Raw genomic sequence first — 67,502 nt, forward strand, 5'->3', positions numbered from 1 at the left:
TATATATATATATATATATATATATATATATATATATATATATATATATATATATATATATATATATATATAACATACATGATCTAATGCAATAAAGAGAGATTAAGAATTAAAAAACTTGTATTGATGTGATTATTATTTTTAATTTTCTTCTTCCAAGTTTATGTCTTGGCTCTTTCTTGCAAAAACTGTTGTTTTATGTTGTTTTTCTGATCAATTGTTTATTGATTTTTTGTAGACAACAAATGTGACATGGAAAGTAAAACAATCGGTGGGGGTAGCATAATAAATAACTGCCTTTGTTGTCTTTGTTTTCACCCCATTAACCCTCTTCCAACAAAAAACAAACACACAAACAAAACAAAACCAGTAACAACCCAAAAAACTCACTCATACATCATTCATTAACTCACTACCCTAGCCCAGAAATCTCATGACCACTGTGTGGCTTCATACCAATATCAGTTCATGCAAGCACATCTGTACAACATTTTATACGTTTTAGCCAGATGGACAGGAAACTAAGTACACAAGAATTAAGCATATGATTCACTGTACAGGAAAAAGTCCTGTGAATTCCAGGATAAGACAGTTATTTTATTCATAAGCTTTCAGATTCATGTATAGCATGGTCAGGTAAACAAACACACAGTACGTTTACATGACACTTGAAAAAAACAAATTATTGCCTTAATCCGACTATAACTGGACAACTGAAGTGCATGTAAACACCTTAGTCCGACTGAAATCGGAGTTGAGAACTCCGATTAAGACACCCAGATAATGCGATTGGAATTCGATTTTCTCCGTCATGTATACACCTTAGTCGCAGTATAACTGGACAATGCATGTGCGCATGCTCCACAACAGTAGAGACGGCACCAAGTGGAGCAGAGAAGCCGCCCAAACCCCGCAAAGTAAAGAAAAAAACCAACATCAGCGCCGATTCAATGCATTTCACACATACACAGCGCAACCAGCCAGATTGTTTTATTAGAGAGAGAGAGAGAGAGAGAGAGGAAAAAAGGAAGCCCGTATCCTATTCTCAGCGCGAATCCGGCCCAGACTGACGCGTCTGGTCGGGAACTGCAGTTGAGAATTTATTAATAAGCTTACTAAGTTGTTTATATTCAGTTTTTTACGAGGTGACAGAAAAGTCAACAGGACGCGTATTAACCCACTGAAACAACAGGTGACGGCGCATGAGGGGGCGGACCCCGTCAGTTATTCGATTTTCTCAGTTGCATGTATATTGAGACAAGGACAGAAGTCCGACTTGACGCCAAAATCGAATTTTGAGCATAGCTCGATTAAGCTCTGCATGTAAACGTACTGACAGTTTGGTAGGTTGAAATACAAGTGAGATACAAGTCCCCATCCCGCCCCCACCATACACACACGCAAAATCTTCAGGATTTACATCATGATCAAGTTACTGTGTGTCAACAGTCACATTTTGTATTCTTCACTTTCAATTTGATCAGTTTACAAACAGTTATTACATCAGGCAGTTACAGGGTGTAAATATTTAGTAACAACTGACCTCCTCAAAATAACCAGTTTGTGTGGTGAATCCAATGATGCATCAAAATAATGTTTAGTAAACACTTGCCTCCATCAGCTGCTGCATATTTACATACCAGTTATCTGATGGAGGTAAAACACTCATTTTTGACCAAGCCAAGTGGCTAGTAGGTCAAAAAGTTAATTTCAAACCCTGCATACTCACCTTCAACATCTCTTCCTGGTACAGCCTCCTCTCATCTAAACACAAGATCAAACTCTCCGCACAGTTAATCAAGCCAGCAAAATCATTGGAGCACCACAAACCCCCCTCTCAGAACTGTACAGCCGGTCTGTTTTCAGGAAGGAAGGAAGTAAGGAATCACAGAAGACCTCTCTCACCCCCTCCACCACTGCCTCCAGCTGCTGCCATTAGGCAAATGTTATAAGGTTCCACTGGCCAGGAAAAACATCTATAAAAAATCCTTCATCCCCTCTGCAATAACCACCCTGAACAATCAAAAATGAACACTTTGCTGGGTCCCTCCTTTTTTTGGCATGATTGCACAACGTTTTTGTTAATTTGTTTTTTATACAAGCCTGTCAAAGAAGAATTTATATCACTCGTGACAATAAAGCTTATCTATCTATCTATCTATCTATCTATCTATCTATCTATCTATCTATCTATCTATCTATCTATCTATCTACTGTATCTATCTATCTATCTATCTATCTATCTATCTATCTATCTATCTATCTATCTATCTATCTATCTATCTGAACTGGTGCTGCGTTCAAATGCCAAAGTTCTTTTGGTAACACTTTATAATATAATAAGTACACACTATTAAGCATTAGGTAGCCTAAGCATTATTAACCCTATTTCGAGCCTCAGAGTTAAAGCAGAAGTAAGTGATATATTTGTGTTAATATAAGTCTTAAATAGTTATATCTTCCGACACCAATCACTTACATAGAGTGTTTGGTCTGAAACACGGGTCTGTCAGTCACTCTGCTCTGCTCTGAGCCGAAGAGAAAACATTTATCGTATCCTACAGTTTTTATCCAATGAGGAGAGAGAACGGCATGCAGGGCTGTGTGTGCAGCCAAGGGACGCCGTGAATGTGGCGACGTAGGGACGAGGACTGTTATGGTGCGTTCAAGGAAACTCGTATTTTTCCGACCGTGAAGTCGTACCAGTTCGATCTGGTACGAGTTCACAGTTCGGAAGTTACGAGTGGCCGTTATAGTGACTTTCACCGGTAAAACAGGTCGGAAAAACACGAGTGTTTTGCCTGGAACGCTACAAAGTCGTAAGTTGTGACTTGAAGCTGTAATTTACGATTTCAAAAGCCTGCCTGGAACGCAGCATTAGCGAAAACGACCGGACCACTTACTTCTGCTTTAAGAGCAAACTCTCAGTTTGACAGTTCAAGGTCAGTTAACCCAGAGTTCAGGTTTTAACTCAGAGTTTGTTAACACTGCTTGGATGGATGAACATTAACAGAGAAAGAGACGTCTTACCTGTATGAAGCTCAGTGTGACAGTAGGCTACAGAGTGGTCAGACTTCAACTTCTCTGTTTTTCAGGTCATATTTTCACAGCACAGACGTCCTTCATTTCTTCCAAGTTAGTTAGTGTTTGTGTTAGCTACAGTACAGTAGGTACTACTTCAAAGTGGCCATTTCACTCGCGGGGAGCGAGATTCATGCAACCCGTGAAATGTAAGTGACAAATGTAGCCACTAGGTGGAAGCATAGTACTGAATTGCAGGTCAAACGATTTTGGGACCATTCCACATTTGACCACTGTAGCGGCAATCTTTCTTCTTCAGGCTACTCGTTTTGCCACTACTATTAAGCAGTCTTCTTGGCAGTAAGCTTGACACAGAAAAAGAGAGGAATCTTCGAAGACAGTAACTAGGTTCAAAAATAGTTTTACTTAAAACAAAAACAAAGTTACAAGATTCACTCTGGTATTCTCTTCTTATTATTCTTGTCAAAAAACTGTCTTGCTCCTTAGGCTGCTTAAACTGGTCTGAGAGCTATGATGTCATCCACAGCATAATTAAAGGAGCAGTTACACATTTTAAATAAAAACTATAAACTATTGCAAGCAATACAAGTATGGCTCTTACATTTCCAGCCCCTAATTGCTTATGCTAAATGCAGAACAATTACCAAACATTTTCACATGAGAGCCATGTTACATTCAACATAGTAACTAATTTACCCTTACATGTACATTATAATGCAAAAAAGATGAACAACTTTATACATTAACTGTCATTAGCGCTCTTCACTCAAATAATTCACACTGCATGTTTCAGCAGGCACAGCTTGGTTACAGGTCTGTCCAGTACGTTAGTCTTCGTCTGCACACTGACTCGCCTCACTGTACCACTTGAGTCAGGTAATGTCTTTATTACTCGACCCATATTCCAGGAGTTGCGAGGGGCAGATTCATCTACTATCAGTACAACATCTCCTGGCGAGAAGTTCCTCTGTGGTGTGAGCCACTTTTGTCTCTCTTGAAGGAGTGGCAAGTATTCTCTCGTCCATCTAGTCCAAAACAGATCAGCTATGTACTGTATCTGTCTCCACCGGCGACGTGTGTACTGGTCATCTTGGTCAAAGACTCCTGGTGGAATGTTAGGCTGTGTCTTCATGAGCAACAAGTGATTGGGAGTGAGAGCTTCAACATCACCCGGGTCGTCTGATGAGAGTGTTATCGGTCTGTTATTGATGATGGCCTCGACTTCACACATGATGGTTTGGAGTCCTTCATCATCTAGTGACTGTTGTTGTAGCACAGAGTTTAAGACCTTTCTTACAGTACGGATTTGTCTTTCCCATACGCCACCTTGGTGGGACGCTGCTGGGGTGTTGAAAATCCACTTGATGCCTTTTTGTGTCATAACGTTCTGTACTTTTGTCTGATTCAGGTTTTCCAATGCTTTGCGCAGCTCCTTTTCTGCTGCAACAAAATTTGTTCCATTGTCTGAGCGTAAAACTTTTACTTGCCCTCTTCTACATATGAACCGATGTATGGCGTTAATGCAGGAATCTGTATCCAAACTGTGAGCGATCTCAAGGTGAACAGCTCTCACAGTGAGACAAGTGAAAATTACGCCGTACCGTTTGACAAGGCTCCTTCCACGTTTGACCTCAAATGGCCCGAAGAAGTCAACTCCCACGTTGGTAAAGGGGGGTAGATCTGGCTGTAGCCTGTCTTCAGGTAGATCTGCCATCTTTTGTTTTCCAGCCTTAGCATGAAGTCTTTTGCACACGGTGCACTTTGAGATAATCCTCCTTACAGCTGAGTTAGCTTGAGGGATCCAATATTTCTGTCGCAGCATTGCCAGCATGTAGTTGCGACCACAATGTCCAACTTCTTGGTGGATGTGTTGCAGTATGAGGTTGGCTATATGTGAATTTTTAGAGAGGATGGCTGGGTGTTTAGCTTCTTGTGGCATTGCAGCTTTATGAAGCCGTCCTCCAACTCTTAATATTTCATCCTGCAACATGGGATCAAGTTTGTAAATCTGGCTTTTTTTCTTGATGGGAGCATTTTCTTTTAGAGCACAGATTTCGTCTGTGTAGTCCTGCGACTGACTTATTCGTATGAGCTCCACTTCTGCTTCAACCAGATCCTCCAGTGACAACGGATGTTGTTGAATCGTTGATTTGAATTTCTTCATGTGCTGATCAATGAACTTGCTCTGTTTTTCAGTGTTGTTCTCAGATTGACTGATTGTAGTTTTGAGATCTTTTCTCTTGTCTTTCAGTTGTAGTAGCATCCTCTTTAGTCTGAGAAACCATCCGACTGCTTTCTTTAGTCGTTGCCATGACGAGTAGTAAGTGATAAGCTTGTTGAGTGTATCATAACTCTCTTGTGTGATGGTTATGGTCACTCTAGCACATGTTTTGATTTCCGGATCTTCCTCTGTGGTCAACTCTCTTTCATCCAATTGTTTTGGCCACTCACTTTCAGACTTCAACAGGAAAGCTGGTCCATGTATCCAGACTTTGCTCTGTATGAACTTCTCCACTTTCACTCCTCGAGAGCCCTGATCTGCTGGGTTTTGCGCTGAGTTGACATAATGCCACTGTGTAGGATGAGAATGATCTCTGATTGTTGTAACTCTGTTCGCTACAAACGTTTTGAAGCGAGCACTTTCATTTGACAGATATCTGAGCACTGTAGTGCTATCTGTCCAGAAGACGGATTCCTGTAACGGGATCTTCAGTTCTTGTTTGAGCATTCTGTCCATTTTTACAGCAATGACTGCTGCTGTCAGCTCCAATCTCGGTATTGTGACATGTTTCAGAGGTGTTACTCTTGATTTTCCTATTAGGAGGGAACAGTGTTTTTTGTTCTCACGGCTGGTAAGCAACAGGTAGGAGGCAGTAGCATATCCATCCTCGCTCGCATCAGCAAAATGATGCAGCTGTGCTGATTGTGTGGATCCAAACCCTTCTGCTTTGATGCATCTGGGTATGCTGAACTCTGCCAAACTCTTTAAATCTGCCAACCATTCTTTCCACTTTTTTGCATCTCCACCTTCAATCTCATCATCCCAACCATGTTTCTTCTTACACAGGTCACGTAAGATGAGTTTTGCCGGTAAAATCAGCGGCGCCAACAGACCGAGAGGGTCGAAGACAGAACTTACTGTGGACAAGATACCGCGTCTGGTGACAGGTTTACTTTGCTTGTTTATTTGAAATCTGAACCTGTCAGTCTCTGTGCACCATTCCACACCAAGTGCACGTTCCATAGGCAGTGTGTTTTGACTCAAGTCTAGGTCTTTCACTTCAGGTGCCTTTTCATTGTCTGGAATAGACCGCAAGACTGTTTTGCTGTTACTCACCCACTTAGTGAGATGGAAACCTCCTCTAGCGCATAAGGCTGTGAGCTCTTGCACAAGGCTGGCTGCTTGGTCACTTGTTTCCACTGCCTTTAGGCAATCATCAACATAAAAATGTCTTAACACAGTGTCAACTGCCTCTGCACTCACAATTCCTCTTGCATCTTCCGCAGTTCTTCTCAGAGCATACGAAGCGCAACTGGGTGAAGATGTAGCACCAAAAAGGTGTACTTTCATCCTGAATTCTTCCACGTCACTGTTTAGATCGCCGTCCGGCCACCACAGGAACCGTAGCAGGTCTGTATCTTCCTCTGGGACCCTCACTTGATAAAACATAGACTCCACATCTGCCATCAGTGCCACTGGATGTTCCCTGAATCTTAATAGAACACCAGTGAGGTTGTTAGTGAGGTCTGGTCCCTGCAGCAATTGTTCATTTAGTGAGACACCCTGATATGTTGTTGTGCAATCAAAAACTACTCTTATTTTCTTTTTCTTAGGGTGGTACACCCCGTGGTGGGGGATGTACCAGACACGTCCATCACTGCGACTGATCTGTTCAGCTGATATTTTCTCAGCGTAGTCTTTTTCAATGATGCCCTTCATGAATGATATGTAATCTTTATGGAAGTCTGGATTCTTCTTTAACTTCCTCTTGAGATTGTCGGCCCGCTGCTGAGCCATGCAGCGGTTATTTGGCATCTTGACGTTTTCATTTCTCAGGGGCAATCCCAGGCTGTAATGTCCGTCAACCAACTTCGCTGAGCTTGTGACCAGAAGCATAAACCTGCGATCATCTTGTGACATCTCCTCTTTTTCTTCACAACTTCGCTCTGGGAAATCTGTGTTGTACTATTTCACTAACAGCTCTTCTATTTCCCTCACTTGTATGTGATTAACTGTGTAGCTCTGCAGTTTACCATTGTTCATTTTTGGTCCGTGGTCTTTTCTTAGGGGTCCATTACTCACCCATCCCAGGGCAGTCTTAACTGCATATGGCCCTTGTCCTTCACTATTTATGATTTGCCACGGCTCTATGGCCTTTGGGACGTTGGCACCAATTAGCATTCCCACTTTTGCTGTAATACGTGGCAAACGTACTTCTTTCAGATACTGCCATTGTGCAATGTCTTCTTGCCGTGGTATGTTTTCCTCCTTCACTGGGATGTGGCTGTGTGTAAGCACTTTTGGAAGTTCAATGTATGTATTTTCTTCAAGTCCACACACCTCAAGATCTGAGAGAACAATACTCTTCATTAATTTGTGACTGTCGGAGTTGTCCTGAGCCATTGTGTCCAGAAGAAACTGAGTGTTCTTTCCTTTAAGATTCAGTTTCCTTTGAATGTCCTCAGTACAAAATGTCGCTGTGCTGCCAGGATCTATAAAGGCATACGTTTCCACATATCTCTCACTTTTCCTGGACTTAAGTTTGACTGGTACCACAGCAAGCACACATTCTTCTTCTCCAGCCCCAGTGTTACCACATGACTCCTGACCCAACGACACACAGGCACTTGAAACTATGTCGTTCTCAGTATTGTTTTCTTCTGTCTTTTCTGACGCACTATCATCTTCCGTCTTAACGTGGAGTATGTCTGGATGCAAACGAGAACAAATCTGACACTTGAGTCTCTTCTTGCAATTCTTACTCAGGTGCCCAAAGGTTAGACATCCAAAACATAGGCCTTTAGATTTCAGGAAGTCTATCCGTTCTGTGTTTGTCAGCTCTTTGATTTTATTGCATGAGGAAAGTGCATGATTCTTCTGGCAGAATAAGCAGGGTTTGTGAAAGGCTGTCACAACAACTTTTGCAGGGCTGCTTTTCTTTACAGTTGCCTCTATGTTTGTGTCCTGTACACCTGTAGCAAACATGCTCTCTCTTTGTCCATATTTCCTGATGTTTCTCTCTTTTGTAGCCTTTTCTTTTCCTTTGAAGGATTGTGGACTCTCTATAACATCGCCGAAGAGAGGATCCATAGCCACCTTTGCTTGTCTGTCAATGAAGTCCACTAGGTGAGAGAACCTTGCTCGTCCTCTTCCTTCTTCATGGATCTCGAATGCGGTCGTTCTCCACTTCTCTCTCATCTTATAGGGAAGCTTTGAAATGACAACTCGCATATTTGTGGGATTATCCATTTCTTCCATAAATACAATGTCATCCATTGTGTTCCTGCATCCAATCAGGAAAAGAGCATAAGCATTCAATGCCTTACTATCTTCTGGTTTAATCTGAGGCCATCTCAAGGCTTTATCCATGTAGGCATTTGCTATCTTCAGCTCGTCACCATATTGTTTCTTGAGTAACTTTCTGGCCTCATGGTAGCCTCTGTCAGAAGACATATGCTCACAGCTACGAACAAGTTCCTGCGGCTCCCCGCTGGTATACTGCTCTAAGTAGTACAACTTGTCTTGAGAACTGTCTGTCTTGCTGTCCACAGCATGCTCAAAGGCTCTGATGAAGGATTTGTAAGTGAGAGGGTCACCTTTAAAAACTGGAATGCCTTTAGAAGGGAGATAAGACCTTGATTGTTGTTTTACAAGCATCTCCGTGATCGCATTCTGCTTCCTCATAACCTCATACAGTCCTCCTCCACTGTCTGCCACTTGTGGGTTGCTATTGCCACGAGGTTGGTTCTGTTGAATGTCCTGTGAAGACTGCTCCAACATGCCAGGAACATATGCTTCTTGTCCTCCTGCAGCAACCTTTGAGGTTAGCGTAGCACCATCACTTTCTTCTTTATATTTACTTTGTGAACGCCTTCGTGATGCATCACTGTGAATACTTCCTTTCACACTCTCATATTCTTCACACACCTTGAGCTTTGCATCAGACTCTGCAATAGCTGTTTCCATCGCAAGCTGTTCCATTTTAGCTTTAAGCTGCAGCTCTTCTCTCTCCAGCAACTGTTTCTTTTGTAACGCTGCTGCGCGTGCCTTCAAGGCTGCATGCTCCACAGCTGCCTTTAGCGCTACTGAAGTCCTACTATCTGTTGATGAAGAAGCTGAGGATTTCTTTTTGCTATGACGACCTGCTCCAGCTTGTGATACACTGTCCTCTGCTTTGACATCATCTTTGATAGTTTCATCTACTAATTTCTTCCTCATCGCAGCACACCATTTTTCAGTGTCCACAACAAAGTTTACGAAAGGTGTGGTTTTTGGCTCATACCACTCACGTTGGTCTCTTTGTCCTTCCTCTTTATCCATAAGAGCAACAACTGCAGTGTTTATATCCTCAAACTCAGTGATTATTTCGTGAAAATTATCATGAAGCAATGCATCCACTTCATCCACATTGGAACCATCGTGCTTCAGGCTTTCAATATTGTTCATCATGCCTGTAAGCTGGGATAATTTTCCTCTCCTTGAGGCAATAAGTCTGCTTATTTTGTCACATATTGCCTTTTCTGTGGGCTTTGTCGCCCTCTTCTGGTCAGATTCCTCCATAGCCACAGCACCACAGCACAAGCCACTTTACTTAGAATTCAGCTTAAAACAGTCAGTTCTTCCAGGAAACACTAATGTCCATCAGTTTCTTCATAAGCACATCAGTTTTCAATGACTAGCTGATATCCAAATCCACTTTCATGAAATGCCTCCACCATGTGCTGCGCCTCTCCACCAGGCTAGCGTTAGCTTTCCATGTGTTAGCTTAATTAGCTGTTGAATTCTTGTTGCAAAGCATCCACAGACTTACGTATTTCAGTTTGAGGACTTGGGTTGTCTCCTTATCCATGAAGAAACAGCTTTAATCCGGTTCATCCGTTCTTCTTTCCACTGAGAGCGGAGTTTTTTGACTCGCATGTAGCGGCAATCTTTCTTCTTCAGGCTACTCGTTTTGCCACTACTATTAAGCAGTCTTCTTGGCAGTAAGCTTGACACAGAAAAAGAGAGGAATCTTCGAAGACAGTAACTAGGTTCAAAAATAGTTTTACTTAACCCATTTTGCCCCACTGGCAACAATTGTTGCCGAAGTGTATCACTGTCATTTTCTACTCACAATTAAAAATCTCAAAGGTACTAAGGCAACTTTTTCCACTTATATGCTAGTAGACAACTTAGACAAAGGTTTTGATTTATAAAAAATTGTTTCTAAGTGCTTCCTATCACATGACATCATCTACTCCCTGCTCCTTCCGGCGGAAGACATGGCGGATGCAAATCCTCCTGGAAAGAGGTCATTTTCATAAATTTCTTATGATTTTCCCCCCAAACATATTGATTATTATTTAATCATTCAAGTCTCTTGAGTAACCCTCCCCCAAAAAATTGTACCTGGGATAAATATTTTTTTGCTCATGGGCTGATTTCTGTGAGTGGCAACAATAGTTGCCAGTGGGCACATAGCTTGTACCGAACTAAAGGAAAACACTGTCTGCAGGATTGCTCATAATTTACTTATTTCAAATTGTAGAATGGTGTACAACGGCTCATTTTAGTCCTCTTAGAATACTCTCTCTAGCTAAATAAATTCACAGGTATTCAAAACCTGTGTCTACAGGACTTTGGTATAATTTTCTTGCTAGCTGCTAAGCGATCTTTCTCTGTTAGCTAACATTAGCTTGTGTTTCACTGGGCCCATGCCTATGTCCCCACAGCCTTATGTTCCCACAGCCCTAAGTTCCCACAGCTCTATGTTCCCACAGCCCTATGTTCCCACAGCCATGTTCCCACAGCCATATGTTCCACCAGCCCTATATTCCCACATTTGCGATTTATCACACGGCGCATGCACTGCTGCGATGACACCACCATGCAAATACGTGTGGAAAGGTGTCTATGGGTGTGATTTTATATGTAGGCCTACAAAATGGTCAATGTACAGAGGTGGAAACAGTTATCTTTGTAGAGGACGATAAAATCTAAAATCTAATCTAATAATAATAATATATCCACGGTGTTACTTGCATAAGTATCCAGTGTTATTGTCACAGAGTAGTGTGGTGTGCGAAATAAATGAAATATGAAGTCAGAAGTCTTATTGTTATAACATGTAAACATATTTAGGAATTTGAGTTGGGACAGTAGAGTGTAGTTTAGTCAACAGGTGCAAAACAAGACAAGACAGTGGATAACAAGGCAGGGCAATGAAGCATACCTATCAAGTTTTGGATTTGAAAATAAGGGAAATTTACAGGCGCCCGCCACGAGCCATCCCACCACCCCAACCAAGCTCCAGTATCCCTTACATTTCAAGACAGGTGTACAAGAAAGCTAAAATCACTAGGCCTTCAACCACTTACAAACTACAATTGGCTTTATGCACAGCTCCACTCCTACTCCCTGAACTTCAGTCAGCTCCTTTAATTCCTGTCTTTCATTATTGGACAAATTCATTAATCCAGGTCTGTCTGATCATTGTTGTTGTGACTACTGAGGTCAGGCACACCTGGACATTTTAGCCTAAATGAAAATACAAAAGGGTATATGAAGAGGGAATGAAATCAGTCTCAAATTCATGAAAAAGGAAATGTGGGAACATAGGGCCTAATTTTGAAAGTAAATCTTATAATGTGGAAACATAGGCCTGTGGGAACATAGGAATAACCCCGTTTCAATGAGGTAAAAAAAAAATGTTGATGTGATGTGATGTCCCCCCCCCCCCAAAAAAAAGAAAAAAAAACATTTTCTTTTACCCCCCTCCACCTTTTTGTTATTTAAAGTATTTACTATGACTATATTATTATTTTGTTATTAATATATTACTATTAGGCGGCGTTCAACCTAGTTACAAGCTGTGTGCCCACTGGCAACAATTGTTGCCAGTCATAAAAATGCAATTTTCTTCAAAACAAAGTACAAAATGGAAAAAATAAATACATAACGTGATTCAGAGGGACTCAACTGATAAAATGATATGCCTTACAACTCCAAAAAAAATTTGGGCACAAATGGGTTAAAACAAAAACAAAGTTACAAGATTCACTCTGGTATTCTCTTCTTATTATTCTTGTCAAAAAACTGTCTTGCTCCTTAGGCTGCTTAAACTGGTCTGAGAGCTATGATGTCATCCACAGCATAATTAAAGGAGCAGTTACACATTTTAAATAAAAACTATAAACTATTGCAAGCAATACAAGTATGGCTCTTACAACCACAATGTAGCAGCAATGGAGAGTGGCGCTGTTTTAGGCTACAGGTAGAGTGAATGGTACGGAAGCGCATTGCATTCACTGGATAAAAAAAAAATTAGACACCTTATCTCGTAATTACGAGATCCTGATGTCGTAATTATGAGATCCTGATGTCGTAATTACGAGATCTTTTCTCGTAATTATGAGATCAAGAAAAAGTAATGTCTATAAATCCACTCTTGTCACAATTTGAATCAATGGTTTACGGTAGTACAGTGGGTAGAGCCGTTACCTCCCACACTGGAGACTGAGGATCGAATTCCGGGTGGGGTGTATATATAACTCGTTTACATGATGTTTTTTGATTTGGAATTAATTATTCTGAATTAATAGTTTGGAATTAAAATATTCTCCTTCGAGTTTACATGGAAATAATAATTCCGAATTGGGGTTAACATGGAAAACACATTAAATCGCCTTTATTTAAATTTTACAACAACTCAAAAGTAGCAGAAAGTTTCTCCTCTTAACTGCCAGGATGGCCTTCCCTGGGTGTGTGAGCCTGGCCGACCCCGCCGCCGCCACTGCTACGGCGGGGAAGGCGAAGCTCACTGATCACCTTCCCCGCCTGGCCGCCCCCAGCGGCGGCGGTGGCCGGGCTCACACACCCTCACTGCCAGGATCGCCTTCCCCGGGTGTGTGAGCCTGGCCGCCGCCACTGCTCCGGCGGGGATCCTGGCAGTGAGCTTCGCCTTCCCCGCCGGAGCAGCGGCGACGGCCGGGCACCCGGGTCTGTGGAGCGGGTTCATGAAGCCTGGTCGTTTATACGTATCGTTTTGTCTCTATCGTTATTTTGTTATTATTAGTGGTGGTGGAAATACTGGGCGAGCCGACCAGCGTTTGCTTACTTTCGGTTTCGCGGACGCTGGTGGGTCATGGGAATAGCGCCACCGAATCATAATTTATGGACGGAACTACGATGGTATGTGATCGTCTTCGAACCTCTGACTTTAATTCTTGATGAATGAAAACATGAGTCCGTCTTGCGCCGGTCCAAGAATTTCACTCTGTGCGCGGAGGCTCATGGTAAATATAGTATGTAAACACTTTGCTACGCTTTCCAAAACTCCTCTTTGTCACTTTGAACTAAAAACCTTAAAAATAAAATGCCCCTCTTTTCTAAGGAAAATACTGAAAACTTAAAGGGCAACTTCGTTTTTTTTCAACCTGGGCCCTGTTTTCATATGTTTTTCTGTATATGTGAGTGATGGATAATACTTTTATTGAGGTCGCTGCAGAATTGAGCCGGGCAGGCAGCCTGCAGCCCAGCTAAAGCTTTTCCACGGGGCAAGTGGCTCCCGTCAAAGTTCGCTCTATAAACGGGCATTTTTTCCAAGCTGACAGGCTCAGATAGTTACAATGAGTGTCCGACAACATACTAGAAAGGAGAAATGAACGTAATAGTCTCTACCTTTAGCTGGAGGTCGCTGTTTGCTGTGATCTGTGTCCAAATCTCACCACGCCAGAAATCTCGTTCTGAAATCTCGCGAAAACTCGTGGCAAAACACCAGTGGGGAATACCGTTACCTGACTGAGGTGAAGAGAGACGACCAGAGAATTTACAAATTGTAACAACAAAATGTTGGGCAGCTTGGGCAGCTTTCACAAGTTAGAGCTAACAGTTAGCTGTGCTAAAAGTGGATGCTGACACTCCTGTTGGGGAGCATACATTAGTCCGACTGCCCAAAAGTCCGACAGCTCATTTCTCCGACTACCCATTCTACAGTGTTAAGGTTAGGTTTAGGGTAAGGTAAACGGTTAGGGCTACTTAAGTCGGAGAAGTGGGAGGTCGGACTAATGGACGCAAAAATAAAGAAATGTATGGTCGGAGAAATGGGTAGTCGGACAGACGCCATGCGCCCACTCCTGTTAATGTACTGCGCCATGCCGACCACAGGGTCTGCTGTGACCACTTTGACCGGGATGACTACTGCCAGTCCGAAGAAGAGGAGAGGTGCTAAAAGTAGAGACATACGTTCATTTCTCCTTTCTAGTATGTTGTCGGACACTCATTGTAACTATCTGAGCCTGTCAGTTTGAAAAAAATGCCCGTAGAGCGAACTTTGATGGGAGCCACTTGCCCCGTGGAAGAGCGTTAGCTGGGCTGCAGGCTGCCTGCCTGGCTCAATACTGCAGCGACCTCAATAAAAGTTATTATCCATCACTCACATATACAGAAAAACATGAAAACAGGGCCCAGGTTGAAAAAAACCGAAGTTGCCCTTTAATGGCTGCGAGCTAACAAAATTAATAATAGTCCTACCTGAGTTAATGTTTCTGTCTTGTCCTTCCTCAGTCACAGGTGCAGGCTCAGCATCCGATCAGCACTTCAACACGGACTCCGTCGGTTTCTCTTTTCTCCTCCACGTTGCCAGAAAAACTCACAAGTGAAGTCATGGTTGCTCCACGCTCTGTCTGGGTCTGTTCTCTGTCTTCAGGTCGAAAGCAGCAGCTAAACCACTCAAACTGTTTGGCCGAGGGAGTCAAATTTTACCTAGAAAATGTCCACTGGTAATGAACTGACTCGGGCCTATACTTCAAGCTAGCTGAGCGTTAGCATCAGCAGTAGCACAAAACGTAAACAGCATACATCCATGGTAAACAGTCTTTGAACTTTGTGTAGAAATTCCTCCCGTTTCTCAACACGCAGCTCGTCACTCTTCTCACTGGTTGTCGTGCAAACAATCATAAGACACAAGTTACACACTGGTTTGTGCACTACTACTTCACAAATTAACTACTAAAATCCCTGTGTCACGCTCACTCTTTAGCTTCTAGCTTTCCGAAGCCCCGCCTTTCCGACAATAGACTTCCATTCATCGTAATAGCGGGGTTTTCTATTTTTTCCCCGCTATTCCGAAAAGGCTATTGGGGGAAACCCCCAGTGCGCAGTGCGCATTGATCCTTTTTTCCTTTTTGGGGTCAAACGGATCATGTGCATAATTAACTGCAAAACAAGCAAATACTTCATATCAATGACATATAGCCTAATGTTCATTATGCTTCTAGCCTGTCTAGCCTCTACCTGGTCTTTTTACTAAACTTAACCAACTCCTTTCTTCATTGCCTAAGCCCAACCAAAGCATCTCCCTGCAGCAGCCTCGCGCCCGTGTGAGCTCAAGCCAGCTTCAGCCGCGCTCGAGCGGAGCGGGGGGGAGAAAAAATGTGTAGCAAGTGGGACAGATCTGCCCAGTCCCTGAGCAGCGCACGTTTCACAGACAAGCCGCAAAGCAGAATGTAAACAACGTCACGCGGTTCAGCACCTTGGACATTGGACAGCTGCGGGGGGAGGGTGTCCGAACAGCGGTGTTTCGAAGTAGTACTGTTGTGCATGCGTGGCGTACCAGTTCTCTGTCTAGTTCGGTTCTCAGAAACAAGTCTTTTTTAGTCGTTTCTACGGCTTTTAATTTGATTTAAGACTTCGATCTACATCTTAAACAGTGTCTCTTTCAGTCGGGCTACTGTTTTTAATGATCGAATCTCCCGATCGCTCTATTTTAAGCAGAATTTGGGTGGCTCGCTGCCGGCCGCCGCCATCTCCGAGACACCATTAGAGTGACGCCGGTTTTAAATTTTTACTCACTTCTCTGAGTTTCCACCAGCACTGTATGGACATTTCCCTCTGCTAGTTCGTGGATAATCTTCCTACGAACACTTCGGCCTGTGGCTGAAGCCAGTTCGACTGAATCCTGCAGCCAGTGACTCTGGAGAGTACTGCCACCGCAAGCGGAGGTTCACCTGAGTTCATCTCCACCAGCGGGCACGGTCTACGTGCCCTGGCCGGGTAAAGTCTCCCTCTGCCGCCGGCTGCTGTCTTGTTGTTTCGCCTTCGCATTGCTGTGGGCTCCAGGACGGAGCCCTGGCGGGTAGGTGTCCTGCACGGCACTTTTCTCTCCTCCGTAGCCTCGACCTGCACATCGTTCCCGGCTCTCTCCGGCTGTCTGCTCTGCTGGCTGCTGTTCTCTCTCCCTCTGTTTCAGTGCATCGCATCCACATCCATGCCTCCGCTCTCGTCGCCGTCCAGCTGTGACAGCTGCACCCGTCTGGCCGGAAAGATCCCGGAGCTGGAAGCAAGAATCTCTCGCCTCTACCAGATCCAGGAAGATGAGAAATTTTTGGACACCATCGTCTTCGGACCAGCACAAACGGACCCAAACAGAGCTTTGGGGTCAGATGTCACCGTGCCCTCAGATACTGCCCCGCCCCCTTCTGCCCCGGAGCCGGCCACTTCCGCCCCCCCTCCCCTCCCTGTCCTGGAGAAGTCTTGGTCACAGCTTGGGGCCAAACCCAAGGGCCTGATGAGCTCAACCCCCCTCCACCATGACAACTGGTCCCTGGTCAGTGGGAAAGGAAGGAAAGAACCCCCCCCACCTCTTCTTCCTCATTTTAATCTTCATCTTGATAACAAATATGACATTCTTAGTCAGAAAGACTTCCCTCTTTTGCCCGCGCCCTCTCAACCCAGGTCCCCCTCTTCCCAGCTGTCACAGGGTTCTTCCAATTCCCCGCCACCCCTCCCTCCTCCACCCACTGTGCCAAAGCCCCCCCCAGGGTTCCGCCGCTCCATAGCCTACTTCACTACCGCACCCCGGGCAGGCCCTGCCAGGCCTCCAGCCCCTTGTCATACAAGGTCACAACACACTAAACCCGCCCCCAGTCACCCGGCCCCCCGCTCTACTCTCCCTCATCTCTCTCCACCCACCAAGATGGTTGTGGGTGACTCCATCACTAGGAACATCCGTCTTCAAAACACCACTACACATTGTCTACCTGGTGCCACTGTCATTTCACTATTAAGCAAGCTCCCTGACCTGCTCCAATCAACTCCCCCCTCTGTCAACCGCATCATTATCCATGTAGGGACAAATGTCACCGCCCTCCGGCAATCTGAGGTGCTCAAAGCCAGATTCAAAAAACGATTTGAGTTTTTGAAAACTTGTGGGAAAACAGTTTTCATCAGTGGCCCTCTTCCCACACTCAATCTCGGCTCAGAGCGTTTTAGTAGACTCCTGTCCCTTAACTCCTGGCTCCAGGTTGCCTGCACAGAGCACAACTTCAACTTCATTGACAATTTTAATTTATTTTGGAACCGTCCCTCCTTTTACCAGGGTGATGGTATCCATCCAAACAGGCTGGGCAGCCGCGTACTTTCTGGCAACCTCCAGCACGCAGTATTGAACGCATGACTGATAACAACTGAACCAGCCCCCCCCACCCCGGTCAGGGGAGAAGCCCACCCCTCCTTCTCCCTCTCCGTGCCCCCCCTCCAACCTACATGTCTGCAAATTTTCCCAATCTCCAGCCATCTCCGCTCATCGCCTGATACTGCTTCGATTGTTGGATCTGCCGGCCTCACCATAGCCTTTGCACCATGCAACTCCCCCCTCGTCATTCCTGTCTTCATCTCGCATAGACGTCGTCCTGCTCAAAGTCACCAACAAGGGGCACATACATGCCTCCTGCGTTCACTACCCCCCTCCTCACTTCCCCCTCCCTCGATCATTAAGTTGGCACTGATTAATATCAGATCTCTTAACAATAAGACTTTTATTTTGAAAAACTTTTTTTCTGCTCACACTTTGGACTTTTTGCTGCTAACCGAAACCTGGCAAAAGCCAGGTGATGTCAGTGCCTTTTCTGAGCTCCTCCCTCCTAGCTGCTCTTTTTTCAGCTGTCCACGAGAAATAGGCCGAGGTGGTGGTGTAGCCTCTGTGTTCAAAAATAAATTCAAATGCAGATTAATCACAACAAATACGTACTCTAGTTTTGAGCTCCAGGTCTTTGTGTTAGATAGTAATTGTCCCATCCTGTGTGCCATTATCTACCGTCCTCCTAAGGCAAACCAGAATTTTATTTCTGAATTTTCCGAGTTTTTACCAAAATTTGACAAGATCCTAATCTGCGGAGATTTTAATATACATGTTTTAATATACATGTCTGCTGCTCAGCCAATCAATTGGGAAATGACTTCAGAAATCTTTTAGATTCTTTTGATCTCTCTCAATTAGTGGCCGGACCAACGCATAACCTTGGTCACACACTGGATTTAATAATCACCTATGGTCTCTCGGTGTGTCAGTCAAAGAAATTAGTGTCACTCCCCTCTCCGACCATCTTCCCATACTCGTCGACCTAATAGCGCCATCTCCTGCAACTAAGCCCCTTTTACCTCCTTGCCGTCGCCGCATTATCACCTCATCCACTGCTAGTGACTTTGCTTCAGCATTTCAAAATAGTGATCCCACTACCTTAGACAACCTGTTCTATCCTGCCTCACCTGACTGTTTCATCACCTCCTTCCACTCTACCTGTACTTTAATTCTCGACTCTGTAGCTCCTGTACGGATAAAATCCTCAAAGTCCAAGGCCGATCCGTGGCTGAATGATTACACCCGTGCTCTTAGGCAAGACTGTAGACTGGCGGAACGGAGATGGAAGAAGTACAAATCTCCCATTTTGCTGGGTATCTGGAGGGACAAGTTAGCTACTTATCAAAGAGCTATGAGAGACGCGAAATCACTTTATCTCTCCAGACTCATCTCCACAAGCAGCAATCGTCCAAGAGTATTATTCAGTACCATTAACTCTGTTATTAATCCATCCACTAGTAGCCCCACAGATGCTTCAACAGCAACATGTGAAGAGTTTTTAAAATTCTTCGTTGGCAAAATTGTTTCTGTTCGGGAAAAAATTATTGCTAACACTGATGTCGCAGAAAATGGTCTGAACTCTGCCTCTGTGCTCCCGACTGCTGTTTTTAATCAATTTGACCCTGTTTCCCTTCCCCTCCTCTCTGAGATCGTGCAAAAGCTAAAGGCGACCAACTGTCCCTCAGACATTGTCCCCGCTAAGGTGCTGAAAGAGGTTTTTCATACTGTCGGCCCTTACCTCCTTGTTTTTATCAACATGTGTCTTAGCTTAGGTACCGTCCCAGATGTTTTGAAACATGCCATGGTCAGACCACTTCTTAAGAAACCTCACCTGGATCCCTCAGTTTTATCTAATTTTAGGCCCGTTTCTCACCTGTCTTTTTTATCCAAGGTCTTAGAGAAAGTAGTTTTTATTCAGTTACAATCTTTTCTGGAAAACAATGCCATCTTTGAAAAATTTCAATCTGGTTTTAGATCCCGCCATAGTACTGAGTCAGCTCTACTTAAAATCCATAATCATATCCTCCTCTCAGCTGACAATAAAAATCCCATGATTCTAGTCCTCCTAGACCTTACAGCAGCATTTGATACAATTGATCACTCCATTCTCATCTCCCGTCTGTCCAACCACGTGGGCATTCAGGGTCCAGCACTGGAATGGTTCTCGTCATACCTCAGAAACAGGTCTTTCTCTGTTATGATTGGAGACCTTTCATCCTCCCGTGCCCCCCTCTCATGTGGGGTCCCACAGGGTTCCATTCTCGGCCCTCTTCTTTTTACCCTTTATCTATTGCCTCTTGGAAAGATCATCTCCACTCATAATCTTCACTTTCACTGTTATGCTGATGATATTCAGGTTTACCTCCCTATTATCCCCAATGCTCCAGCTGCACTAAATTCCCTCTCCAAGTGCCTAGAGGACATTGACCAGTGGTTGACACTAAATTTTCTACACTTGAACCAGTCTAAAATGAAATGTATTGTTTTTGGTACCTCTGATGTATACGAAAATGTGATTAGTAACTGTGATTCTTCTTCCTTTGCCTCGCTTTTTAAACCTGCTGTAAGGAACCTAGGAGTTATTTTGGACTCTGGTCTATGTTTTGACCAGCAGATTGACTCTGTAGTCAAGCTGAGTTTCTTCCAACTACGCCTTTTAACTAAAGTTAAGCCCTTCCTCAGCAGGAACGATCTTGAAATGGCTATCCATGCTTTTATCAGTTCTAGGTTAGATTATTGTAATTCCCTGTACTTTGGCATCAAGCAATCTTCTCTCTCCCGCCTCCAACTGGTACAAAATGCTGCAGCACGTCTTCTAACCAATACCCCCCGTTACAGTCACATCACTCCCGTTCTTCTTTCACTACATTGGCTCCCAGTTAAATTCAGGATCATTTTTAAACTGATAATGTTTGTTTTTAAAGCTATCCACGGTCTTGCTCCAGTGTATCTGTCTGATTGTATAAAGCTTAGACGACACTGTAGAGCCCTCCGGTCCTCAGAACAGCCCCTGTTGGAGGTTCCTTTCTCTAATTTTAAACAGTGGGGGGATCGTGCCTTTTCGATAGCGGCCCCGAAATTGTGGAACTCCCTACCCCCTGAACTACATTTTATTAATGACTTGGCACTTTTTAAATCACATCTTAAAACCCATTTATTTAGACAGGCTTTTAATATTGAGTAACTTTTTTCCTTTTGATATGTATTTTATCATTTGTGTTCTCTTGCTTTTGTGTCTGCTATGTTACTCCTTGTCACTTGTAATGTAATCTTTTTTTCTGTAAAGCACTTTGATCATCTTTCTGATGTTGTAAGGTGCTATATAAATAAACTTTATTATTATTATTATTATTATTATTATTATTATTATTATTATTATTATTATTTCGGAACAGCGGGGTGTCGAAGTGGAGGTGTGTCGGAATGGAGAGCTGTCCCCGCTCTCTCTTACCCCTTGGACGCACTGCACGCGGAAGCTGTGCGCGCGGCTTCTCGGGCGCTTGGGTGGTCGCACTGGGAGCATACTTCTCCTCCTCTCTCCGCGCCGGTCAGACATCGACTGCAGTCGTTCATACTCGTATTCACTCGGTTTTTCACACACACGTCATTTTAAACATGTGTCTGTGTGCCCCATGTGCAGACGCAATGGTCAAATATGTATAGATGGACAAGCAACAACTTAATTAATCATCATTTAATTATTTTATTTTGAAAATTGACCGGATTCTCTCGCCTTTTCTGTGCCCGACTTCCTGTCTGGTACGACCACGTCTGTCCAGCTTGACAGACGGCGCTCTCGGCGCGCGCGAAAAATAGAAATGAACCGAACTGAAGCGCTCCAGGCGCGCGCACTGCGCTCCACAGCGCGAGATGTGCGGCCAGGCAGACCTGTTAACATGTGCGCCGAACTGAAACTCCCTCCGCTCCACGGCGCTGCGCTTCGGTTCCGCGTCTAGTGCGTCCAAGCTGTTAGCCTGTGTCTCACTCTCTCTTGTCCTACTGAAACACCTGAGACCTGAAGATCCGGCCGATCGCTATTAACCCCATAAATACTGGTTTAGACAGTTTGCAGAAATACATTATCTCTTAGATAAAATAAAAAAAATACATATATTTTTTAAACTGCCTTTAACAATTTTATCATAACATTTTAAATGAATTTCAACCTTTTTAATCACCCCTTTAATGTTTTTGATACTAAATGATACTGCATAACTTATTACCTCATGTATTTAACCGGGTTCACAAATTATATGCAATTCAGAAATGTTCGCAGATAATAAATTATAACCACTTAGGCTTAGGAATAATATATTTTGTTACATAAAATCACATTTCTCAAAACTTAAGCACTCAACAGCAGTTGTTTGTTTACCACCAAAGAAGAAGAAATTGAACGAAAGGGGCCAGTAGGCTAAATAGACTATTTTAGCAGTGTCAACATGTCAGAGCAAACAATTTACAAGTGGAAATATAATAGCCTAACTTATCATATTGTCACACAAAAAAATATAATTATCTGGCGTTTCAAATTCGTCAGTTGCCGTGCTTGTGTTAATGTGTAGCTTAATAAGGCATTTCAATCAGGATTGTTTCTATGGGTTAGTCTGATGAGGAGGCAAAGCTCATCAGTGAAAGACAGAGAGAAATAGTAGTACCTTTATTGAATTTTCACCGGCTGGCCCTGACTCCCGCTTGTTTTTTTAAAAAGTTTTTTTGGCGGCTGGCCGCAACACGGTCACATCATTAGGGAAGGCTATATGTGGCGGCCCTATGTGGCTGGTTCATCATGGACTGCAGGTAAGATAGCTATTCCGTATTATTATAATAGGCATTATAGCGCTGCACCTACGACTTGTGGTCGACCCGTGATTGTTTGTTTGGGTTACATGCTGTCATTCCAACATCACACCCTGTATGCAGCAGAGCACAGACAGGGACTAGTCTGCCTGTCTAGCCTCTACCTGGTCTTTTTTACTAAACTTAACCAACTCTGTTCTTCATTTGCCTAAGCCCAACCAGGTCCACCAAATCCAGAACCACCAGATTTACAAACAGCTTTTTCCCAAATGCCATAACACATTTAAACAAACAGAGATGACAACCCCCCCCAGCCACCCTCTCATTCATAGACATTCACTGTTGCACTTTGCATTTCTTGTACTTTCTGTATAGTGTATTGTTGGTTTTATTTATTGTTTTATTGTTTTTACTATTTTACTATTTATTGATTGTATACCAAGTGGAGTAGCAATATAATTTTGCTGTACTGATGTATAATGACAATAAAGGCTTTCAATTTCAATTTCAATTTCAATCAATTCAAAATGTTTTGGGGAAAAAATACGCTATTAAAGGAATTGTCGGAAAGGTGGGATATTTAAAAAAAATAAAAAAATACCGTCATTTCGACCATAGTGGCAAAAATTGTCGGAATGATGGGATGTTTGATGTAAGTGTTGCCATTTAGACAATCAGAGCCGTCGGACCGGTGAGATGTCGGAATGGGGGTTGCCCCCCTTTTGGGGGTTCTGGGCTGTCAGTGAACAAGGGCAGGTGCGTTCAGTTTATCTCTTCCACTCCTCCCCCGCCCACTTTCCCTTCGCTGTAGCTTATTAACTACCAAGAGCTGAGGGCGAGTCAAACCACTACTGGAGCGTGCAGCACAGGTGTGAAAGTCCAGATACAATATTGGACGTCTCTGCAGGTATTCAGTGAGTCCAGGCGCCATTTTAAAGCAGTCGGAGCAGAAAGAGGGAAACTGAAGTTGAAGGCAGGTGAGTGTTACACAACTTTTTTTTCCCTTAATATTATAGTCATTGTTGAAGTGTGGGAGTGTGTGTGTCAGTTTGTCCTTGTGGACTGTGGAGGGAAGAAGAGTCACAGTAAACTTCAGTCCACACAAAGACACTGAGAGAAAAGGAGGGGGGGGGTGGACAAAGTGATGAGCTGCGCAATAGGCTACACATGAAAAGTGGCCAAGTTTGTTGTACTTTTTTTTTGAGAGGACAGGGGGTTTAGGAGGGGTGTATAAATAGCTGCTGCAGTCAACTTGACTTGTTTAAATAGATGTGTGTCTGTATTTTCTCACAGTCAGACTCAGAAGTCCAGAATATGAGTGTTAATGTGGAGGAAGAGGAAGATGGAGTAGCATCTCCAGGATCCATCTGTCTCTCTATATCGAGTAACGAGTCTAAAGAATGGGCTCCAAACTTCGGTCTTGAACCTGGACCCTCAAAGTCACAGTAAGAAAGCTTCTACAAACCTGTGAATGTCCAAACTGTCTCTGGGTCAGAGTCCAGTGTGTTGAGCTGCTGCAGTCAACGTGACTGGAACAGGAAATAACATGAGTTTTAACAGTTTCACGTCTTCAATAGGAGCCAATGAGCTTATTTTTACATAGTAGAACATAAATACAGATATTGAAATAATGACATATAGTTATTATGGAAAATGTAAATATACTCTATTAGACCTAGAGCACTGGAATAAGAAAGTAATGACACTTCCATTGACTCCCGTGGTAAGCATTTTGCGCCGGATAGTGGCAGGATATGGGTATTGCAAAAGTGCCCAGAAAACCCATTCACACACTGGTCATATCAAATTACACTTATAATTTGTTTATTATAAAATATAGATTGAAACATTCATGTTTTTTTTTGTTTTGTTTTTTTACTAGCCTATGTGTTAAGGTTTATCTGTGATCCTATTAACGTGGGTGATCTAGAAATGTCCTCAAATTATTGAAAACACTGCACATTCACCAACTATGCAGAGATGTCAGTTCTTGGGCACTTTTGCAATATACCCATATTCCGCCATCAGGAGGCGCTTCCATTTGACCAATGCGTGTCGTTACTCTCTTAATCCAGTGCTCTAATTAGACCATGTTTGAGTAAAGTGCTGTTTACACTGCAACAAACAGGCTTTGTTTCAGTTGCTTATACACAAATTAAGTCAGCAAGCACGATAATGTTTACTGCAACAACAACAATGTAATTCAGGGGATAGTTTTTAGAAACATTGATGACTTACAGATTCAATTAACATCCACAAAATATGCATTTCCCAATTTTGTTTTTGGTTTGAAAACAAATGTTTGCTGTTTTTGCAGAGGTCAGGACCAAAGACTGAGAGCAGAGTCTCCAGGATCCATCTGTCTCTCTATATTGAGTAACGAGTCTAAAGAATGGGCTCCCAACTTCAGTCATGAACCTGGACCCTCAGAGTCACAGTAAGAGAGCTGATACAAACATGTGAACGTCCAAACTGTCTCTGGGTCAGAGTCCAGTGTGTTGAGTTGCTGCAGTCAACGTGACCAGAACGGGAAATAACATGAGTTTTTTACAGATTCACCTCTTCACTAGGAGCCAGTGAGCTTATTTTTACATGGTAGAACATAAATCCAGATATTGAAATAATGACATACTAGTTATTATGAGAAATTTAAATATATTAGACCATGTTTGAGTAAAGTGCTGTTTACACTGCAACAAACAAGCTATGTTTTAGTTGCTAATCACAAATGAAGTCAGCAAGCACGATAATGTTGACTGCAACAACAACAACAACTGCTGCCATTAACAAGGTAACAGAGGCGATCTGGAACAATATGACTGACAGAATCAATGCACAAGTGACCCAAAGTTCCTTCTATTTCAGTATCGTATGAATCTCTTATCTTAGACTTAGACTTTAGACTTTTATTGTCCCTTATTTGGGACAAGGATAAGGAATTTACAACCGGAAAAAGGGAATAATGCTGCCATTAACAAGGTAACCGAGGCGGCATGAAACAGTATGACTGATAAGATCAATGCACAAGTGACCCAAAGTTCCTTCTATTTTAGTATCATATGAATCTGTTATCGTAGACTTTAGACTTTTATTGTCTCTTATTAGGGACAATAAAAAAAATCATTCCACTACGAGGACAGAACAAGCACACATAGTACAGCCCAAAGACATGAAAACATTTATCAACAATCTAGAAGAGAGAGAGAAGAAAGAAAAGTCCACACTCTGACCTGGTTATCCAGGCCTTTTGTTCAGGGTCGCTATAGGCAGCCAGGATCAGGTTTTCATTCAGCTTCTCTCTCTCCACTCTTCTTCTTCTTCTACTTAACCTCTCTCTGTTTCTCTGCTTACCGAAGCCCCGCCCTCTTAAGGTGGTTGACCAATCAAAGCACAGATGTGGAGCAGTGACTGCGACATGTTAGTGACACAGAAATGTCTTCACAGGAGTGGTGTCTCTATGGACGAGCAGTTGTCCTGCTGTGGTCTCTGTCAGGATGTCCTGAAGGATCCAGTCTCCACCAGCTGTGGACACCGGTTCTGCAGACAGTGTGGACAAAGACCCAGAGGTGAGCTGCAGACAGCCAATCGCAGCAGCTCTGTACAAAGTGAGACTGATCATCTGTCTGCTCATTTCTAAAACCAGCATAGATCATAGATGCCGCCTCTGACGCTGCTGTCCATTGGAACGATACGTCAACGCGCCCGCCATCTTGGGCTGGGGGAAGCCGTGTCTACTTACTGCATTAGTCAACAGAGGCAGAGGTCTATCAACGATTAAAATCGCCATAACTCTCTGAATATTCAATCGATTTTCAAGCCGTTTGGTTTATTATAAATATCAGACATATATGTGTGATACAACAACAACAACATTTTATGTATATATATATATATATATATATATATATATATACAGTATATTCTATATACACTGCCGCCGCCGTGTTGACGTGCCTGACAAGCCCGAATGCGGCATCTATGTGTATATATCTATGTAAAACCAGGACCTGATGTCAGAGAGCTTGTTTGTTACATCACACAGCACTGATGATGATCAATAGCACAACATTCAAACTTTCTCTTTGTTGTCTGCAATTTAGCTGATGAAAATAATCAGATCAGATTGTCAGACTCTCTGTCTTCAATTCAATTCAATTCAATTCAGTTCAAACTTTATAAAGTGCATTTCATGCACAAGGCAGACTCAATGTGCTTCACAACAGGCATACAATTTAGTTACAATAAAAAAAGAATACAATGGAAAAATAAAGGTGCAAGTAAACAATCGCATGTATTGAGCCATCTTCACCACACACACGCTTAAACTCGCACATGTGCACACATGTTGACTGAAGTGTTCTTGCTTGGGTGTAAGTGATGAGCATATCAACTTTGCTGTCAAGAGACAGAGAATTGAGATGTGCTGCAATTTTCTGTCTCTGAGCTTGTGCACCAAAGAAAGAGTATACCTGTTTTGTCTTTCCTTAGTTGTAAAAAAAAAAAAAAAGAAAAAAAAGAAAGACTAAAGACACATTGTCTTCAGGTTGACTCTGTCTCTTCTCTCTCAGCAGATCGTGGTCTGCAGGAGGTTTTAGATCAACATAAGATCAGTCTGAGGAGCAGATGTGAACGAGTGACTGAAGGAACTGAGGGAACAGGAAGTGAAACAGGAAGTGAAACCCTCCTCAACAGGATCTACACCGAGCTCTACATCACAGAGGGACAGAGTGAAGAGGTTAATACCCAACATGAGGTGAGACAGCTGGAGACAACATCCAAGAAGAAGAAGACCCTCCATGACACTCCAATCAAGTGCAACGACATCTTTAAAGACTTAACTGACCAAGAGACAGAAAATGACTCTACAGTCTCACCTGTCCAACAGAGACCCATCAGAGTGGTTCTGACCAACGGTGTCGCTGGCGTTGGAAAAACCTTCTCGGTGCAGAAGTTCACTCTGGACTGGGCCGAGGGCTTGGAGAACCAAGATGTCAGTCTGCTGGTTCTGCTTTCGTTCAGGGAGCTGAACCTGATCAGAGATCAGCGGTTGAGTCTTCTCAGGCTGCTCCATGTTTTCCATCCAACATTAGAGAAGGTCACAGCAGAGCAGCTGTCTGTCTGTAAACTTCTCTTCATCTTTGACGGCCTGGATGAAAGCCGACTGTCACTGGACTTCAACAACAGGGAGGTTGTATCTGATGTCACACAGACGTCATCAGTCAACGTGCTGCTGACAAACCTCATCCAGGGGAATCTGCTTCCCTCTGCTCTGGTCTGGATCACCTCCAGACCTGCAGCAGCCAATCAGATCCCTCCTTCATGTGTTGACAGGGTAACAGAGGTCCGAGGCTTCACTGACGCCCAGATAGAGGAGTACTTCAGGAGGAGGTCCAGTGATGAAGATCTGTCCAGAAGAATCATCTCACACATCAAGACATCCAGGACCCTCCACATCATGTGTCAAGTCCCGGTCTTCTGCTGGATCAGTGCTACAGTTCTGGAGCACATGTTGACCACAGACCAGAGAGGAGAGCTGCCCAAGACCACAACTGACCTGTTCTCACACTTCCTGCTGGTCCAGACAAAGAGGAAGAAGAACAAGTACGGTGAAGGACATGAGACGAGTCCACAGGAGCTGACGGAGGCCGACAGGGAAGTTCTTCTGAAGCTGGGGAGGCTGGCGTTTGAACAGCTGGAGAAAGGAAACATCATGTTCTACCAAGAAGACCTGGAGCAGTGTGGTCTGGATGTCACAGAGGCCTTGGTGAACTCAGGACTCTGCACTGAGATCTTCAGAAGAGAGAGTGTGATCTTCCAGAAAACAGTCTACTGCTTCATTCATCTGAGTGTTCAGGAGTTTCTGGCTGCCGTCTACATGTTCCACTGTGTCACCAACAGGAACGTAGAGGTTCAGGTGAACTTCCTGAAAGAATATCGTGATGCTTTAACCCTGGATGACTTCCTGAAGAGAGCCATGGAGAAATCCCTCAGCAGTAGAAATGGTCATCTGGACCTGTTTGTTCGCTTCCTTCATGGCCTCTCTCTGGAGTCCAACCAGAAGCTGTTAGGAGGTCTGCTGGGTCAGACAGACAACAGTCCAGAAACCATCCAGAGAGTCATCAACAACCTGAAGGAGATGAAAAGGGATAAAATCTCTCCTGACAGAAGTATTAACATCTTCCACTGTCTGACGGAGATGAAGGACCAGTCAGTTCATCAGGAGATCCAACAGTTCCTGGAGTCAGAGAACAGATCAGAGAAGAAACTCTCTGAGATCCAGTGTTCAGCTCTGGCCTACATGCTGCAGATGTCAGAGCAGGTTCTGGACGAGTTGGACCTGGATGAGTACAACACATCAGATCAGGGACGATGGAGACTGATCCCAGCTGTGAGGAACTGCAGAAAGGCTCGGTGAGTCCAGACATGATCATTATAATTATTGTCCAGTAGTCCTCCCATTAAGCTCGCCTGCTCTCCCTGCCTTCCCTCCCACCAGAAGCTGCCTTCATCAACTCTTGTTAACATTTTCATGTTTCCCACATTCTGTGTTATAAACTATAAATTGTTTTCTTGTCTGTAACAACATCTATTGCACGTCTCCCTGTCCTGGGTGAGGGATCCCTCCTCTGTTGCTCACCCTGAGGTTTCTCCAATTTTTCCCTGTTAAAAGGGTTTCCAATGGAGTTTTTCCTCAGTCGATGTGAGGGTCTAAGGGCAGAGGATGTTGTTATGATGCCATGTAAAGCCCTTTGAGACAAACTGTTTGTAAAAACGGGCTACATAAATAAAATTGCCTTGCCTAGTTTAGTGAAGCTCAGATAAACATAGTTTTCATTTATTTTCAATGTTCTTAGCCTGTCTACACAATTTAAAGCTCCAGTTGATAAGTTGATGAAAGTGAAAGTAAACTCTGCGACTTGGTCGCAAATTTCAAGACGATAGTCTGTCAGATCTCTCTATGAACCTCTGCCAAGCATCCCACACAGACACACACAGGCACACAGACACACATACTTGAAGGCGTACACACACAAAGTAGCCATAAACGCACACACAAAATACGTACTGTATCCATTGCAACCGGAGACTCCAAAACGATCTCACCTCTCTCTCTCTCACCATGAAACACACTCTTCTTGTGTGTGTCTGCGTGTCTGGAGGGAGGGAAGGGGGTTGACAGAAGTGAAAAGAGGGAGCTGACATGTTGAAATCTGACCAAGTCGCGGAGTTTACTTTCACTTTCGTCCGACGTGTATGAGTGGCGATTGGTTGCTCCTCCTGCTCCCTCTACCTGACTGATGGAGAATCGTTGGTCGCGGTGGATTTTGGCAACGATTACAGGCTGTAGGTGGAGCCAGAGGAGTTGGATTTTTATTTTATTTTTTGAATTTTTTTTTTTTCCAATTAATTTTTATTCACACATTAGAGAATGTTGTATGTACAACAACAACAAAATTTCAGGGCATTCTTAACCCCCCCCCCCCCCCCCCCCCGCACCCCACATGTCCATGGCACTGGTCCGACCTCCCATTAGTTCGACCTCCCATTAGTTCGACCTCCCATTGGTTTGAACTCCCATTGGTCCGACAATTGGAGTAATGAGAGTTCGAACTAATGGGAGGTCCTCATTAGTTCGAACTGGACTAGTTATTAGTCTCTCCATTCTTACCGTTCACTATGCATTTATATAATTATTCATATAGGCTCCACCTGTCAATAAGACACACGTGGAAGAAGAGGTGCAGTTTATTGTGTTTTACCAACGAGGAGCTGTCATTACGCACGACTTTTACGCACTGCTGCGCGCTCATTAGTGTCCGTAATTAAACCTTGACACTCATATCAAATCAAACTTACATTACAGACAGGTGGATTGGGTTCTCTGTCTCTCTCTCCCACTCCGAACAGACAGACGGACGCAATCAGAAAGGAAACGGAGGCTGTGCATTGATCCTTTTTTCCTTTCTGGGATCAAACGGATCATGTGCATAATTAACTGCAAAACAAGCACTTCATATTAATAACATATACCGCTCATTATGCTTCCAGCCTGTCTAGCCTCTACCTGGTCTTTTTACTAAACTTAACCAACTCCTTTCTTCATTGCCTGAACCTAACCAAAGCGAAATTTACTTTTTTTTGTTCTCTCTCAGTCTGCTGTCAGCAGGAGCGGCGGCTGCAGCAGCCTCGCGCCCGTGAAGTGAGCTCAAGCCGGCCAGGTTCAGCCGTGCTCGAGCGGAGGGGAGGAGAGAAAAAAAAGTGTATTTCTTTTACTCTGTACTCTGGGAGGGGGGGCTTTGATTATCAGTTTACACATCTTGATCAGCATTTATGATGGTTGTGCGCGATCTGACATGATCTGGCTCCTGGAGAGAGAGAGAGAAAGCTGCATGCTCGTGTCAATGGAAGAGCTTGTCACAAAGTAGCGATGACAGTTCGAACTAACGGGACCACCCATTGGTTCGACCTCCTATTGGTCCGACTTGTGGTTGATTTTGTCGGAGTAACGGGAGGTCGAACCAATGGGAGGTCGGACCAGTGGGTATTTTGTCGGAGTAACGGGAGGTCGAACCAATGGGAGGTCGGACCAATGGGCAGTTCCCTTGCAAGACAAATTAAATAAAATTACCCATTTAAAAGAATAGTTCACCCAAATCATTATCTACTCACCCTCATGTCGACCAAGAGCTGTGACAAGTTTCAGAGTCCTCTGTGCCTTCTCTGAGTTACAGGGGGGGTCCGTGCAGCACTGCATGTCCATATGACGGTGGCGAACGGTGCTCACTTTTCTTCGTCCAAAAAGACACACCAAAAACTATCCAAATACCTCCATACTGCTCGTCTGTAATGTCCCTCTTGTATTGAAGCCCCGACATGAGAAATTGTTCCGAAAAAAATGAAATAAGTCTATATTTTAAGATTGTTTGTAGCGGAAGCTCCCAGCACTGCTCTTCCTGGTCCGTCCAAATCTTGCGCGATTTGCGCCGGCATCAGTGCAAATCGCAGTGCTCTACAAACAAGCTTAAAATATAGACTTATTTAATTTTTTTTCGGAACAATTTCTCATGTTGGGGCTTCAATACAAGAGGGACATTACAGACAAGCAGTATGGAAGTGGTGTGTCTTTTTGGATGAAGAAAAGTGAGCACCGTTCGCCACCGTCATATGGACATGCAGTGCTGCACGGAGCACTGCTGTAACTCAGAGAAGGCATTGAGGACTCTGAAACTTATCCCAACCCTTAGTCGATATGAGGGTGAGTAGATAATGAGTGAAAGTTGAATTTTGGGTGAACTATTCCTTTAATGTCTGACCACCATAATATAGTGACAGTTCCAGCAAATATGACTGAACAATTCTTACCAACTGAAGCTTTAACGTGAACAGTTCAGCAAGTGGAAGATGAAATGATTTTCAAAAGGCATGAAGTTACAGATGACACATTTACATTTTAAATAATCAAATTTATTTTTTAATCTTTTACATTTTCAAAATGACATAAAAGGGCCTGCAGCAAAGGTTTGGCCACCCTGCATTGTTAGTAGTAGCCTCCTCCTTTGGAAACTATCACAGCGTGTAAACAGCTTGTCTGATTCCTTGGTCAAAGTATCTGAGAGTTCAAGTCTCCTGGGTTTCTTTTGCAGGCTGCTGCTTTGTTTCCCCTTTTTCACTCTAAAACTATAGAAAACTAAAATAATACACTGATGTTGCTTAATATAATAATGTCTTTTGGAGATTGTTTCATCTTCCACTTGCTCAACTGTTCACATTAACAGAACTTTTGACCAGGGGGTGCACGCCAGTGTATTCATTTTTTAATTTTAATTTTAATATTGACTTTCTAGTTTTATTCAAACCAGAAACTGATTACAGCAGCTGCTTTCTAGCTTTTCTTGAAATTCTGTAGATGCCCAGATCAGATCACCACCAAACATTTAGTTTCTGCAAATTCTGTTTCTCCATGTTGTCAGTCGCTGCCTTGTCTTCCTTCCTGCTCATCTTCACAACCTAGAATATGACACGTCCACTGTTGACGTGACACTTTTCAAGGAAAAAGTCCGAACATGCCAACTATGTTTCATGTCAAACACTACAATTTAAAGCTGATTTTATTCTGTCACATTGTATTTTCTCTCTTCACAGACTTGCTGGTTGTCGACTCTCAGAGAGTCACTGTGAAGTCGTGGCCTCAGCTCTGAAGTCCAACCCCTCCCACCTGACAGAACTGGACCTGAGTAAAAACTACCTGGAGGATTCATCATTAAAGGTTGTGTGTGCTGGACTGGAGAGTCCAAACTGTAGACTGGAGACTCTGAGGTGAGTTCACTCAGTATGTTTGCATGACACTTGAAAAAAACAAATTATTGCCTTAATCCGACTATAACTGGACAACTTAAGTGCTTGTAAACACCTTAGTCCGAATGAAATCAAAGTTGGAGAACTCCAATTAAGACACCCAGATAATGCGATTGGAATTCAACTTTCTCCATCATTTATACGCCTTAATCAGAGTTTAACTGGACAACATGTGCGCATGCTCCACACCCCCCGTGCTGGCGTAAGACCCCGGAACAAAAACATCCAAGAAAGCCGGTGGCAGAAGCTATTGTTGTAGCGTTACAGCGTTCTTGTCTGCCTCTCAAAATCACCATGACCACGAGGGATAGATAGCGTGCACCTTATCTGCACAATAAGTAACGTGCACATTACGTACAAGATGAACAAAGCTCTACGATTAACCTAGCCTGGCAAGCCAGACTATATCATTAAAATGTCTAGTCTGGCAACGACCGGTAGACCTCGGCTCAATCCAGGAGGCGGGATGAAGGCTGTCTTTCAAACTGCCTCTGCACGCAATAGGGTAGCGCTTGAGCGCTACGACTAATCAGAGCAAAGAGCAGGATGACGTTAGCCTGACAAGCCAATTAAAATGTATGTCGTCTTCGCGTTAAGCCCGCCCAATGACTCTCTAAACAGATAGTGCACTGTGATTGGTGAACACAAACGGTGTTCGAGACTCAGAAAGTTCCTATGGCTCGTTTCTAGACCCACCTACGGAGCAAGTATATTTGCTGCTGCTAGGGTGCGTCTAGATTTCTAGGCTATGATTAACCATCTTGTTGTTTGAAAATGCCGGTCTGCCGTCTGGCTAATAGGTCAACTGTAGAAGGAGCCATATTAACCCGCTGAAACGACGGAGGAGTACACGTTCCCGTCAGTTATATTTTCTCAGTTGCATGTAAACTGGGACAAGGACAGAAGTCTGATTAGACGCCAAAATCAAATTTTGAGCATAGCTCGATTAAGCTGTGCATGTAAACGTACTGACTGACTGGACCTGTTGGAGTTTGTCTCCATTTTATCCTCACAGTAGTGAGTGCCTTTTTTCAGGTTCACAGAACAATTAACATTTTACAGCAAATTAACCACGCCTAACTACCCTTCACAAGACAGAAACAAATTAATTCAGTGTGTAGATGCACACTCATTCATATAGATATACCCTAAATAAAAACATCTGCAACTCATGTACTCACGCACACACATTCACATATATGTACAGTATGCCCACAAACACACACACACATCCACATAAATGGAATAAACTACCATCAGCGATCAGAGTTACAAAGCTCTGGCATGTGACTATAAGATAGTAAATTGTTCTTCTGATGCAGTTACAGGATCAGGGTCTACCACGTATGTGAGCTTCAAACATTTCTGCCCAGAATCTGTTCAGAGACCTGCACAACCAAAACATGACCCACTGTAGCTGGATTGTGGCTGAATCTTAGGCATTCAGGATTAATGTTGTATGTGACTGTTTAACCTGCTTCCTGTTGCTTCAGCTGTTTGACTTTCACTTTCTGAACTTGTTGATGAAACAGCTGATGAAACACGGAACGCTGTCAACAAAGAGCTTTTTCCTTAACTCACTTCTCTTATTTTTTATTCAGACTGAGCTGCAGTTTGTCAGAGATGAGCTGTTCTTCTCTGGGCTCAGCTCTTAAGTCCAACCCCTCCCACCTGAGACACCTGGACCTGAGCATCAACGACCTGCAGGATTCAGTAGTGAAAGATCTGAGTGGTTTTCTGGAGAGTCCAGACTGTAGACTGGAGACTCTGAGGTCAGTTCACTGACTGTTACTCTTGTAGATCTTAGATCTTTCAATCAATCAATCAATTTGTTTATTTCGGGCATGTCCATTAAATCATCATCATCACACTTCATCAAGTTATACAATACACATGGCCGAAAGGGAAAAGCGGGAGAAGCAAAAGCTTATCTAGTCCCGCCCCCATTACCCACAGAATAAAATCTTTATCGTAATCTTTTCTTTTCTTTTCTTTTACTTATGACATTTTGACATAACATGTTACAGCAGTAGGTAGTATACAGAGCTGAAGTCTAGCTCTAAACAGTAGATTACGTGTGTGTCTGTACATGTGTCCATATTTGTCCGTCATGAGTGAACAACAGTCTCATCTCGTAGCCTGGCATGTCACAAAGTCACAAAGTGGTCCAATCGACAGAGAGCAAAAGTCCAGTGTACTTATTATTTGTTGGGATGGTGTGAGAGCCCTTTTATGCCATTTTTCTTTTATTCATCCATCTCCTCTGCAGCTTTCGCCGCACTTAGCTTTGCCATATCCTCCCGAGTTTTGGCTACGTCAGCTCGCATTATTGCCACGAACTGCTGAGATGTCAGAGCGCTTCTCGACCACAGCACTCCGAGTAGTGGCGTTGTCCGCCCTCGCATTGGTCTGCTTAGTGGCGATCTTCCTCATTTTCCGATATTGCATGAAGATTCCACATCCCAGGGTGAACATTCCAATTGTCATGAACGTGAATACACACGTCCTCGACATCCTCCACATCCAGTGCGGCAAGGCAGAGGACCATCCACTTTTCTCATCCATCCAGGATGTAGCCGGACATGAAGGTCCCGTCCGGGCATGTAGGTTCACCAGAGCCCGCGCGCCTTGTTGAGAACACTCTGTCAATGACATTCAGTGACCAGCTCAGCAAATCCATCGTGGACCAATTGAGTGATCTTAGTGGGTCGATTTACAGGACTCAGTTAAGTTCTTCACTTCTCTGAAGTTTCTCTCACAATAGTGTCACAGAATGCATTAGTACCCTGATTTATCTCCACCTTGTTGATACACATTATAACAACATCCTGCTACACACAACCTGACATTGGCCTCTGACATACAAGTTTCTCTGGTTCAACTTTTGGGTACAGAATGTTTTTTGTTATTCTCCCATGCCGTCTCAACACAGTGTCTGCTGATTTGTGTCTCTGACCTTTATCAGCCCTCATGTGTTATTCTGTACCAGGCAATGGTTTAGTTTACATACTTTTTCTTGAAGACACTTAGTGTTGCTGATTTTTTGACTTCCTCTTCTGACACATTCCATTGTTTAACACCTGTGATCGATAAGGAAAAGGATTTTAACGTAGTTCGAACGTTTCTTTGCCTGAAAATCTTGTTCCCTCTAAGATTGTGTCTCTCCTCTCTGTCTAGAAAAAGTATTTGCAGGTTGTGAGGGAGGCTTTTGTTAGCAGCCTTGTACATCATTTGTACTGTGCGATAGTTTATTAAGTCATATAGTTTGAGTATTCTTGATTCGATAAATAACTGATTTGTGTGTGCCCTATAGTTGGCATAATGCTGATCCACAACTGAACCTGACACCTCCAGACCTGCAGCAGCCAATCAGATCTCTCCTTCATGTGTTGACAGGGTAACAGAGGTTCGAGGCTTCACTGACGCCCAGATAGAGGAGTACTTCAGGAGGAGGTCCAGTGATGAAGATCTGTCCAGAAGAATGATCTCACACATGAAGACGTCCAGGACCCTCAACATCATGTGTCAAGTCCCGGTCTTCTGCTGGATCAGTGCTACAGTTCTGGAGCACATGTTGACCACAGACCAGAGAGGAGAGCTGCCCAAGACCACAACTGACCTGTTCTCACACTTCCTGCTGGTCCAGACAAAGAGGAAGAAGAACAAGTACGGTGAAGGACATGAGACGAGTCAACAGGAGCTGACGGAGGCCGACAGGGAAGTTCTTCTGAAGCTGGGGAGGCTGGCGTTTGAACAGCTGGAGAAAGGAAACATCATGTTCTACCAAGAGGACCTGGAGCAGTGTGGTCTGGACGTCACAGAGGCCTTGGTGAACTCAGGACTCTGCACTGAGATCTTCAGAAGAGAGAGTGTGATCTTCCAGAAGACAGTCTACCGCTTCATTCATCTGAGCGTTCAGGAGTTTCTGGCTGCAGTCTACATGTTCCACTGTGTCACCAACAGGAACACAGGGGTTCTGGAAAACTTCCTGGGAAAACAACATGATGCTTTAACCCTGGATGACTTCCTGAAGAGAGCCATGGAGAAATCCCTCAGCAGTAGAAATGGTCATCTGGACCTGTTTGTTCGCTTCCTTCATGGCCTCTCTCTGGAGTCCAACCAGAAGCTGTTAGGAGGTCTGCTGGGTCAGACAGACAACAGTCCAGAAACCATCCTGAGAGTCATCAACAACCTGAAGGAGATGAACAGGGATAAAACCTCTCCTGACAGAAGCATCAACATCTTCCACTGTCTGACGGAGATGAAGGACCAGTCAGTTCATCAGGAGATCCAACAGTTCATGAAGTCAGAGAACAGATCAGAGAAACTCTCTGAGATCCAGTGTTCAGCTCTAGCCTACATGCTGCAGATGTCAGAGCAGGTTCTGGATGAGTTGGACCTGGAGAAGTACAACACATCACATCAGGGACGATGGAGACTGATCCCAGCTGTGAGGAACTGCAGAAAGGCTCGGTGAGTCCAGACATGATCATTACTATTATTGATCAGTTGAAGCTCAGATACAAATAACCAAGTCCAGTTGCATTCGATTGAAAACTCCTTTGAGACACACACAAACACACACACACACACACACACACACACACACACACACACACACACACACACACACACACACACACCTGTTGCTGTGCTGTTCCTCTGCTCTCTGGACTGTTCTTTTGGGCTCTTAATAAGTGGGCATGGACGGCCTAACCCGTCCGTACGTCACCGTATCTAAATTTTAATAAAGTTCGATAGATTGAACTTTATGCAAATGACGTCTGTCCAACGCAATGCGGCCAGCTCAGAAACTTCTTTCAAACTATCAAACTAAGCAGTGTTGATCAAATATGAATCAAGATTCTGTTACTGCACTACACATTTCCTACGGAGCCCCCAAAGGGACATGGAAGGAATTTTTTTTTTGCGAGATCTCGCAAAGAGTATTGCGAGATCTCGCAAAAAGTGCTGAAATGTGACAGCGTGTCACTGCCCGTGAGTATGGAGCCCCCAAAGGGACATGGAAGGAATTTTTTTTTTTGCGAGATCTCGCAAAGAGTATTGCGAGATCTCGCAAAAGTATTGCGAGATCTCGCAAAAAAAGTGCGCTGTCCGCTGTCTCAGTGCTGAAATGTGACAGCGTGTCACTGCCCGTGAGAGAGAGAGAGTGTGTAGAGAGTTTTGCCACCAGCTTTCCTGTGTCATTTTGTGGAGCAGTAAGGCTATATCTCTGCTGCTCTAAAACCCTGCGCAGGCACACTTGCAAGCAAACTTCCCTTCATAAATCACAGAGTTCCTACAAGTGTGCGCAGCTGAATCAGCTTCACGTTCCGCCCTGTACACGCCCTATTTTAACCGTAGATGGTCAATGCAAACCACCACATGAATGCGGTCTGCATGTAAATGAACCTGACGTGCTGTTGTTCTGTCTGTGTTGTGAATTAGCTGCAGGTGTGAAAGTGACAACGTGACATGTTGCTGCAGCTGTTAAAGGCGTCAGCGGCACGGAGCGCATGCTGTGTTGTTTTGGTGCTGCCCTCTCTAATGCTGGATCCGGTTCGGCACATGGTTACAACAATGACAACAGTTCTAGTGAATCTGAAACAAGTTATGAACCAGTCACCATCATGGGCTAGGCAGTCGTTGGTCCCTGAAGACCCTCTCCCTCCTTATTCTCCTCCAGCTGTGCCGTGGTGCAGCATTACGCACGGGGCTCACCGCTGTATATAGGCCTATTTACAGTAATTAGACTGATCGATAAAACTTGTTGAGTCAGTTAGTGGTATCCTCCATCCTGAAATATATTCTTCAGAATTAACATGACGCTTTTATTTATGCCGATTTTCTCTCGGTTTTTGTGATTAACAGCATTAAGTAGGACTGATAACAAGAAAAGTGTGTAACGATTGTGATAGTGGCTTTTTCCCAGTCTTTGATATTTAATTGACTCTCGATAGGACCGAATGCTTTATCCCATGCAGCCGCGCCGTCCTCTCCTCCTCCTGCGCTCTGGGAGTGGACAATATGACGGAGAGATGGTGGTGATTAAATACAGAGAAGGAATTTTGATTTTGAATTTTCAGTTAAATTCTAATAAGATGTTTCTGAAACATCAGTCCGATGCAAAATAACACTGTTGAATTAAATCACCGTGGGCGATCAGCATGGAGAGAGCTCCCCAAACAACCCAGACCCTATGCTACACTGTCCGTTAACTACATCCTACTAGAAAAACTGACAAGTCAAGCTGTACTAGAACTGTTGTCATTGTTGTAACCATGTGCCGAAACGGATCCAGCATTAGAGAGGGCAGCACCAAAACAACACAGCATGCGCTCCGTGCCGCTGACGCCTTTAACAGCTGCAGCAACATGTCACGTTGTCACTTTCACACCTGCAGCTAATTCACAACACAGACAGAACAACAGAACAACAGCACGTCAGGTTCATTTACATGCAGACCGCATTCATGTGGTGGTTTGCATTGACCATCTACGGTTAAAACAGGGCGTGTACAGGGCGGAACGTGAAGCTGATTCAGCTGCGCACACTTGTAGGAACTCTGTGATTTATGAAGGAAAGTTTGCTTGCGTGTGCGCAGGGTTTTAGAGCAGCAGAGATATAGCCTTACTGCTCCACAAAATGACACAGGAAAGCTGGTGGCAAAACTCTCTACACACTCTCTCTCACGGCCAGTGACACGCTGTCACATTTCAGCACTGAGACAGCGGACAGCGCACTTTTTTTGCGAGATCTCGCAATACTTTTTGCGAGATCTCGCAAAAGTATTGCAAGATCTCGCAAAAAAAAATAAAAATCCTTCCATGTCCCTTTGGGGGCTCCGTAATATATATATATATATATATATATATATATATATATATATATATATATATATTTTTTTTTTATATATATATAAAAAAATATATATATATTTTTTTTTTTTTTTTTGCCCGCGGTCAGGTTGAGATAATTAATTATTTAATGCTTGCGACTCCGGCCGTGTTGGGTCCGAGATTCAACAACAAGGCGGTCGGGTTTCACCGTTTTTACCGGCAGAATGCCCGTTTATCACCAATAAACACAGTAGATGAGGAGGGTAAAAAGTTACTGAGCTCAGGCTGTGTGACGGCGGTGCGGGGGTGGGGGTCCGCGGCGTGGAGCGGTGCGGGCATAGACATATGTCTCTGACTGCAGTGGTGACACTGAGACTGACCGCTGGTGAGCGCTGTGGGACGGGACCGGGGCTCAGATGGTCCGCTAATGGTTGAAACGAGAGAGACTGCCGTGCCGTGTGAAAAAAAAGTGTCACGTCACGACTTCCTGTATCTGGCCCTTCAAAATAAAAGCCCCATAACCTTTCATATACAGTTCAGTCATTGATGTTGGCTTAATTTTGACAAGGCACGGCTCCAAATGTTTGTTTTTTTTCCTGCGACCAATCGACCAATGACATTTTGGTCGGCTAATGATTTTTTGGTCGACCAGTGCTTGGTCGACTATTTGGGGGCAGCCCTAGAGGGTACACATTTTGGTGGTTCAGCCAGTAAGCCAGTGGATCTGTTGATCTTTCCAGCGGTGGATCGGTCAGGTACCGCTGCACCTCCACTGTGGCATCGGCTGTGGCGTTCCTGGCCCTCCTTGCGACAGAAGTATCTCTGTCTAACATTTCCCACAGGTTGACATCTGAAAGACAAACATTATTACTGAAAGGTTTCAACTGCAGTCATTTTTAGTTGTACTTATTTTGTCCTGCCCTTACCTGTTGATGGATTTGCAGCATTTGCTGCTGATGTGGGGGGCTGTTCTTCTGTTTGTGTCAGGTGGTGTTGTGTTTCGAAGCAGCAGTGTATATTGCGCTGTGAGGTGTTTTTCAGCTGCCTGTACCTGATTGTAAAACCCAATCTTTTTGAGTCGTGGGTTCAGGAGTGTGGACAGTGTCAGTGTTGTTTGGCTTTCTGTGGTATCAAACTTGTTCTGCATTAATGCCACTAAGTTCTGTCCGAGTTGTTTTGCTGTGTTGTGTTCTATTCTCCCAAGTATGTCATGTAAGTATAACATGAGCATTTTTGTCATGGGGATGACTTTTGATCCTGACACTCTCTTCTCCTCAGACAATTCTGTTGTTGCCTGGTAGAAGGGAGCAAGCAATTGCTGACTTGTGGCAAGTGTTTCATAGTCGTCAGAGGACAGAGGTCGCACATCAGTTCTTAGAGTTGCGAGAGCTGCCCCGACTGATTGTCTCTCTTCAAACAGACGTTGCAGCATAAGAAAAGTGCTGTTCCAGCGTGTGTCGACTTCCTGAACCAGTTTCTTCACTGGTTGCTGCATCTGCTGTTGAACTTCTCTCAGTTTTTCTTTTGCTGTAGTGCTCGTTTTAAACAAGGTCACAACCTTTCGTGCCCTGGTGCGTAGGTCTTCCAGGCCAGGAGTTGCGTCAAGAGCTTTCTTTACAACTAAATTCAATGAATGCACAAAACAAAGCGCATGTCTCAGATTTAAATTCCTGACAGAGGCAACCATATCGGCTCCAGCATCGGTCACAATTGAGGTGACTTTAGTTTCAATGCCCCATTCCTCCATGAGAGACCTCGTTGCTTCGGTGATGTTTGCGGCCGTATGAGCTTCTGGGAAAGGCACCACTCCCAGAAGCACTGTGGCCAGCTTCACAGCGTCATCCACATAGTGGCAGGTCCAGAAAAGCATCCATGTTAATGGAGGTCCACATATCAGCCGTCAGGCTCACAGCCTCAACCCTCTGCACTACAGCCTTGGCCTTGGTCTTTTCTTCCTCATATTTCTGAACCACCATGTTCTTAAGAGCTTGCCTTGATGGGAGTTTGTAAGTGGGATCAAGCAATTCCACAAACTCCTTGAACCCGCTGTCATCAACGATGGAAAAAGGCTGCAAGTCTTTCACCACCATATTCACCAGAGCCTGATCTAGCTCCCGCTTTCGGTCCACTAAAACAAATGAATTGACACATAAAGAAATAAAAAGAAAATTAATAATGGAAAAAACAGTGTTTATAACACACTGCATTTAAACTAAGCCTACCTTGATTTGTGTTCCCCTGGTTTGCAGCTGCTCCATGTTTGGCAGTGAAGTGCCTAATCATGGAGGAAGTATTCCCATGATACTTCAGCTCAGCGTCACACACCAAGCACCGAACCTGCAGATAGGGGCATTTGTAAATAAAAATGCAATGTCAGTCTAAAACTGCTATAGCCTAATGGCAACACTAATCATACGTTTACTGCAATGCTTAAAATGTAATTGCGACAGACCTTACTATAGGCTAATAACTTACTGTAGCCTACTGGTACAGTTGTATAGGCTACTGTATGTAACTTTACCTTTATTACGTACCTTATCAGGAGCGATCAGTTCGAAGTGTTGCCACATATCAGAGCAACCTCTCTTCCTCACTGACTCCATAATGACTCACTACAACAACAACGCAATACCAACAACTCGACAGCAAAAACACAACTCCTACTACAACCCACAAATGCTACAATGTTTACGGCCGTTATAAAGTGTTTATGGCGCTCAAATTAAAAATTGACTCATCCGGTCACCGGTCCGTCAGTGAAGCAGCTGATTGGACCACTCGAACCAGTCAGGTGATTCATTCAGGGAGCGAACGGGAGTGAAGCAGTTACTGCTTCGGACGTCATATGTCGCGTGATTTTTTTCTGCTCCGAAGCAAGTTTTGAAACAGTGGTTCTATGCTGCGGGTTTGAAGCACGTATCGACGCTTCAGTGTCGTACCACCATCACTAATCAAATCATCACATCCTGTCATCAGATGCATCAACTGTGTTTTTACTACAATTTAAAGCTGATTTTATTCTGACACATTTTATTTTCTCTCTTCACAGACTTGCTCATTGTCGACTCTCAGAGAGTCACTGTGAAGTCGTGGCCTCAGCTCTGAAGTCCAGCCCCTCCCACCTGACAGAACTGGACCTGATTGGAAATGAACTGGATGATTCAGCAGTGAAGGCTCTGTGTGCTGGACTGGAGAGTCCAAACTGTAGACTGGAGACTCTGGGGTGAGTTCACTGACTGGACCTGTTGGAGTTTGTCTCCACTTTGTCCTCACAGGTGGAGCTGCCAGAGTTTAAGAGGCGGAGTCACTGTCGGTGTTGAAGCAGCAGCAGCTTCTCATGAATATTAATGAGCAGTTTTCTCTCTGTATGTGGCTGTTTATTTTCTTTAGTTACAGCCTTTTTTCAGGTTACAGAACAATTAACATTTTACAGCAAATTAACCGCGCCCAACCTCCCCTCACAAGACAGAAAAATAAATTACATAAAAATAAATAAAATAATAAAAATAGAAAAAAGTTGTATACAGTATGTAGATACACACGCACACATATAGATATACCCTAAATAAAAACATCTGCAAATCATATACTCATACACACACGCTCACAAACATGTATGCCCACAAACACACACACACATCCACATAAACTGAATAAACTACCATCAGCCATCAGCGTTAAAAAGCTCTGGCATTTGACTATAAGATAGTACATTGTTCTTCTGAGGCTGTTGTTGCAAAGATGGCAGTTACAGGATCAGGGTCTACATTGACACCAGGTATGTGAGCTTTAACCCTGTAAAACCCAAATATAGAAAAACGCAAAAAAAAATTTTTTCAACCATTCAGATGTTGTTGTAGGAGGCCTTTGGGGCTGAAAATGGAGTGTTTTCAAAAATTGTATGTTTTAGTAAGGTTTTACGGAAATGTTGTAATATTGCAACGTTGGGCTTAATGGGGAGCAGAATCTCCTGTATTTCCACTCATTGTCTGAACAGCAATACAGAACTAAGGATTCATTTGCAGGGTTTTGCTTTTCCCAAGCCAGTATATAACATGAATAATAATCTCAGTCATGTTGTTATGAAGAGTCATTTATTCCAACAAGAAGAACTTTGACATTTATTTATATTATTTACAGTGATAGTCCCAGAAGCAGTTCTCCAACCCAGACATCCAACCCAGTCTCACAGCATCACACTTGCTTTGGGTATTAGTATACCTTTTTGAATGATGTACTCATTCGTATTTGTTGCCAGAGCTTCAACCATGTCTTCTGACACAAACTTTTGGAAGTATTGCAGTGGTGTGAGGAGGGAGTTGACATCATCAGTGAGAGCTGGACCAGAAAAATCAGTATTGGGACTGATAAAATCTTTTTTTTTTGCCTGCGACATCTGTCACGGGGCATGATGTGTTTGTTTGATTGGGGCTCAATGTCCACATTGGCTGGGCAATCAGTAGGTTCTTGGTTTTCTTTGTCCACACAGGCATCGCTATCGGATTCTTCGTCACTTGCATCAGTGTCGTCGAAATCCATGTCCACATGTCCCATGTCCTCTCTCCGTTTTGGACGATGGCAATTACATCCTGCACGCTGTACCGATGATCTTGCCTTGCGGGTGGCATTCTGAAATGGAAATAATAAAAATGAAACAAATGTATATACAAATAGCACACATGCTTACTAGATTCTATATGGCCAACAGGAAAGATGGGTCGGTGGGGAGACTGATTTCATTATGAAGTGTTTACAAATTGCACTGAAGTAGCCTGTTCACACATTTCACTGGTCACACAATACTGACCTATTGACCTATTGGAGACTGTGATTATCATCGTAATAGGAAATGCATGTAGCCTCCATCTTACAACCACACCTTACATCCATGAACATTAACACCTGTTCCAGGACAATGCCACAGATGCACCAGGAGCATCCCTGCTTTGACTATGAATTGCTAGGAACATTTTCTTATCAATAGAGACTAAGACAAAGGGCAGGCATGCACAAACTGAATTTCTTTGTAAGAAAGTCCTGCATTCTGTGATAAGGAGAAAATACTGAGTGTTGAAGGTGGTTAGAAATTAAGTAAATTAAAATGTTTAAATATGGCAATATATCTTTGTTCTTTAGTTTCTAATACAATAAAAATATGTAAACATGTAATCCAATATAAGGCTGAAGGCTAGAATGTGTAAATCATGTGTAGTTTAAAGTTATATTGTGAAAATTTCAATTGAAGTTCCTCTCAAAAACAGGGCTGTTTTGGCTACCACTCTGACCCAGCGTTGTAATACTGCAACAACTATAAAACAAGCTCTAAATAAAATGTAGGGCATATTTTCCACAAAAACTATATATGTTCATGTTCTAGACATTGTAATAAACACAAAAAAAAATATTCAAAGCATTTTACTTACTTGAATTAGATGAATCCAGTCCAGTGAATCGAAGGGATATTGCTCGATCAAAAAATTGGAGGTTGTGTGACTTCTTGACCTGAGGGCGGGCACTTATATACAAATGTTGGATCCAATCGCAATGTGAGAACAAACTATAGGACCCAATGATCATGTTAATGTGGTTGAACCAAAAAAAAAAAAAAGAATTAGACGTTTTTTGGGGATAATCAAAAATGTTGTAATTCTGCAACACTGGGTCTTACAGGGTTAAACATTTCTGTCCAGAATCTGTTCAGAGACCTGCACAACCAAAACATGTGACCCACCATAGCTGGATTATTGTGGCTGAATCTTTATGAAGCTAAATCGGGGTCAAATGTTTTGTACTTGAAAAAGTAAAATTTGAAACTGAAATTTCAAGTTTTGATCTTGAATTTTGAAAAATGTATTCAAAATAAAAATAAATGTACAAAAAGTTTTTTCAGGTTAAATATAGTTATGACCTAGCCTGACAGGCCAGACTATATCACTAAAATGTATAGTCTGGAAACGACCGGTAGACCTCGGCTCAATCCAGGGGGCGGGATGAAGGCTGTCTTTCAAACTGCCTCTGCACGCAATAGGGTAGCGCTACGACCAATCAGAGCAAAGAGCAGGATGTCGTTAGCCTGACAAACCAATTAAAATGTATGTCACCATCGCGTTAAGCCCGCCAACGACTCTCTAAACAGATAGAGCGCTGTGATTGGTGAACACAAACGGTGTTCGAGACTCAAAAAGTTCCTATGGCTCGTTTCTAAACCCACATACGGAGCAAATATATTTGCTGCCGCTAGGGTGTGTCTAGATTTCTAGGCTAGTTCTTTTGAATAAATCATTTGTTTTCATTTTTGGGTCAAAAGTCTGAAACTGAAAAAGAAAGATCTGAAACTGTAAAAAAAAAAAAAAAGATTTGAAACTGTAAAAAACTAAGATCTGATTCTGCAAAGATGAAACATGCAACTGAAAGCAATATGATCCCAAATATCAAAACCTATGAAAGTGAAAAATGAAAACAACCAGAGTTGATCATAACTATATTTAACCTGAAAAAACTTTTTGTACATTTATTTTTTATTTTGAATACGTTGATGTATTTTTCAAAATTCAAGATCAGAAATTGAAATTTCAGTTTCAAATTTTACTTTTTCAAGTACAAAACATTTGAGCCCGATTTAGCTCCATAAATCTTAGGCATTCAGGATTAATGTTGTATGTGACTGTTTAACCTGCTTCCTGTTGTTTCAGCTGTTTGACTTTCACTTTCTGAACTTGTTCTTTCTGAAGCTTCTTCAGCTCTGAACAGATGATGAGACAATGAACGCTGTCAACAACGGACTTTGTTCTCAACTCACTGCTTTTTTTCTTCATTCAGATTGGTGGGCTGCAGTTTATCAAAGATCAGCTGTTCTTCTCTGGGCTCAGCTCTGAAGTCCAACCCCTCCCACCTGAGACACCTGGACCTGAGCCTCAACTTGTCCCTGCAGGATTCAGGAATGAAGGCTCTGAGTGGTTTTCTGGAGAGTCCAGACTGTAGACTGGAGACTCTGAGGTCAGACTCTGTTTTATTTCTGTGTTCAGATAATTGTGATGTGAAAGTTGTGTTGACACTGAGCTGCAGACATGAGGTTGATATTATACTGATCCACACTGAGGGTCGTCATGGTGGCATCTGTTTTCTTCTCTGGTTTTAGTCACTGTTTCTTAAGGGTGTCCTCAACTAAGAATTTTCAGGTGTCGTTCAGGTGTTAAATCTGGTGCATGTTGACAGCAATATTGAGAGGCTACATCTGTAAAGAAGTACACACATCTTATTAGACCAACCTCATCTTTAAGAACATCAGTGGTGATCATCCAGAGAAGACACAACTTCTATGAATCTTGATAAGACACACAAACAGGAGACTCGCCCCCCGTCACCTCTCTCTCTGGCCTCCTGTCATCTCTCTTCCTCTTGTCTACAAATTAATACAACATAGACATAAGCACTCATCCATCCATCTATAGTAGGCCATGAAGGCAGTAAGGAAAGTATTCAGACCCCCTTCAAATTTTTCACTATTTCGGTTAGGGTTAGTTATTTTGCAGCTTTATGTTAAAAAAGCAAAACTGAAATATCACTTGAACAAGTATTCAGGCCCTTTGCTCTGACACTCCTGTAGATCATTCAGCTGCTTCAATTTAGTTTATTCCTCTTTGAGATGGTGTGTACCTTTCCAAGTCATGTCCAAACTATTTAACTCAACACAGCTGGACTCAAATAGTTGAATGACCTACAAGAGCAAAGTCAGAGCAAAGGGTCTGAATACTTGTTGAGGTTATATTTCAGTTTTTCCTTTTTTAATTCATTTGCAAATATTTCAAAAAATTCTGGGTTTGTGCTGACATGATGGGATGGTGAGTGTAAACTGGTTAGAAAAAAAAGCACAACTCTCAGGCCATTGCTGGCTTTTTGGGAAGGTGGTGTTTTGTCTCTGTAGCTGACATCAGGTAGCTCATCTCTATGTATACACACACACACCTACTTACCTGTATTTATTTAGGCTGTCTACAAGATTTATCATGTCACTGTGCTTTTCACAATGTTAAGAGAAGACGGGCAGTGTACCACTATCATCACCTCTATTTGTTTTCGCAGTTTAGAAAAAAGCTGTTTTCTCTCTGTATGTGACTGTTCAACCTGCTTCCTGTTGCTTCAGCTGTTTGACTTTCATTTTCTGAGCTTGTTCTTTCTTTCTTTTTGAAGCTTCTTCAACAAGGAACTTTGTCCTCAACTCACTTCTTTTATTCTTTATTCAGATTGGAGCACTGCAGTTGGTCAGAGATCAGCTGTTCTTCTCTGGGCTCAGCTCTGAAGTCCAACCCCTCCCACCTGAGACACCTGGACCTGAGTGACAACAACCTGCAGGATTCAGGAGTGAAGGATCTGAGTGGTTTTCTGGAGAGTCCAGACTGTAGACTGGAGACTCTGAGGTCAGTTCACTGACTGTTACTGTTGTAGATCTGAGATCTTTGATCCACAACTGAACCTGATTGATCTTCACTCAGAACTTGAACTTGAAAGATGTTTGAAATAGTTGTTGTCTCATTTTTCCAGTTGTTCTTCTCTCACGCTGAGAATGACTCTTCACTTTCTGCTCAATTCACTTCTGTCCTCATCAATAATCAATAGTCTGATCACTTCAGGTGTGTGTGTGTGTGTGTGTGTGTGTGTGTGTGTGTGTGTGTGTGTGTGTGTGTGTGTGTGTGTGTGTGTGTGTGTGTGTGTGTGTGTGTGTGTGTGTGTGTGTGACCAGGATCAAGAAAGACCTTAAAATGTGAGATATTGATTGTATATTGACAGACTGACCTGAGGTCACTTATCTCACTTGAGGCTTTCAAAAACCTACTTCTCACCACAGTTTTGGGGGCTCAGACGTGCACTCGCTTCAGTTAGTGATTTTACTACTCCTGTTTTCATAACTGTATTTTATTGTGTTGTATTGATGTTTGATGTTTGGTTTTCTGTGAACTCTGTATGCTACAGGGCATCCTTGAAAAAGAGAGCTCGCTCTAAATGGATCTACCCTGTTAAAATAAAGGTTAAATTTAAAAAAAAAAAAAAAAAAAAAAAAAGGTCAGCAGCAGCTGATGAATTTATGCTGACATGTGGATGATGTGTGTAGAAGGCCACATGATGATGATCCACAATAACAGAAGGACAAAGTCTCTCTACTCTTTTTAGACACTGATCATTGATCAGGACTCATTTGATTTTATTTTATTCTTTATTCAGATTGAGTGGCTGCAGGTTGTCAGAGATCAGCTGTTCTTCCCTGGTCTCAGCTCTGAAGTCCAACCCCTCCCATCTGAGACACCTGAACCTGAGTCACAACAACGACCTGCAGGATTCAGCAGTGAAGGATCTGAGTGGTTTTCTGGAGAGTCCAGACTGTAGACTGGAGACTCTGAGGTCAGTTCACTGACTGTTACTGTTGTAGATCTTAGATCTTTGATCCACATCTGAACCTGATTGATCTTCACTCAGAACTTGAATCATTGACTTTGATTTAATGAATGAAGGACGTTTGAAATAGTTGTTGTCTCATGTTTCCAGTTGTTCTTCTCTCACGCTGAGAATGATTCTTCACTTTCTGTTCTATTCATTTCTGTCGTCATCAATAATCAATAGTCTGATCACTTCAGGTGTGTGTGTGTGTGTGTGTGTGTGTGTGTGTGTGTGTGTGTGTGTGTGCGTGTGTGCGTGTGACCAGGATCAAGAAAGACCTTAAGGTGTGAGATATTGATTGTATATTGACAGACTGACCTGAGGTCAGCAGCAGCTGATGAATCTGTGCTGACATGTAGATGATGTGTGTAGAAGGCCACGTGATGTTGATCCACAATAACAGAAGGAAAAATCCCTCTACTCATTTTAGACACTGATCATTGATCAGGTCACATCTGATCAACCATCAATCATTTTATCTTCTTCTTTTATTCTTTATTCAGATTGTGGGACTGCAGTTTGTCAGAGACCAGCTGTTCTTCTCTGGTCTCAGCTCTGAAGTCCAACCCCTCCCACCTGAGAGAACTAAACCTGGGTCACAACAAGAACCTGCAGGATTCAGGAGTGAAGGGTCTGAGTGGTTTTCTGGAGAGTCCAGACTGTAGACTGGAGAGTCTGATGTGAGTTCACTGACTGTTACTGTTGATCTTAGATCTTTGATCCACAACTGAACCTGATTGATCTTCACTCAGAACTTGAATCATTGACTTTGATTTAATGAATGAAGGACGTTTGAAATAGTTGTTGTCTCATGTTTCCAGTTGTTCTTCTCGCACTGAGAATGATTCTTTGCTTTCTGCTCATTTCACTTTAGTCCTCATTGATAATCAATAGTCTGATCACTTCAGGTGTGTGTGTGTGTGTGTGTGTGTGTGTGTGTGTGTGTGTGTGTGTGAGACCAGGATCAAGAAAGACTTTAAGGCGTGTTTTCACTGCAGGAGTTACTGGTAAAGGGAGGGGGTAGGAACTTCTACAGGAACCGTCCTCTCACTCGGCGGCCGTGTCTCCACAGCAGACTGCTCTTGTTTTTGTTTTTTTCCGGTAGTATAGACGCTTTCTAATAAAGCTGGGTTTTATTTGCTGTCTTGATAGTCAGGTAATCGTGCAATCGAGTATTTGTCATACAATTTTTTTGTTAATACTGCTACTCCCATGCGTCTTTTACTGATTTATTCTCTATTTTTCCCCGTTTTAATGATGCTAAGTTTTTAAGATGTGGCTTATTTCGTGGCTATCTCTTGGCGTCATGACCCACTCTGAGTTTGACCAATCAGCACAGAGTAAATCTCAAGCCCCACCCGGGAGTTTTTTGGGACCGATCTAATGGCGCATTTCCACTAGCGCGCTTCGGCTCGGCTCGGCGCGCTATTTGCGTGTTTCTAGCACGCAGTACCTGCAAACAGGTACACTTTTGGTATCACCTCAGCCCTGGTTCCAAGCGAGCCGAAGCGTTACTAAAACGTGACGTCAGCCAACTGCCTTCCACTGATTGGACGATGAGTGTCGTCACTGGAAGCGACGACCGACAACAGAAATGTTCCTGCTGAAGCCTGTTATTACCAGAGAATTTCTAATATTGAGACTGGCTCTGTTATTACGTGACCTTATTAAGTTTTAATATTTTTTCATGCGAGAAAGTAACTGTTTAGATCCCCATGTGCGGTTAGTTTATCCAAACGACGGCTGTTTAGAAGTTTGCCCCGATGTTTTTGGGAGAAGTGAAGCTCCAGGTCCGAGCAGCGACCGTGCCATCACAGAGGCAGCAGCCCAGCTCCTGACGTGCTCCGCCGGCCAGCCTACCATCGTCACCCCGGGGAGAAAACGACCGCTAATTAACTTACCCGATGGCTTTTAGAGGTTTACCACCGGCTGGTTAAACTCTTTTTAGGGGATAAATGTTAGTCTCATTGATGAAATCTAACTATTGTGGCTGTAGCAGAAGTTTGTTTGTGGTTAGACACAAGAGCAGCACTGCCTTGGGGTCTGTAGGCTACGCACAGAAAACACCACATTTACATCAATAAATAAATGTTTTACAATGAACCAGGCCGATCTCAGAGCTGGCAAGACTCTCCGGTAAGGCATATTGAACGGTTAAATGCCGTTAACGGGACGAGAGCAGTCAAAACGGCGGTTTAAAGCTAGCTACAGCGAGGGTAGGTTCACTTCCTGTTTACAAAGTAAAAGCACCAATTCTATCGTAATGGCTTTCCTTATGATAAAAGGCAACGGGTATTTTATTTTGTGAAAATAACCGGAAGTGTGTTGCTCACTACGGCTAGCTTTAGTAACGCCGACTTTGTCGAAACAAAATTGTAAACAGCTGGTATTTTGTCAGATTTTCAACACGTTGGGGATCTAAACGACTACTTTCTCGCCTGAAAATGATTCAAATGTTGCTAAAGTTATATATTTACAGAGTTTAGAGCGTTGCTCGGCGTCACGTAAATAACGTCACGGCGGCACTAGTGATACTCAGTTGTAATGGAAACACAACCAAACCGAGCCGAGCTGAGCCGTGCTAGTGGAAATGCGCCATAAGTACCTGGGTTGGGCTGGGACTCCTTTCGGCCCCATAAAAGTTCCTGTAAATGGCCCTGCTGGGGAAGTTCTTACAGTGGAAACACACACCGACGGGGCCCCCAAAGTTCCTGCAGTGGAAACACGCCCTTAGTCCTGGATCAGGACTGGATTTTTAAACTTTGATCCAGTCCTGAATCACAGTGTTGTAGTCAGTGTTTAGTCCAACACATCTGATCAGATATTGATTGTATGATAGTGTGTGCGTGCGTGCATGTGACCAGGATCAAGAAAGACCTTAAGGTGTGAGATATTGATTGTATATTGACAGACTGGGGACAGCTCTCCATTCCGACACCCCTCCACTTCGACACCCCGCTGTTCCGAAATAGCCCCACTTCGAAACACCGCTACTCCGACACCCCCTCCTCCCCCCGGCAGCTGTCCAAGGTGCTGAACCGCGTGACGTTGTTTACATTCTGCTTTGTGGCTTGTCTGTGAAACGTGCGCTGCTCAGGGACTGGGCAGATCTGTCCCACTTGCTTTCTCCCCGACTCCGTTGTTGGAGATCTCCCACACAGTAATAGAAATACACTTTTTTTCTCCCCGCTATTACGATGAATGGAAGTCTATTGTCGGAAAGGCGGGGCTTCGGAAAGGCGGGGTGTAACCTGACAGACTGACCTGAGGTCAGCAGCAGCTGATGAATCTGTGCTGACATGTGGATGATGTGTGTAGAAGGCCACATGTTGATGACCTACAATAACAGAAGGACACAGTCCCTCTACTCATTTTAGACACTGATCACTGATCAGGACTCATTTGATTTTATTTTATTCTTTATTCAGATTGGCGAACTGCAGGTTGTCAAAGATCAGCTGTTCTTCTCTGGTCTCAGCTCTGAAGTCCAACCCCTCCCACCTGAGAGAACTGGACCTGGATGGAAACAACCTGAGCTCTTCAGCTCTGCAGCAGCTGCGTGATCTTGTGGGGAGTCCAGACTTTCGACTGGAGACTCTGAGGGGAGTTTGATCTGTCGCTGTTTCCATGGCTGATGACTGTGGAAGTAAAATAAAATGTAAAGTGCTGCAGTGAAGAGAAAATGTTTGTGAACAGGTGAACCTGTCAGGATATGACATCATATATGACATCACTGCCTGAAGAGTTTGTGACTCATCACCTCCCGAAATCTAATGCTTCTTCTCTACAGACCAGAGAGAGAGATATGATTATTTTCTTCTTTCAAGTTGCGTCTTAGCTCTTTCTTGCAAAACTGTTTTTGTTGTTGTTGTTAGTTTCTGTCTTTGAAATTCAATTTAAAATCTTCAGGATTTACACCATGATTAAGTTACAGTCAACAGTCACATCTTTTATTCTTCACTTTAAGTTTGATCAGTTTACAACAGTTACATCTGGCAGTTACAGGGTGTAAATATTTAGTAACAACTAATCCCTACAAAACAACCAGTTTGTGTGGTGAAGCTTGTTTAAATCCAATGATGCATTAAAGTAATGTTTAGTAAACACTTGCCTCAATCAGCAGCTGCATATTTACACACAAGTTACCTGATGGAGGTAAAACGAAGACGAAGAACAAAGAATCATCTGGCACATCAATGGCGGCATTTAGTTATGGCCCCCGATTATGGAATAGCCTGCCAGAAAGCCTCAGGGCCGCAGAGACTGTTGAGGTTTTTAAAAAGAGGCTCAAGATCCACCTTTTTAATCAGGCTTTTAATTGATTTCTGTTATCGTTTTTATTCCTTTTAATCAGGCCTCATATCATATTTAATCCTTATCTTACATGATTTCAGCTAAATTTAATCATTTATTATTTATTTTATTTTATGCGGACTTCCGGTTTGACAAGCGATGGCAGCATAGGAAAGTTGCTCCCGACATTTCAAAGTAAAAAATTGCCCACAACAACCGAATAAGTTTAAAAAATGTGAGTACAGTTGAATTTAGGACTGCGGGTTTCGAGAATGCCTAAATATCAGCCGAAAAAGTTCATGCAGTCGGAGTTAATTGAGAGAGACGAAGTTAGCCAGGAGCTCCAGGATAGAAACAAAATGGAGGATACGGACAGATGGAAGAAGCAGGTCTACAGTATATTGTTATTGTTATTTTGAAGCTTTGTAACCAGAAGTAAACATCCCACAACCATCAGTGGTGGCTTAAATGAACAAAGACCTTTGAAATATTTCATGTATTGACTTTTATTATTGAGTTTCATTATTACATTAAATCTCTGCTTGAAAAAGGTCCTGTGTGCGGGAGACCCTTTTTTCCTTTGTTCACTCCTAACCTATGCTCCAACGCACCTGTTTTTCAAGATTTTTTAGGTGTGCATCAGCCTCCACACCTTGACTACATTAAAACATGGGGCAGTAAAAACACACTTTTTGTAGAGACCTTGCTTACTTGGTGACACTGGGGGTGGGGGGTCAGAGGGACCAGGTGAGTGGAGAAGACTGGCAAACTGTGTCATGTGAAGAGCAGGTCTAGGAGCAAGAAGCACCTTCATCCCTGTAATAAAATACGGTAAAATGTCAGTAAGCCATTTGAAGAGATAGGCTAATGCTACAGCTGCAAGTGTTATGTCAGTGTGGACAAAATATGTATGATGAATCATTCATGAATGAAAGAATAACATTTTTCAACCTACCTTTCTAATCTTCAGTGCACAAAAAAGATCATTTTCACCAGAGCCCCATTTGCCAGCACAATTAGTAATGAAAATAAAGAATATTTCCAGTTGTGTTGAAAATATACTGTATGTGCTGTTACCACCTCCTATGATGTGGACAAGGGGTTGGACTTTATGAGGCAAAAATTGAACTCATGAACTAGAAAAAACATGAACACGCTGGAGAAACTGGGAACTTTTGAAAAACACAGGAAAAAAACATACTAAAAACTCTGTAAAAACAACTATTTACAAGTTCAATTGTCTGTCAGGACAATTTCAGTCCTTCAGGGTCTCTGACTGCTCTTGCGGTCATGCCACTCAGTGAAACAGAGACGATCCGCAATCATGCAGAGAGGCACATCACAAGACCTACACTTAAAAATGGTCTTGTTCCGCTTTCCCTGAGCACGGCATTGAACACAGTACTGCCTCCCAGTGGTGGCCTTGTTCCTAGGATCTGCAGCGCTCACATCTGAGACGGGTACAGGAAAGCATCCCTTCAGCCTGTCTTCAGCAGCTGCCTCCCGTGGCTCTGCTTTGACCTCCTGTGGCTCTGCTTTGGGCTCCTCACTCTCAGTGGTCACCCCCCTGAAGTCAGCCAGCTCCAAGCACAGTGCCTCCCTGAAGCTCTTCTGGGTCAGGGGAGTCCTCTGCTTCTCCATAGCCAACTCCTTGTAAAGGATGAAGCTGTTGACCACGGCGATGTCGACAAAGTGGAGAAACATCTTCTTGTACCACCTCATCGTCTTCTGGGTCACGCTGAAGTACTTGATGAGAGCGTCAGACAAGTCCACTCCCCCCATGTACTTGTTGTACTCCCTCACCGGCTCAGGTACGGGTACAGAGCGCCTCGTCCAGCTGCCATCGGGGCTCTTGACCCGCCGCTGCACCGTGTCTCCGCCATAGGCCTTATGAAGCGAAGAACACATGGTTACATCCCTCGTGTCCTTCCATTTGACGTACAGCAGGGGACCCTCCCTGATCCACCTCATGTCCCCTCGTTCTGCTGTCGTCGGGAGAGTGTTACGCCTGTTCTTCGGGAAACCAAGCCTGCTTTCCCTGATGGTGCCACAGGCCCCGTAGTGTAACTGGTGGAGATGGAGAAAAAGAGCTGTGCTGGTGTAGAAATTGTCCACGTACACATTGTAGCCTGTCCCGAGGAAGGGCACGTCCAGCAGGTTCACAACCGCATCATAACTCAGCTCATTTCCGCTAGGAGTGAGTGCTTTCCCCTGGTACACGCTGAAGTTGCATGTGTAGCCTGTCTTGCTATCAGCCAGTACAAACAGCTTGAAACCCCACTTTATCGGCTTGTCCTTCATGTACTGTTTCATGCCATGCCTAGCTTTTGAGGCTACCATGCGTTCATCAATGGCGATGTTCTGGTAGGGATGGTAATGTGCCTTGCATGCCATCAGGATCTGGTCTTGTAGTGGCTTCAGGCGAAACAGGGGGTCGTAACCAGGCTGGCCTCTAAGCTGGTCATTCAAAAGGTCAGCTGCTGGGTCGCTCATGTGCAGGAACGCCCCGATCAGCTCAAACCTGTAGCCTGCCATCACACTGGAGGGAAAGGGGTGGCTGTGCAGGCGATCCTTCCTCCACAGGTCTCGCATGGCGGAGGGCTTCACCAGGCCGAGATATACGACGATGGACAGGTATTTCATGATGTCCTCGGTGTCCACAGGCTTCCACGGTCCTCTCAGGCGCCGGCGTTTTGCATTCGCGTTTGTATGTTGGCAGAGAACCTTCACGACATCTTCACTGAAGAACAGCATGAAAAGTTCAGAAGGGCTGTGGTCCTTCTGACGATCCAGTTGCACTCCAGGAGTTCTCTGTGGACAGAAGGAGAACCCATGAGGGAGCTTGTCCTCTTCGTCAACGCCATGCCACTGGTTCTGATCCTGATGCTGTGGGACAACAGCAAGCCTCTGAGTCTGCCTCTTTGCTGGCGATCTTCTTGTACTCACAGTAGCTGCACGCTTGCGAGGACTTTTAACAGGCGGGGAGAAAGACTGGGAGTTGGGACTGGGAGGCTGAGGAGGACTGGCAGGTGGTGATGGTGGACGAGGGCTGGTTGGAGACTGCATAAGCGCAGTGGAGGGTCCAGGAACAGGACAGGGACAGGAAGGAGAGGCATCTTCATTACTGACAAAAAGTAAAAGAAAAAGCAATATTATTTTGTGAGTAGTCATGATTATGAATTCACTACATATACCACCACCACACACACATATATCCATCTATCCATCCACCTTGCTACATATTCTAAAATAAATAAAAACAATTCATTCATTCTCACACAAACACACTGTCAGCAATTATGTCTTATGAGTGGATTACACTTGAACAAGTGGCCCGCCATTTTGCAGCACAATTCTGCTTTACTAGTCCAGCTTATTTTATATTTTGTTATTTATTTTACTATCAGAAAAAAACTTAGCATGATCGGTGACTTAACAACAATTCAATATAGGTAATTACTTACATTTGGTCGACCAAGACATCTTCCCCTTGCTCAAAAGCATCTTCTTCGACCGAGTCCGCACTGTCAATATCAGAGCTGTCCTCGTCCTCGTCATTGACTTGCTCCTCACTTTCCCTCAGCATCTGAAGTACCTCCATCGCTGAAAACACACAACAAAAAAAATGGCAAGAAAAACAAACGAAAACGACTACCTTGGTTTTTTGCCATAGCGCCACCTGTATGCTAATGGATACAGATAATGTATACGAAACATGGACATATGGATGGCAGTAGGAATGTGAGTATCGAACGTGAATCACATTGTTCGTTTAATGTCATAAAAGTTTTTTGTCGAAAATGTATCTGACAGTGTAATGACGAACTTTGACCATAATATGTTTAGCTACTACGATAATCTTATATGCACGTCAAATACAGTATGTATCTGTATAATATTGATGTTTTTGGAAGCTCGCTTGGCTGGCACATTTTGTTTGAGTTAATGAAACCGAGATACTTTTAATACTGTGTGCTTAAATTAAACAGAAATAAAATTATAAGCTATGGGTGTGGGCCAACATGTTCATAAAATATGAAATGTCATATTTTTGTGAAAACGTTGGCCCACACTGTCAGATAAATTTCCCATTAGCATACAAAACCAATAGTAACCCCATGCAATAGAACATTTAAAAGCATTTTATTTCATTATAGGCTATTAAAAAAAGTTTAAAAGTGTTGCAAGCTTCAAAACAATTAGATCTTGGCGTTTTATTTGGATTTTGCCCCGTCAAAAAAACATAAGGCGGGTCCAGACTGTGCAGTTGACCCAGAGGCACACACCTCATGGGACACAACACCCACAGAAAAACTCAACCTTCAATCCTCCAAGTCCAAACCATGCATGTAAAGCTGGGACACTTCCCTCTCTCTCTACACATGATCAAAAGGTCAATTACAGTAAGTTCCAGGTTCACTTAGCACAAGCTGATCCTGATTCCTATCACCACAGAGCCTTTCTCTTACTCTTACCCAACTCTCTCCAGAACTCACCTGCTATCTATAGACAAAGAGAATAAAAAGACTTACATGGACAATTGGAAGAATGAAATCAAATCCATCAGTAAATTGGAATGCTATCACTCACTGGATAGAGTATTCTCCAGTTGCACAATATCTGGTCAGCATACATAACCCCAAACAGACGAACACTAACAATGTAGCTACAGACTCACCGACCATCAACTACAGGTTGAAAAAGGTCGGCATAAGAAAGAATGGTATAGCTCAGAGAATTTAGAGTCTGTAAACACTGTTCTTCGGGAGAAATAGAAACTGAGGCCCATTTTCTCCTCTCCTGCCCCCTGTACCAAACTGAGAGAGAGGTTTTCCTACTGCAGATAACTGCAGCAGGTCCATCATATCAGGGAAAAACACGTGATAAACTGTTAAAAGTCTGTCTGGGTGATGATCCACAATTTGTAAAGTTAGCTGCACAATATGTAACACTCTGCCATGATACTACAGAAACACATGAAAGCTGTTATTGATATGATATATAATATTGTTGTTGTTGTTGTTGTTTTTCATTTCTTTATTTTATGTATTATCATTATTATTATTAGCCTATTATTATTATCATCATCATTTAATATGAACATTTTGTTGTTGATTTGCATTTCTTTATTTTATGTAGGCTATTATTATTATTATCATCATCATTTAATATGAACTACGTGTATCTTCTGTTGTTTTTCTTTATTTTATGTATTATTATTATTATTATTATTATTATTATCATCATCATCATCATCACTTACTGTAATATGAACTATGTGTATATTTGTTATTGAGGGGAGCAGCCTTATTTCTTGGTTCTTTTTGTGTTTGTTTTTATTTATTGTCTGTATTGCTGTTATTTGCTTTGGCAACATTGTATTTTAACGGTCATGCTAATAAAGCGCTTTGAATTGAATTGACACTGCTTTACCTACAACATGGCTCGAGATAGCGTTCAGTTACCTTCAAAACACGTAGCAGGTACACGACGTCAACAAACCAATAATCTCAATTCGGTCGATTAACGACAACCTTCATAATATACAGCACATCATTAAAAACATTACACATTAATGTTAATGCTCACCTAATAATGGAAACACCGCAGTAATACAATTCTATCGGAGGAGCATGGAGGCAACATGTTCAGCTGCAGCTACAGTACATCCTGAGCCATGGCTGCATTATTGTGTGTGTGTGTGTGTGTGTGTGTGTGTGTGTGTGTGTGTGTGTGTGTGTGTGTGTGTGTGTGTGTGTGTGTGTGTGTGTGTGTGTGTGGGTATGGGTGGGTGTGTGTGTGCATCCATGCTCTGAGCCCGCGATTCCCACTATAGGGGCGGAAACCTATGGAAGCCCATTTCTGCCACTTGATGAAAAAAAATTATGAGATACTAAGTCATTATGAGATGCTAAGTCAAAATAAGTCAAAATTATAAGATAGGGCCTACTAGGAAGCCAAAATTATGAGATAGCTAAGTCAAAATTATGAGATAGGCCTAAATCAAAATTATGAGATAATGGGATAGCTAAATCAAAATAATGAGATATAGCCTAAGTCATAATTATGAGATACCTAAGTCAAAATTATGAGATCATTTAAAACAGGTTCTCATAATTTTGACTTAGCTATCTCATAATTTTGACTTAGTATCTCAATTATGACTTAGTATCTCATAATTATGACTTAGTAGCTATCTCATTATGACTTTGATAATTTTGACTTAGTAGCCTATCTCATTTTTTTCATCAAGTGGCGGAAATGGGCTTCCATAGAAACCAGCTGGCAGTCGTAAAACTGCTGTAATGGTGCTTAAAGGGCAATGCACCCAAAACAGACCTGAAGACGTTACAACAAGTAGGAGCCTACCTCTATTTCCTCCTGGGGGTCTGCCACACTGGGAGTTGCTTTTGGTCTACCGATGGGGGTGTTGTCCTGTGGATGGCTTTGGCCCGGGTGGTGTGGGGCCTCCTCGGGGTTGTCTCTCTGTGATGGCTCTCAGGTTGGTCCCCAAAGGTGGCTTTTCTTCTCGCCTCAGGTGTTGGTGCCTGGCCATGTCTCTCTAATGTCTCACTAATGACAGCTAGTAAGTGGGTGTGCAAGCTTGTGAGTGTGTATGTGGGTGTGTGTGGGTGTATTGGGGGTTGGGTTCTCTTTGATTGTTTTCTTTCTTGTTGCTTTTAGCATGAAAGGTGCCTATAGTAAATACATAAAATTTGAATTTGAATCTATCTATCTATATCCTTCACTTTAACCCATAAGGACCCACGGTGACACGGGTGTCACACTGCCTTCAAGTGTCCTGGAAAGCCCCTTACACATATTTATGTTGAACTTTTAACTCATAAAGTCCCTAAGTGACATCTACTCAACATCCTGGTGCAGTCACATGACTCTCTGTGAATCTCTCTATCCATGACAACATTTCCAAGATGGTGGCCAGCAGAGTTGGCACATTTCACAGAGGCAGCTACTTTTAAAAAGCTTGCTTTCTGTCAATAAAATAAGCCACCACCCATTTCACAATGCAAATCCTTTTATAACATGTCCCTTGTTGTATTTAACCTGTTCTGACCTCATTTTTTGAAGAAACTCATATAAAACAACTTAAGAAAATATTGCTGTGACATATACGCCACATCGGGCCTTAGCCTTAAAAAAGTCAGGAAAAATACCATGTGACGCCTATGTCACAATGAGGAAAATGGGAAAGAACTGCTCAATTAAATTAGGTGATTCAGGTATTTTGAATTAATATACTCTATGTTGTTCAATTTAAAACATAATTTTAAAATGTTAACATAAAAATAATGTCAAATTCAATCAATATTTAATAAAATGATATATCAGTCCGGAAATTGAACCACAGATTTAGCAGAGACACTCTTCTCAGTAAATTAACAAGATTTTAGTATCCCATGCTGGTCCCATATTAATGTAATTATGTTTTTTTGCTGTATTTTCTGTAACAAAATAGGATACAGTGTTCAGGATGTACTGACGACCATCAGACGTGCAATAGATGTTGTATACAGAACAACAAATACAGCAAAGAAGAATGAGAGTTTACATAAGAAAATATTAGGAAACAAATAAGAAAAGTTAACACAGTCAAACAGTCATGAACCAGGTTTGAGACAAGGGTTCTGGACTGCTGTACTGATGGGAGAGAGGGGTCCATGTGGTGCATTGTGAGAGAAGGATGTTTTACCCAGCTCAGTTCTGACGAATGGAATATGACCCAACTATCAGTTCTGTGAGTGGGTACCAATGTTTTGTGATTCCATAGTTAACAGAGATGATAAATAAGGAGACAATAACTGTGACAGGGCTTTAAAAATGGATAAAAACCAATGCTGTTTTCCCCGTACTGTCAGAAATGACCAGCCGACATTTTGATAAAGAGTGCCGTGATGAGTATTATATGAATCATTGGAAATGAAATGTAAGGCTGAGTGGTAAACAGCATCCAGTGGAATCAAAGTGGAACTTGCAGCTCTTCCATAGATGGCATCTCCATACTCTAAAACAGAGAAAAAATTGTGTCTCCAATTTTTTTCCTGTGGTGAGTAGGGAAACGGTGCTTATTTCTGTATAGAAAGCCAAGTATTGTTCTTAGTTTAGCAATGAGGGTGGTGATATGGTGCTTAAAATTAAGACAACTGTCCATCCAGATGCCAAGGTATTTGTAGTTGGAAAGAAAATTGTGGTTGCACAGCTTTTAAGGCTTCAGTAACTGGTTAAAGCCTTCAATATGAGGCAATATTCGCATTTCTATAGTGTTTGCCCTTTTTTGTTGTGAAACTTGTCTTAAAAAGGTGTTAATAGTAACCAGCAAATTTGTAATTTTGATATATGTTATGGAAATGCAAATAAAAGGTCAAATTTGTGTTACAGAGCAAAAGAAAATGTTAAGCCCATTTATTTTCAAGTGAAAATTTAAGATACCAAAAAACGCCCGATGTGACATATATGCAACATTCCAGATCTCTGACAATAGGTGGCGCTATTTAAAAAAAAAATTCAAAAATGTGTTCCATGCATTCCACTTGGTCTGTGTTTCACCCCACTTAATTTTCCTTCAAGGATAAATAGGTCTGGGTTCTTATGGGTTAAGTTTGATCAGTTTACAACACCGTAAACAGTTACATCTGTTACAGGGTGTAAATAATGGGTAACACTTTATTTTAAGGGGTCCTTGTTCCTGTGTATCTACCTAATTAATTACAGTGTAATTACCTATGTAACCGTATGTAATAACATGTACTTACATTGTAAATACATAGTGTATTTTGGTGTACTTACAGGTCCTTGTTACACTTGTAATAAGAAATGCTTGTGCAGGGAGAGGCCACTTTGGCATTTCTTATTACAAGTGTAACAAGGACCTGTAAGTACACCAAAATACACTATGTATTTACAATGTAAGTACATGTTATTACATACGGTTACATAGGTAATTACACTGTAATTAATTAGGTAGATACACAGGAACAAGGACCCCTTAAAATAAAGTGTTACCAAATAATGTTTAGTAAACACTTGCCTCAATCAGCAGCTGCATATTTACACACAAGTTACCTGATGGAGGTAAAACAAAGACGAAGAATCATCTGGCACATCAACTGCTAATAACGTGAACTACTTGTATAGAGATACTGCTGAGTGTTGTCATTCAAAACAGTTGTTAGAGGATGTTAATCCTTAGATAAGATGAGACTTTATTTATCCCTCATTTGGAGAATTCACTAGTAGCAGCAGCTCAAGCATATAACAGAAGATCATATCTATCTATCTATCTATCTATCTATCTATCTATCTATCTATCTATCTATCTATCTATCTAGGCTATCTATCTAGGCTATCTATCTATCTATCTATCTATCTATCTATCTATCTATCTATCTATCTATCTATCTATCTATCTATCTATCTATCTATCTATCTATCTATCTATCTAAAAGTACAATATTATAATATCATACAGAGAAATAATACAATATAGGCCTAAATAAAATCTAAAATCCTGAGTTTGTTCTCCACGTCATTCATTGCGTTGCGTTCAAATGCCAATGTTTTTTTTTTTGTATTTTCCTTTTTTATTTTGAATTGACCCCTGCAGCCTTCCGTACAGGAAGCTGCTGTTTTGTTGACATTTTTTCTCCTCTCTCTCGTCCCCGTCCATCAGCTGACTGTCCTGTCTGTTTCCAAGTTTAGCTGCACAGCTCAGCTCAGCACAAACAAACAAACCCTCGTCATGACATTAACTCTCCTCCGACACAAACCACGGACACTTGACACATCTTCAGAGAAGCGGCAGCTCGAGATGAAGCTCGCCCTCTGAGCGGCTGCGCTTCCGTTAGCCAGCTACAGGCTAGTTAGCTCGGAGGCTAAAGTTAGCCGCTGTAAGGAGAGACGATGGAGGGGATTCTGTACAAATGGACGAATTACATGACAGGTGAGTGGACCGTGTGTGTGACTGACACCTGTCTGATCATGTTGTCTTAACGTGCAGCCGTAGACACCGCGACTTGGACGGTGACTGACGGTGTTTGAGTCAGTTAGCAAACAGGTAGCATGTTAAAACTTACCCGTTTTTTTTTTAACCGTTGGTAACTAACGTTGCTAACAATCTAACATTAACACCAACGGAATTTAATGTGATTAAGGCGAGACACTACAGTCAAAAACATTGTGAGATTTTGGGCTATTTTTGCTTCATTGACACGTCCTATTTCAGACTAGAGGAAAGAAATGGTAGAAAATACACATTACAGTAAAGGTGTTTTACAATATTTCTCCTAAATTCACCAAAAGTGTTGTCTGACCCATGTCATGTCCGGTATCATTGTAAATTAACTTAATTATTAAGTTAAGTTAAAGGACTCTCTCTCATGAACAATGATGTAGGCTCCAAAAATGTGTAATTTTTTCCTTTATATCAGCAACAGATTATAGTTGTCATGACAATAAGTTAATGAACCTATGCTGATTTGGCATCGAAAAGCTACTTAATGTAGGAAAAATTCCATTACAACAGTCTAAAAAATGCTCATAATATGTAAAACTCTTACCAGAAATACAGTATTAAAGTATTAGCCTATTTGGTTGCAAAAACCCATTGTTTATTTTCTTACACAACTGTAGGAGTTTTTCAGTGAATTAATTCGCAAATTACATGAACTGACTTTGTTTGACTGTGCACAAGTTTTAGGAGAAATGCTCTATGTTCACAGCTGTGGTAGATTTTTGTCACATTTAGGGGAAATAAAGGAAGTTAAATGATGTGATAGAAGGGTTTTTTGGCAGGAAACCACTTCTTCATAATGTTACATGCTGACTTACAGAAAACCACTTCATTATAAAACCTTAACTCAGCTATTACGTAAATATTTGAAAAGAGAAAATACCTAGTAATTGATATATTATTATTAGATGTTACATAATTAGGTTGTTAGTGTCAGCAGTGGTTTACTGTTGCAGCAGGTCAAGGTTGAGCTTGATTTATCTACTTTATATAGAGTTGGATGGAAAGTTTGGACAGGTAACTGACTTGTAATTTAATCTCTAAAACATTTCAGAAATGTAGAGCACAGATAAGAAATAAAGAATAACAGTGCTCCAAAAACACTCTGAATGGTTTTTATTGTTTTATAATATTGGATGCAGCTGTAAGTAAAAAAAAAAAAAAAAAACATATTTACCTCTGAAATGTGACAGAGCAGAAATATAAATATCACACAAATAACTGCCCAATTGTAAACGTACTTAGTGTCAGAGTCACATGCACGACAGTCAGTAGAAACAGAAGTGGCATCTGACCTGAGCGATGGCAGCGCAGCAGCACGTCTATAAATAATAGAGGAAGAGAACAGAGTTTACTCCACTTATAACTGTAACGCTCCCACTGTGTCTGCTCTGTCAGAGCTGAGTCATGAGACCGCTCCGCTTTATGTGGAGTGACAGTTTCCCAACTTTTATTGCTGCTTAGCTGAGAAACTTTAATCTGCTGCGTCACATGACGTCCTGTTCCAAACTAACACCTCTGCACCAAATCTGAATTAAAGGGGTAATTAAAAAAGCAAAAAACAAAAGTGCATTTACATCCTTTTAAAGAGGAACTATGCAGGATTTTTTTTACCTTAACTCTGCTATATTACATTTTTACCTTAATTAAACAGCTTCAGAGTATACACAAATATACACATGGAAACATCTTATATGATAAATAAATAACATTATCCACCGCTCCATGGATTGATTTATTGCCGGCTTCGTTGAAAACAAATGCACATGTGCGAGAGAAAGATTAGCAAAACAACGGGAAAGAGAAAGTACTTTTCTGTGTTCTTTTTTATTAATTTTGCACTTCCTCTGATGTAAAATGTTTGTTTTCCCGTCCTCAGGTTGGCAGCCGCGCTGGTTCGTCCTGGAGAACGGAGTCATCTCTTACTACGACAGCGAGGACGACGTCGGCAAAGGAAGCAAAGGATCCATCAAGATGTCCGTGTGTGACATTAAAGGTGAGACTGCTGTTTTTATAAAAAGATAAAAATAAATCATTCACCGCTCTAAGTGTAAACACATCCGTCAAACCGTCTGCTTTACGTTTTCAGTTCACCCGACGGATCTCACTCGTCTGGAGCTGATAATCCCCGGCGAGCAGCATTTCTACGTGCGGGCAGTGAACGCAGCAGAGAGACAGCGGTGGCTCGTGGCTTTGGGCTCGTCCAAAGCAGGAACACTGGACAATCACAACCACAGAGGTTCACACTGTTTGTTTGTTTATTTCAGTTGGGAAATCACCTGTAAACACACAAACACACACACAGAACCAGCTTTTCATCAAAAACCAAAAAGGATTTTCTTTTTTTTTTAAAGCTTCACTCTGTGGTGACATTATCTGGGGTAAAATATTTTCTTTTAAACACAGTGTGCGTCATTTTATAAAGCAGAAGCTTGTTCTTCTTTCTTACTTGTGCAGAGAAAGTAGTGATTTTAATCTAATTTTGACGATCATAACAGCAGAAATAGCGAGGCTAAGGAGCGGTGGCACGTTGCACATCGTGTTTAAACTCTATAATGATGATGACTTTTTATTCCTCACGGGAAATAAAAACTCCTGACCACTTAAGATTTCGAGAGATAAACATGTTTATTGTCGGACATTTTAACATGAGAGTCTATGGAGATGAAGTAGATGAAACTCTGTAGATACACAGAGCCACAGTGGAGAATAAGTCAGAGAATTTAAAGGTGAGTTTTAGCTTAAACTTGTGAAGTCGCATGAATCCTGCTGCTTTTCTTTCATTCTTTGAGCCATAAAAAAAAGATTAAATCACATTTTACGTGGTGTTAAAATATGTTGAACGCTGCAGAAGCTTCAATAATTCGACTCAGTGTGAAGTCAAAGTTTAAAAAGTTTAATTCAACATCATTTTCTTTGTCCAGGTCCAGACTGTCTGAAGACGAAGATGTCAGAGCTCCGTCTGTACTGCGACCTCCTCGTCCAGCAGGTGCAAACCATCCAATCACAGCACAGCGCTGACACAGAGACCACGCCCACTTCCGAGGTAACAAAAAACAACTCTGTGTTTAAATTTTTAAAAAATCATAAGGTTTTACAGCAGAGTCATGTATATGTGTGCGTATTTATATGTCATGTACTGTTAAACTGTAATGGTTAGACCATTTATTGATCAATCAATTGGTAGATTTTCTTTTTTTCGAACAAACTTGTTACAAACATGTAGGAGGGAAATTCATATCTGCTCATGTCCCAGTACAATAAGAAATTATATTACCGGTATATAAATAGAAATGACAGCAATAGTAAATAAGTAATCATTTTTTAATAATTGAATCAGTCATGGACTTTCTGGCCCTGTTGCAGCTATACACATAATCATTATTATTAATTACTCTGTCTCTCTTCAGGCGTCTCTCCTCAGTGCCACATGTGCCACCTTCATCAGGACGTTGGAGGAGTGTATGACCCTGGCCAACCAGAGTTTGACCCCTGACCTCCGACCCCCTGAACGAGTAATCAACACTTTCTCTGCTAAATTCAAATATATTAAGTCAATAACAACAGTAAAAGAAGAAAAGTATCTTGTTAAAGCAGAAGTAAGCGATCCGGTCGTTTTCGCTAATGCTGCGTTCCAGGCAGGCTTTTGAAATCGTAAATTACAGCTTCAAGTCACAACTTACGACTTTGTAGCGTTTCAGGCAACCCACTCGTGTTTTTCCGACCTGTTTTACCGGTGAAAGTCACTATAACGGCCACTCGTAACTTCCGACCGGTGAACTCGTACCAGATCGAACTGGTACCACTTCACGGTCGGAAAAATACGAGTTTCCTTGAACGCACCATAACAGTCCTCGTCCCTACGTCGCCACATTCACGGCGTTCCTTGGCTGCACACACAGCCCTGCATGCCGTTCTCTCTCCTCATTGGATAAAAACTGTAGGATACGATAAATGTTTTCTCTTCGGCTCAGAGCAGAGCAGAGTGACTGAGAGATCCGTGTTTCAGTCCAAACACTCTATGTAAGTGATTGCTGTCGGAAGATATAACTATTTAAGACTTATATTAACACAAATATATCACTTACTTCTGCT

General features: G+C 42.6%; 2 protein-coding genes across 2 annotated transcripts in view; both read left to right on the forward strand.

Moving 5' to 3' along the window:
• The first annotated feature begins 25,875 nt into the window (after nucleotides 1–25,875).
• LOC146973134 (NACHT, LRR and PYD domains-containing protein 14-like) lies at nucleotides 25,876–52,907 on the forward strand. Its single transcript, XM_085799203.1, has 9 exons — nucleotides 25,876–26,065; nucleotides 27,029–28,871; nucleotides 32,604–32,777; nucleotides 34,418–34,588; nucleotides 46,475–46,651; nucleotides 47,899–48,072; nucleotides 48,875–49,051; nucleotides 49,591–49,767; nucleotides 52,516–52,907. Exons 1-9 carry the CDS (start codon nucleotides 25,876–25,878, stop codon nucleotides 52,697–52,699), a joined length of 3,267 nt encoding a protein of 1,088 aa, XP_085655329.1. The 3' UTR covers nucleotides 52,700–52,907.
• A 10,108-nt stretch (nucleotides 52,908–63,015) lies between these two features.
• LOC146973135 (pleckstrin homology domain-containing family A member 3-like) overlaps nucleotides 63,016–67,502 on the forward strand; it is a 15,174-nt gene continuing 10,687 nt past the window's right edge. The window contains exons 1-5 of the mRNA XM_085799405.1: nucleotides 63,016–63,338; nucleotides 65,287–65,403; nucleotides 65,497–65,646; nucleotides 66,332–66,453; nucleotides 66,818–66,922. Of these exons, the coding sequence (XP_085655531.1) occupies nucleotides 63,299–63,338; nucleotides 65,287–65,403; nucleotides 65,497–65,646; nucleotides 66,332–66,453; nucleotides 66,818–66,922 (534 nt within the window). The 5' untranslated portion in view covers nucleotides 63,016–63,298. The remainder of the gene's footprint in view (nucleotides 63,339–65,286; nucleotides 65,404–65,496; nucleotides 65,647–66,331; nucleotides 66,454–66,817; nucleotides 66,923–67,502) is intronic.

Source organism: Trachurus japonicus, chromosome 15, assembly GCF_045865225.1.
Source record: "Trachurus japonicus isolate A0001 chromosome 15, Traja_1.0".
NCBI classification, from domain to species: domain Eukaryota; kingdom Metazoa; phylum Chordata; class Actinopteri; order Carangiformes; family Carangidae; genus Trachurus; species Trachurus japonicus.

Coding starts and splice junctions, on each gene's coding strand:
- LOC146973134 (XM_085799203.1), top strand. CDS start 25,876: ATGTTAGTGACACAGAAATGTCTTCACAGGAGTGGTGTCTCTATGGAC. Junction 46,652..47,898: donor TGTAGACTGGAGACTCTGAG/GTCAGACTCTGT, acceptor TTCTTTATTCAG/ATTGGAGCACTGCAGTTGGT. Junction 49,052..49,590: donor TGTAGACTGGAGACTCTGAG/GTCAGTTCACTG, acceptor TTCTTTATTCAG/ATTGTGGGACTGCAGTTTGT.